The sequence below is a fragment of the Lichenostomus cassidix genome, chromosome 1Ab (genome assembly GCF_008360975.1).
Source record: "Lichenostomus cassidix isolate B80296 chromosome 1Ab, HeHo_3.0, whole genome shotgun sequence".
NCBI classification, from domain to species: domain Eukaryota; kingdom Metazoa; phylum Chordata; class Aves; order Passeriformes; family Meliphagidae; genus Lichenostomus; species Lichenostomus cassidix.
Genome location: NC_139481.1, coordinates 3,836,172 through 3,907,211, shown reverse-complemented (window position 1 = coordinate 3,907,211; position 71,040 = coordinate 3,836,172). Strand labels below are relative to the sequence as shown.

Sequence of the window (71,040 nt, the reverse complement as noted above, 5' to 3'; positions counted from 1 at the left end):
CTTCCCAGCTGTAGAATGAAGTCATTAATTTAGTCACCACTATAGGTGATGTTTTACACTCTCTGGAATGGATTTTGTTCCTATTTTCTGTCTCAAATGTATTGAATTTAGCCCTCTGGATGCTCCACCCAGCTGCCAGTGCCAGTGCATCATTCATGCTCCAGGAGCTGCGCTTGGCACTTGATTTCCCCAGCTTGGCAAAGTTTTATTATTTCATTAAATGCCTTTTTATTGCCTCATGGAGTGACTTTCAGCTCTCAGCATGGACCTCATTCTCCACCCTGCAAGCTGGCCTGAGGTCAAGGAGGTGATCTCTCTGTGTTTTAGCATTTTGTCTCCAAAATTGTACCACCAAGGGATTTCCTCATTGTGTTATTAGAGCAGCAAGGTGATCTGCAGTTTGGCTCCCACCAGCTGCAGGGCAATTTCCAGGGCCAAAGGCATAGAACTGAAGCTCCTGGATTCCCTTGGTTGATGTCATGTGAAGTTTATTATTTGGCATTTGGATACTGAGTTAAAAATATATATCTTTAAAAAAATGTATATATACATTATAATATTAAATATATATTTTATATATGTATAAATATATTTTATATAATCTTATATATATTAAATATATAAATAAAATATAAATAATATATAAAAATTTAAATATTTTTATATATATATATAAATATATATATGTTTCCTTATCCTTCCCCACCCTGAAAATAACAACCTTGCTCAGGCTGTTCTCGAAACACAGCAGACACAATCACATCCATCCTTTTATTTCTCTATGACTTGAATACACTTAAATCCCAAGAGATTAGAATGAAGAAGAGCAGAAAGCAAAGATTCTTTAAGGCCACTGAAAAAAGGAAAATAAAACAAAACAAAACCCCAACAACATCTGTTAAATTTTGTCTTAGAAATGGCATTTTATCTTCTCCCCAGCCACTGTTCTTCTCCAGAGCTTGTTGGGAAAAATCAGGTTGTAGCAGAAAGGCAACTAAAGCCTTGCAACATGGAATTACTCAGAGAATTTTAGCCCTCCAAACACTTGAGACTAAAATACCAACAGGAAAATTCCATAAACCCCCCACGAAAATACAAGCGGTGAGATAGAAGTTGATAATTTAGCAAGACTGAGGATTTTAGAGTGGTCTGTGGAGCTAACTGAACACCAGAAATATTTTATTTTAATCAAATATTCATTTTTACCTACAAGATGAAGCTGACACCACGCCAAAAAAAGGGCACAGTTCCCAAAATTGAGAATCACACAGTGAAATTCAAACCTGTGGGAATCCCACCTTGCCATGACAGGGACACTCTGAGAACCTGGAGAAAGAGAGTTGAGAGGAGAACAAGAACTCGAGAGAGAAAGCAGAATTCTCCAAGACAAACAGTCAGGGTAAATCAACTAATTCTGAGCAAACCAAAGCACCTGACTTCTGCAGAGTATGTACTCCTCAGAGCTGAAAGCATTCTGTGTTTTTAGCATGCACTGTTCATAAGAAGATTGTGCCATCTTGTGGGAAAATGCAGAAAATATCCAAATATACCTTTTTCACAGGGATTGTGCAGAATGCACAGGTGACTCCAGCAGCAGATATTTGAAGGAATATTCAGGAGTTCACCATGCCAAGGGAAGTCCCCAGCCTGACTTCATGACTCCATAAAGAGAAATGAAGAAAGAGACATAAACTTCAAAAGAGAAATTCAACTTCCTGATGTAAAGACTTTATGTGGGTTTTGTAGTTCTGAGACTGAGCAGACAAACTCAGCCTTAACTTCAATAAATTCAGGTTTATTATGGAAAAGTGCCAGACTGGCATTTTTCCCCAGCCAGCTGTGAATTTCCAGAGTGGGCTAATTCTCACCCAAACTAAATCAGCACAGCCCAGCTAACTCACACCATCCCAATCTGGAACCTTTTTGAGAAAAGGATCTGCAGGTTGATCAGAAGAGACACAAATGGAAATTAAGGGGAAAAGAAGAAAGTCAGAACTTGCAGAAGAAAACTTTTATCGTCAGGGCGTCAGTCTGTGGGATTCCTGGCAAAGAGCAAAGCCAGCAGACTTCACATCCAAGAGAATCCTGTGAAATTAGCAGTGAAAAATGAAACCTAGATAAGCAAACCTCTTGGTCAGAGTTCCAACGCCCTACAGCAAAGCCTTGGATTATTCATGCACTTTGGCAGAGTGAGGATTTCCAAATAGCCATTTGGACACAAACACTGCTGGGCTGCTGCTGCTGCTGCTGCTGAGGGATCCTGCCTGGTGGGGCAGAAAAGATGAGGGAAAAGGAATTTTGTAGGGCTAAAGAGCTGAGGCAGAGGTGGAAGGAGCTCAAAGCCACCTCTGAGCTCCTCTATCACATCTTTCTCCAAAATTGCAGCTCTAAAGGAGGAGGTTAATGAGCTCTGAACAACCCGAGCTGCTCAAACTTCACCCTTCCACAGGAAAAACTGTCAGATGTGTCTCATTAGCTGCACTGCTTTCCCACAGCCGTTTAAAGAAAGCAAAATATGGAAGGAAATTCTTGAATGCAGAAGGAGAAAACAAACAGGAACTCAGGTTGGGACAAGATGAGTTGCCATGAAATCGTATTTGGGACACACATGCTTTAAATTTAAAAACTGAGAGATGCGAGACAGGGGAAGGAAAAAGGATATTAAAAATATAAAAACAAAATGCTGTCGGAAGTCCTAATAAGCAAAAAGAAAAAAAAGGAAGTCAAAACTTGTGGGTTTTGCTGCTTGGAAAACTTCCTTTTTTATTAACAGTCCCTTGAGATATAAACGTTCGATAGCAGGGAGTTAATTTTTAGTCTGGTTTGTTGTTTTAACACTCAGAATAAGGACAGTGCAAAGCAAGGAGAAGGTCAAGAATCGACACAAGCACAAAGTTCATGTGATATGTCCAGAATGTTGACAGAACCTATTTTAAATAGGATTAGATCCACGAAGTGGGGCAAAAACCACTGAACTTTCGGCTAAGATGATGAACTTTAATCTTTAATCTTTAACCTAAGATGGAGATTCAGTGCATTCTGTTCCCTGGATATCAATGTGGAGAGAGAAGTTCAGGATTTCTCTTCAATTTTGGCAGTTTGGCAGATTGAACCAGGATTTTTCTGTGCCATAAATCACATTATGGGTGCAAAAAATGCCAGCCTGTGCCAGAATCGAGTCCTTCCCAGCAAAGGGCAGCAGGGATTTGTTAAAGAAGGAAAAATGAGCCACAGATTTGGGATGTGACACCAAGAAAAGAGAAAGAGAGAACCAGTGAGGAGTCAGCTTCAGCTCCATGCTGCAGGAGTATTTTTCTGCAGTGAAAATGGATTATGCAAACCTGTCCTGAGCACTCCATGCATCTTGCTGAGCTTCATTTAGGGAGGCTAAGGCTTTAAACTTCATTAATTGGGGCTTCCTCTGATGACAGCATCAGCTCTGCTGAGGGAAATGGGGATGTGTTGGAATAAAGACCTAATCAGGCCAGTAGCAACTGCTTATTCCCACTGCTGAAAGGAGCCTTTGTCAATTCAGCACAGATGTTTGATTGTATCCTGGTTGCTTGGCTTCCTTTTGCTGCACAGCCTAACTAGTGTGATTGAAAAAAAAAATAAAAAATTGCAATAACATTCCTCCATATTTGCTTTAAATCCCTCCCTGTCGGTTTTGACTTTTCTAAAAATATAACGACATGTGAGTTTTGGCTGAGGAATATTTTGAATTCCCATATTCTGTGACTAAAACAGGACATTGGGATCATTCAGTGAGCTCGGGGAGCCTGTGGGAAGTGCTGGGGAGCAGGCAGAAAGCTCTTTGGAGGAAAAAAGAATATTTACAGGTTGAGAACCAATGGTTCCTCCAAGCCACCAGTTGAAGTTCTCTGGCCACATCTTGTAGCTCTCTGTAGCTCTTTGTTTCTCCTGGCAATAGACATCCTGCTGGCCACTTTCCCAGCCCGAGCTGTTCAACTTGAGACAGAGCCAAACCACCACACTTGATCCAATTTTGATCTCCCAAAGCTTGGGAGAGGGTTGTGCTCTCATGTCTTGTTATGAGGTTAGCTCTCCTAACAAAATCACTCCTTTCAAATATTCAGAATATACAAATTGTTGCTGTCAAATCCACATAGTACATTATTTCAGTGATTTTCCTTTTGGCTTTTCAGCCCAGCCCATGAAGAATTGACACATAACTCCACTGACACTCTCCTCTTCTGACTTTCAGCTGGATTTATTGCTTCATTTCCTCCAGAGTCTTGGAAACTTCCATCCACATGATTTTTAACAGGCAGACCAACTCTTCTCCCTGCTCCATCTCTCTAAGAAAACCACCTTCTACTCTTTCTAGTGAAAAGTTTTTGCATGAATCCCAGGTTGTTTCAAAACCCCAACCAAACAGAAGAAAAAAACCCAAAAAACCTCAACTTCAGCTACTTTACATGGGATAGACTCTTTTCCTCCTTGTCTGAAGCAACCAGCAGATGAAGGAAAGAAGTTATCATATGCTTTAAAACCACTTCCTTGAGATTTTTTGAAATCCAAACTCCAAAACCCTGGCTGGTGATTTTTCCTAATTTTTACTATTTTCCAAAAAAAATAAAAAAGTAGGTGACCTTATTTCAGCTCCTAGGAGTTTCCTCATTTACTTTGTAAGAGTTTCTCCCCATTCTGCACTGGTGACAGCATTTGTTTTCTGCAGCTGGATCAGTTTTGTGATGGATGAATTGCACAGGCAGTTTGCAGCCTGTGTCCTTTAAATCACACCGTTTTGGAGAAGCAGACCACACTATTTCTTTTGGCTGGAGTTTTCCCAGACTGTCTTGAGAATTCAGTCTTGCCAGATATTGTTATCCTGATCCGTGGAAGTTTTCACTGCACTTATTTCCCTCTGCAAAGCAAGCAAGCTCAGGTCGCTGAATTTCCAAAGGCTGAAGGTATGTGGGATTTGTGCTGCAAAAAAATGGAAAATGGGAAAAATCCCTGCTGGATTTATGTGTCAGATGAACATTTCCATGATTCCACACACCCACATTTCAACCTATCTGGTGCTGTTCTGTGCTGCACACACCCCAGATTATAATATTTCCTTTAGGTTCTCCTCTACAGAGATAAATTCCATGTCAATCTTCCTGTCTGATAATTACAATTTTTTTAATCTGGATCCAGATGTTTGATCTGGATGTTTCTTCCACACGCTGCCTCTTTGAGCCAAATCCATCTACAGAAGAGGAGAGGAAAGAAAAAAGGCTGTAATTGTTCCCCTCCAAGGCCCTAAAATGATTAAAGTATCTCCCTCTTTGTCTCAAGAATTACCCAAAACCACCTTTCTCAGGGAAAGTGAATTACCCAAAACCACCTTTCTCAGGGAAAGTGGAACTCAAGTTTCACTTTTCCATTTCCATGGCCTTGGTTCCCATCAGAAGCCACGATAAAAATTATTTTGTTTACACAGAGATGATATCTCCTCACCCTGCAGCAAGCCTCCTGGCCTTATAAATGTTGCTGGATGTTTTCACACGTGCAAAATCCCAATTTCAGCTGCAATGCCAAAGCACTGAGTGTTCAATCCTTCAGGATCAAAGACTGAGACAGTCACGAGTTGTGTGATAAATGAGCAACAGTGTCAAAAGTGTTTACACTGCTCCAGGCTGAACTTCTGGAGTTATTTAGATATGTAAACATGTAGGGGAAGACCAAAAATAATTTTTGAAAGGGTTTGTCTTGGTTGGGAAGGAGAACAGGAGATTTTGAAGGTCCAAGGCTGCAAAAGGATGCAGATGTGTGAAGTGAAATTTAGGTAATACCAATTCATGGTCTGATAATCTGCTGCCTGTTCGAGGAGACAGGATTTCCAACAGAATTTCCTGACACAGAATTGTTAAGGTACATCCTGCAGAGGAGGTTTAGTCAGTTCTTTCTGATGGAGATGTGATTTTCTGGACCTCACTGAACTATCCCAGACCTAGAGAAATGCAGAAAAATATTATTCCCCCATAGAGTTAAAGGGGGAAAAGCAATTCAGCTGAGGGAAAAAAGGGATTTCCTGGCTGAATCCTTGAGGTTACTTTGTAAAAGAATAACTGTCTCATCAAATTTGCCATAGGACCAGCCTGAGGGTCTATTTATGACACATTAGCAAACATATTTTTATTTGGTTTACAATTAATTATTTATTGGTTTTCTAGCTAGTTTCTGAGGGGCTGGAGGTTTTTTTATTTCATCATGGCTTAGTGTCACTGAGAAACTGCTATTGTTGAAAACCTTATTAAAAGTTTTTTCATATCCTTCTGCCTTTATTTATAACAATACAAACTGGAGCAGTTAATAAGCCAATTTACAGCTAAGAGTTGCTTTTTATTGTTGCTTTTTGAACTGCAGCCAGGTCAGTAATCCACATTTAACATCCATTTTTTGGTGTCCTGACCTCAGCAGGTAGGGAGGGTGAGAAACACCTGAGAACTCAAATATTTCACTTTATTTTCAGACTAACACAGACTTGGCAATGAGGGGTTGAGGGAAGCTGGGGTGGTTTGGGGTAATTCTTGGTGAGATATTCTAAAGAAAGGAGCAAGGCCTTGATATCAGTGAGCATTCCCAAGGCAAGCTGCTGAGAAATGTGTGTGGGTTGGGGATTTTTTTGCTCCTTTGTTTTTAAGAGGAAGCAGATGTAAAGTCCAAATATTAATTTCCAGCCTAATCCATGCCTGGCAGAGAACCTTCAGGCTCCTAGCCTGGTTTATTGCCCTGCTGTGTGAAACCTCAATATTGCTGATATTCCTGGGACAAGGGGAGAGTCATCCTACACAATTCCCTGGCCATGGGGAGCTGCTGTCAAGACAAGGAAATTTTGGGATATCAATCCTTGGAGGTGATCCATGAAATCCTGTTAATTCTGCTTGTTGAGGAGCAGAGGAGCTGAGATTTCCTGTGCTGCTGCTGTTCAGAGCTGCAATTCAGTGCTGTGAGTGGGAGAGATGCCTTGGTGATCCTGTGGAGTCCCAAAGGGAAAATGTGACGAAGAATAATCCTCTGCTAAGGGGATTGCCATTGAAATACAAGCCCATTGGTTTGGGATTTAAAGAGATTAGTGCAGTGTAACTGGACACTGGGCAGGCTCACTGTGGTCACCCTGGCCAGCCACCACGTCAGTGAGATGGTTTTGTGGCACAGGAGGACCACAGCTGGTTTTGCTCTCTGACAGCTCTGTGTGGCTAGCACAGGTCTCTCTCGTGAGAACATTCTGCTGTGTTTTGTAAACAAAGATAAAGTTTGGATGTTTTTTGAACAATCTATCGAGATTTGGACAGGTCAGGCCTGGCCAATCAGGCCTAGGGGGAGGTTTCTGGCTGACCAATCTGGGTGACCTCTGAAAAGTCTATATATATTTAAATCAAAATAATAAATTCTCTTTTTCTTGCCACACTGAGAACTCGGGTCCTTTTCTCTGCTAGCAGCTCAACAGCGACAGCTCTGTGCACTGCAGTCCTTGGGCTATAAGGTGAAATCATCTCAGCAGGTCTAGCACAGCCTAAACTGAATTTCTCTGAGGCTTTTAGTAGGCAAATGGCTCTGCAGACTCTGTTTAGCTGATACTTGCCATTTGTTCTTTTTGGAGAGCTCAGCTCCCTCAGGCTGCCTTGGGGTCACAGCAGATTTTGGTGTTAATCTCCACCATGGCATGGCAAAGACGTGTTATTGTAAAAAATCCAAGGTTCTCAAACTGTTGGTTTGTTCTGAGTTTCCATACCTGTGAGGCACAACAAATGTGATTAACCAGCCACAGTAGGAACAGACCTCAGGTGTAACCAACCACGATGAGCATTTCTTGTGTTCTAATAATTGTTTTACAATTACCTAACTTGTTTTTCGCCTCTAGTTCACCTGAGTCATTCCCAGAATGCTTCTCTAGTTAGCCATCCTCATGGATTCAAACTCATGTCTTTAAATTTACTTAAGCTTTGAAATAGGAGAAACACAACTTGCTCCTCCTGTTTCAAGGACAAATTAGGAAAATCTTGGTATGAAAACTGAAACAAACTTTAAGGAAGTCTTAAGGTCTGGAGCTACCAGAAAGTGTGAAATGCAGCTTTTAAATTAAATGTGAACCTCAGCTCTAGCTGTGCTCCAGATTTGAAGTCCAACTTATTTCTTCAATTTCATCCGGATTTGAAAGTTTAAATTAGGAAAAAAAAAAAAAAAAAAAAAATTCAATTTTCTCATGGCAATTTAAACCAAATGCAACAAAGGCGCAACAAACAACAACATACCTTCCTAGCTAGCACAGACACCAAATATGGATGGTGTCATTTCCTCACCACAAACAGCTTATTAAAAAAAAATTTAAAAGCTAAGTAATTCCTCCTCGTAACGAACAAACAGCTCATTTAAATAGGATTCATAGCTTTGGTGCCAACTTTGAGAACCTGGAAAATTAATTTCTGTGCTGGTGGAAGAAGTGTGCTTTTTTTCCCTGACTAAACACAACTTTCCTCATTTTAAAAAAGGCTCCTCCAAACCCCAGTGGAACTTCTTCCCATGCTCTCCTAGGTGAGAAGCTGCTCCACAAAGGATCTTTAACTGAGCCCAGAAGATTCCGGCTGAGACACAACCACAGGCTGTATGAAAGCCATTTTTCCTTCCCCTGCCACAGTGGCGAAAACTAATTTTAAAAATATGTGCTCACTGTGAGCTGACTAATAGCCCTTGGGGCGTCTTCCTAATTCCTTCAGTAGGCTTGGGTGGGGTTTGGGACATTCTGGTCACCTCTGGTGCCAATGGGGTCAGCTGCCTCTGCTCTGGGGTGTTTATCCACATGGGAGAGAGACAGAGACAACTTTGGGAAGGGTTTGGCACAAATATCTTCTCCTGGAATTCAGCAAGGCCTCAGCAGACTTATTAAAAAGCCACAGGGAACCACAGAGAAATGGCTTTTATTATAATTAGAAGCAAACTCAGAAGAGCTTTTGGGCAGGGAGGGAGGCAGAGAAAACCACCACAGGTGAAGTGCAAAGCCACACACTTGGCTGCTAAATACCAAAGTTCTGCCCCATCCAGCTCTCCACAAAGACCTGACAGCTCTGCTGCAATGATTTTGTGTGACTAAAATGGGGCTTCTGAAACATGTTCGGGCTCCTGAAATATGTTTGGGCTCCTGAAATATGTTTGGGCTCCTGAAATATGTTTGGGCTCCTTGCCTGAGAGTGTTTCAGGACCAAGCCCTGGTTTATTAGGGAAAATCAGAATAACGTCAGAGCTATTATCTCCCCAGGACACATGTTGAACTCAGTTTTCTGCTCAGTTTCTTTTGCTCTCCAGCTAAAGGCAGCAGGACATCCCCAGAGGGAGGGAATAAAAGAGGTTATTGTCACACAGGCAGTAACCTGCAAAATCTGCAGAGCTGCCTTCATCTTTTCCCTTTGCTGTCCAATGTTTCACCAACTTAGCTCAGCTGTTGGTTTGCCATTAGGCTTAGTGTCAAAATGAAAATAAAAAAGGAAGGTAGTGGCTGAAAGAGAGAGAGGGGAAAGAGAAGGGATCAGCCATCTTCACTTTATAATTTCATAAGGGATTATGTTAAATTTCTTTTTTTCACTGCTTCCCCAGTTTGTTAACATTTACATTTAATCCCTCTTTGACACTTTCCAGAATCTGTTTCTGCTTAATCTTCCTCCTTCCCTCATTCCCCTACTTTGACTAAAATATGAAATAACCATTTAGCTGCAGCTCTGAAAAGCACAGGGTCAGTTTTGCTTTCCCTCATTTCTGCTGTCAACAAGTGAGGGCACAGAGGGACCTTTTAGAAGCAAAATGCACATCATTTTGGAGCTCTCCACTCATCTGGACCTGTTGTTTAATTTAATTATCAATAAATAATACAGGTCACAGAAGGACGTTGTCTAATTCTGACCTTAACAGTGACATGGATCTACATTTAAGGATCTTTGAGATCATCTTGGTGGATGAGATTTTGTGGGAACAGCAAGCTGGAGATGCCCAATGTCCTGAGGCTGTAAAGCTCCAGAGTCATGTTGTGACTAAATCCTCAGAGCACAGTGTGCTAAAATGGATTTTCTGTACTTTTTCTGAGCTGTATGAAAGGGACACAGGCAGATAAGCATCTTGTTTTGCACTTGGCATTTTCATGTTTCTCCAAAGAGGATAGTCACCAAACCTGTGTCTTTAGATAAAAACCTGCTTTCTGTGGAGCCTGGACATCATCTGACTCCAGGGGAACAAAAACTTCTTCATTCCTTCAACTGTTTGCATGATCCTTTCCAGCTTTGTGAGCTCAGCTCAAAGTGTTATATCCACACCATCACTGATTTGGATTTCAGTGCCCAAACCTCAATGATGTGTATTAAACCTAATTCTGCTTATCATATCTCCTATTACAGAGCCATAATTAATGCTGAGTGGAAACCACGTTTCTTTTGCCCTACAAAAGATTTTCCATTGTCTAAAATGTTGAGACAAATCTCTTTCAGAGAAAGAGAGGTTCATCTTCACTCCTCTTGTTAAAGTGGTTTCACTTTGTGCAAGTAAATACCCATTAGAAGTATTTAAGGAGAAGAGTGAGGAAGGTGCTAATTAGGTCTATAAAATGCTCGTGGAGGAAGAAATATATGAAATTTAACTATTTTAACTAACTATTATTAGATATGTAAAATGCTCGTGGAAGAAATATATTAACCATATGGTTCCCTGCCACCTCTAGGTTTAGCTGAATCTCATTGATTTTACTGTTTAGAAAACTAAGATAATATTTTCTGTCTCCCTTGTGCCTCATGGCCACTGAAATTCTGTAAACACTTGTTTTAGCCATAGAAAGCAAGGAAAGAAAAACAAAAAATACAAGAAACAGGGTCACTCTGGCCTCCATGGCAGTTTTTGCTTTTTGTACGAGAGAAAGAGTTGGGAACAAAATTAATTCTTCAAGTCCCACTGCATTAAAGTAATTTAGAATGGGGAAGTATTCATGTCCCAGATAGGGTGGAGGTCAGCACTGTGCTCTCCTCTCTGGGATTACACAGACATGTCTGCACACTGCATGTCAAGTTCTTCAAGGAAAATTAAAATGAGGTGTGAATTTCCAGTTTTTTCCATTACGTTTGCCCTCAAGCTCTTGTGCCAAGCTGAAGAAACGGGAGCACTGCAGAGAGGAACAACCCCACACCCTGCTCAGCAGCAGCAAAGGTGTTTGGTGGTGCTGTCACCCCTGCACTGTGATGTACACAATCCAGAAATCCTGGCAGAAAAGAATAATTTCATTATTTATTATTCCATATTTCTAAATTTGGGTGGTTGTGGGTGCTGGCACATTCTGGAAGGGCTCAGAGAAACAGAGCAGCAGCAGCAGCAAAACTCCTTTTTTCCCCTCCCTGAGCAACACTGGCAGCTCATTTCTCCTGCCCTGGGCTGTGAGCTGCTCTGAATGCCTCCCTTGTGCTGGGGCTGGTACTGAGCTAACCAGGGCCCTGTGCCAAAGATTACAATTCCCATTAGCTGGAATATACATTAACTGCAGAGCCTCCAGACCTCTCCAGCCAGGGAATTGCCTGCTGTATGCATCCATTATTTCCCTGGAAGAGCAAGAGCTCTGTTCCGTGCCGCTTATTCACTCGCACAGTCTGTTTGTTTTGGTTTATTCGGGGATTTTTTAGGAAGCTGGCGCTGCTGGGAACGGTTTTATAAAGAGCCCTGAGGCAGTTTTGTCACCACAGAGCAGCACTTGCTGCTGTCATGCAACGTGGCACTGCTGCTGCTGGGATGAGGACATGGCCCAGCAAGAATAGGGGAGACAAGGCAGTTGAGAGAGTTCTTTTAAAGCTTTTAAACCTCTGCTTTCCACTCACCTTTGCTTCTTTATCCTGCATCAAATCTCCCAACCTGGACAGATTTTTAGCTATAAGGCTGACTTGTTAAATCAGTGAGTTCTTTCCTCTCCTGAAGCCTAAAACAGTTAAATCAGTGAGTTCTTTCCTGTCCATAAGCCTAAAACAGTTAAATAAGTGAATTTTTTCCTCTCCTGAAGCCTAAAACAGTTAAATCAGTGAGTTCTTTCCTCTCCTGAAGCCTAAGATACAGTCTAGGGTTTTAAGATGCTATTCACTTTACAGACACACTTTTCTGCTTATCAAGAAAAATCCTGCTTCACAAGTCTGAGAAATGTGCTTTGAACAAAAAGTCCAACACTTAATGTGTTCAGGTTATTGATTGTTCCTTTAGTCTGTGCAGCCTGGGAGGTTTAATTGGTTCTGACCTCCTTTTCCTCCCCAACCTGTGGGTTATATTCTGTGCTGTCACTAAAATTGTGTCTCAGCTCTTATCACTATAAAATAGTTTGTTTCATTAAAGGGAGCCAAAGAAAGTCCTGGAGAAGTGAGCAGCTAATATCTGCTGTGGCTCTTGTGTGTCCTCACACCTCCCTGCAACTGAAACAGCTCCCTTGATTTTCAATCATTTTAAATTAATAAAATCATAATTTTTAAGCATTTTAATTTTCTCATCTCCTAAGGCTTCTAACAAATCTGTGTGCTGAATGTCTCTGTCGGTTATGCCAGCTGGGGACCATTCAGGATGTAACCTGTTGGACTAAAATAAAGTGAAAATTCCTTTCTCCCTTCACCTTGGAGGCTCATTCCAGTCCCAGGCACAGTGTGGAGGATTGATCAGACACCTGAAACACCCCAGAGCCTCAGCAGAGGTGAAGAGAAGCTCTGGCCAGAGGATTTTAGAGTCTAAAGAGATAAACAGGTGAGGAAGAAGGGCAGCATTGTCCTTCCTTTCCTGCTCACAGGTAAACAAGGCAGGAAAAAAGTCAATATTTTACTCAAAGTTTGCCTTTTACCTGAAGCAAATGTTTGCCTGCACCACACAAGGGAAGCAATGGAAGTGTCCTTGAATCACTCTTGAAGACCTTTGCCACAAAGCTGCTCTGATATTTGAAATCTTTGCTACTTCAGGAGGTGATGAATGAGCTCCCTGCAGGTCTGACAGCCAAGTGCACTGGGAGCATGGAAAAGGAACTCTTCACTCTCTCAATACCTGCACACCCTGAGGGGATCTGAGGTGTCAGACACACACCAGAGCTCCCATTTCTGAGGATGTTCTGACCTCCTGCATCCCACCTGCCTGCAGAGTGGGTTAAGGTCTTAAGTGGTTTATTATTTCAGAAACTAGGAGCTCTGGATTTTCGTTTTGAGGGGAAAATGCAGTTGGTTTGTGATTCTTCAGTGTTGAACAGCTTGGTGGGAAAAATATCCATTTTTCCAGAGGGCAGAGTTCAGTATCTGGAGGTTTAGACTTTACTACTGCATTCCATCCCACCTCTAACACTATCACCAAATAATCCATCTTTTCTCATCAGTGTCTCTAATCTCTTAGTTTTATAATTATCAGACAGAGTCTTTGTCTCTCTCTTTACCCCAAAATAATTTTATCCACGATTTTGATAAGCTGATGAATCTTCCACTCTGAACTAAAATGTAAAATCTCTGGAAAGCTCTGGCCTGACTATTGTTGATAATAAATGAAAAAGAGCTTATGATTAGCATTTGGTGTTTCACTCTGCTCCTGAGACAGCAGTTTGGGTTTGCATTGTCAGTTGGGCAAACAAAATTCTCTGGCTTTGTTTTCCTTTGGGTTTAACATTTCATAACATTTACCGAGGAGACTTTTTCTTTCTGCAGCTCTGAGGATTTAATCAGAAAACTCCTCCTGCAAACATTCTCTGCTGTCATTACTGCCTTTGCAGGCAGAAAAGCAGGAAATGCTCTGCATAGCTGACCTTCCTTTATGATATTAGCAGTGATTTGCTGCAGATATTTCTTGTCTGCTGCATTTCAGAGCCCATTTTACAGTAGCACTGCTAACAGCATTTTCTGTTGCTTATTCCACCGTGGATTGCTGTGAGCAGCACCCTGACTGATGTTTGAAGGAATGAAGAAAACCCTGGAATATACATCATTAGGTGGCATCATTAATTTCATATCATTTCATATAATAATTTTGTATATTCATGTAAGTCTGTGAATTAATTCATACCATTATATCTTCATAATTTCATCAATAATGTCACATAATTTGACCAAAGCTGCCTAACTGACATATAATTTTTATAAAAACTTGGTTTAGGGCAGGTCTGGGCTCGATGTTGCAAGGCTGAAACTGTGAGCATTCTGAATTTCTGTACTCACAGCTCCAGTTTCAGTTTCTGGGCTGTCTGTGCAGTGCCTGGGAAGAAAGCCTGATTTCTGGGAATGTTTCACATAATCCAGGCTGAAACACAGAGACCAACTGAGCTAGTCAAGAGGAAATACCAGCAAGAAAGGGCATATTAAATTCTGTGTCTCTTTGGAGCTCAAAGCCAGTGGCAGTTGTTTGTCTCTTCTCAGGTTTTCATTGCAAACATGAGTTTTCTCCCTATTTTTTTTTGTATCTAAAGTAAATCTCTTCTTATTTAACATACTCAACTAGGAACCAAGAACCTGGATTCAAATATCTCTTCTACTGGAGGCAACCTGAACTTCCATCTTTTATGTGATCCTGGTGAGCAGTGCAACGTGGATGGAATGTCTCCTGCTTCCAAATAAAAATGTGGGCAGGCAGCAAGGCTTGCCTGTTGTGTGTGATTGCTGTGATTGAGGAAAAAGTGTTATCCTCCTGTCCCTTCTCTCTGCCACGGTAAATACTTAATTAACTCCCACAGATAGCAGGAGATTCAGAGTTAAAATCCCCATCCCAGGAGGTCCTGTAATTCAGGTTTCACAGGATTCCCTGTGTTATTATTCACATCTCCTCGGGCAGAGCAAGGGGCAGAGCCAGGACACCTTATACAGCAGAAAACTCCTCAAACACACAAGTCCCAGAGTGAAATATGTTCCCCATCTGCTTCCTGAATATGTGGAAAAAAACTGAAATGTGCAACAAGGGACTTGAGAAGAGGCCTTTGTCGTCATGTGTTTTTGTAAGTATTAAGACAATATTTTGTTTGAAATATGAACCAGGATGTGAGCAGCTCTGCTGTTAAGGTAGATACACTGATACAAGCATTCAAGAAGCCTCACAGGGGCAGCTCAGGTGCACGAGGAATTCAGATCTCTGCAAAGCTGCATGTGTAGAATTTCAATTTCAGCGATTTAAATGTAAATCTGTAAAGCATCAGCTCAGCATCTCAGTGAATGTGAGCTCAGGCAGCTGCTGGAGGCAGCAAGGGAGATCTGAGGCACAAGGACAACTAAAAAGTGCCCTAAAGTCCTTTCCAGCTGCCAACCCATGGCCCAAGGAAGGTTCATCCTGGCTGGGGAGATTCTGACATCCCAATTGTTGCTGCAGGGAGATGCAAGCTCAGCAGCAGTCATTATGGATTATGGGGTTCAAAAGTCAGTACTCTACTTCCAAAAGATCTCTTCTTCTCCTAGGAGCTTGTGCAGAGTTATTTTTTGTTCCTCTCTTTGTTCTCCTAGTTGAGAGGATATTTCCTGGCCTCTTGCAGAAGACATTTGTTCTTTTTGGTGGATGGCACTGATGCTGTGTGAGCTCCTAATATTTTGGGGATATGATGGATCTGCTCTTGGTGTCTGCCCCCAGCTCTACTATCAGCTCCTTCAGTGAGTGAATCACATTTGATGTCTCCATGTCTCCACCTCTGCTGGGCAGGACAGCAAGGTCTGTGTCACACACATTGCTCCTCTGGGCTGCCACAGCCTGCACTGCCTGTGCCTCTGGCTGCAGAGCACTTTCTTGCTCAGAAGAGTTTTCCACACACTCTTTGCCTATGGAAACAAGGTAAATCTGAAAAAAAAAAAGAAAAAAAATCTGTGTGTTTGACAGATTTGCAAGGGACACTCACTGACTGAGGTGCAGACTGCAACCCTGCCTTGGGTTTGGCAGAATCCCATCAGAGCCAGAGCTGAACTGACATCATGATATTCCTCAGTGAAACAGAGATTATTTTTCTTGGAAGTCCCACAGGCTGCTGATCAGCCATGGCCTTGTTTCCCCTTCCATTCCCTTTTCAGATTGTGTTATTTCACACCATGAGCTCCTGAAAAGGGACACCTCCCTTGATCCACTGGTCACTCCACAGCATCTCCTGGGAAATTCAGGATTTCTATGCATCCAGCTGGCTGAAGTTGTCCTTTCACCATGACAGCATCTGGGTTAGGAAGAAAGCTTTGGAGTATCTCTACAAGCCCTGCTTCCTCCTGCCCAGGCTGCAAAAAGTCAGCTGGCAGCTTCCCTGTTGCATCTTCATGCATTTTTTTCCACCCTGCCCCATTTGCAGGTTTCTCAAAAGCACAGTGTGGTTTCAGCAGGGACAGTCAGTGAGGATGGAGGAGTCAAGGGGAGAAGCTGCTGGTTAATATTTACTCACTGGAGTTGCATAAATGTCCATTTTCACCCCAAACTGCCTGCCAGAGGCAGCAGTCACACCTTCCCTGGGCCTGAAATGTCTCAGGTGTTGGGAGCACTGGAGGACTTGCAGCTCTAACACCTAAATTTGTGAGATTTGATAAAACATAAATATTCACCTGAACACAACTGTGACACTTCAGTCTGGCACCACATTGATTTAAAACCTGAATATTGGCCAGCCAGCATGGCATCCTCTCCTTCTGGATGCACCTTCAGCACGAATCCTTCACCCCAAAACTCCCCTGCTATAAACTCCCCAAGCCATGGAGGAATGGTTAATATTTATAAACAGTGAGGATTTCTACCCTGCTCCAGCTCTCATTATAGCTGCAGTGATTCAAACCTCCAGCATAGACAGGAACTGCCTTGAGCTGAAACTGAGCAACTACCTAATAAAATATAGTCATGAGATGAACAGGAGTTCTGCAGTTGAAGTGCCTTGAGCATGCTTGAAAGATTTATTTCCTGGCTGCCTCTGGAGGGCTTTTTAATAGGGAGGATTTGCCTCTGTGTGTGTAAATACATCCATATGAGAGAGAAAAAGATTTTACAGCTTTAAGGGGGGGAAAGGGACATTTACACTTCTCAGGGAGATGGTACAGAGAAAGTATTCTTTATTTTCCACTGATCTGTTATATTTACAGCATTCCCTGCAAGAAAACAGATGTGAGTGCCTCATTTACTGTCTCAAAGGCAGGTTTGCCATACAGTTGTGGGACATGCAGAGTCAGAGCTGAAATGCCTGAAGTCTGCAGGTGGAGTGAGATATTGAGCCACAGAAATTGTATTGGAGCTCAGATGAGGAAGAAGCTGCTAGAGTCATCTGTAGGCAGACTCAGATTGAGGAAAGAGAAATAAATAATAATTAAAAAATATAATTTGTTACAAACTTCAGAGCAACTTCTCCAGGGTCTGAAAAAGGAGAGCTTAGTAATAATTTCATACTCTCACATCCCTTTGATCTGCCTGCCTGTCTTGCCACACATCTCAGTCTCACCTGCAACTCCTGTTTCTCCTGGGATGTTTGCTCCAGAGGCTGCAGGCAGAGGGGAGATTAGGCAATGAAATTCCTGGAACTCTTTTCCTCAGCCTTTCCAGGCTGGGTGCATAAAGCAGTGACAGAGCTGAAGACAGAGCCATTCTGCAGAGCTCTCCTAGAGCATGGTTCTGATTCTGGCTTGGAGGGGGATGGAGCCTTCTGACCCCCTTCATCCCCTCTTAAACACAAGCAATGCCATAATACAGCACCTCAGAACTTTCCATCCAAAGATATTCCTTTGTCACCCCCCAGGATCTGAAGTTTTCTTGTCATTTCCTTTCATTTCTCAAGCCTGCCATGTGAATCCCAATAAATGTTTCTCTCTTGCTTACCTGACCTTGGAATATCTCATTCACAGGCCGTGCTGACATTAAGATCATCATTTCAATGCACATCATCTCAGAGTTGATGGAATTTATCTCCTTCCAGAGCAGCTCATCCTTTTGCTGATCCCAAGTGATCTGAACAAAGTGGGAATAATCCTCTCTCTCTCTCTAGGGAACACAGAACTCAGTTCCCTCCAGCTCCATAATTTCTGGGCAGACACACAAGTGAGCCCATACCTCATTTTACCTAATTTACTTTATTATTAATTTTATTTTTTTATTATTAATTAGAATTGTACCTAATTTTAACCCTGCATTCAGACCCATCCCTAACATTCCATGGAAACAAAAGTGTATATAGAGAGAGCTGGTGAGCCACCCTCCTCTTGAATTGCACCTTTTGTCATCTCCTGGCATGGAAAACACTGCCTTGCATTCATGAGCTGCTCGTGTGGGAGTAACCTGGGGCAGCCTGAGCATAGGAAAATCTGCACATGTAGGAAAAGAAGTGGAGTTGCCTTCAGCAAGACAACCTCACTTGACCCTCCTGCTTCCTTCACAGCTGCACTTTCAGCTGGGATGGAGAGGAATGAGCAGACTGAGGCTCAGGCCAGATGTTGGCATCAGGAACTCAGGAGCTGAGCAGGTTTTCTCCATGCCTTCCTGCCAGTGCACATTAATGCTGAGCCTCAGTGCCCTGTGTCATCCCAGCTCTTGATCCTTTCCCTTAATCCTTCTATTTATACCTCCTGAGCTGGAGGCTCCTGCCTCGTGTGCCAGTTTTACCCTGCTGTGAGTTCATGGGTGCTTTGTGACTGGCTTATTGTCACCTGTAAAAGAGGAGAATTACACTCATCACTTCTGGGTACCAAAGCGAGTATCCCCTATCCCTTGGCTCTGGAAATGTTCCTTGTATTCCTATTTCTCATCACACAGCAGCCTGCTGTGATGACAAATTTGGGATTTTGATGATCCCAAAATGTACCCCAGGATGCTGTCAGGGACAGGGCATACCTGCAGCTTCCTCCATGCTCAGTCAGCCTGGGATAAACTCTTCAGGATTGTGTTCCTTGGCACAGCATCAGCCAGGAGTGTCTATCAGTAACCTTTTATTTTTTCAGCTTTATTTTTTTCAGCTTTATTTTTTTTTCAGCTCTATTTTTTTCAGCTTCTCCAGGCTAATGCAGGCTGTCCTCAGGATTGCTCAGTGCTCCTCACAGTTCCACTGAGGAGAGCCAGTGAAGGATTTGGACCTTCCTGCTCTCCACGCTGGCCAAACAGAGGGAAAGGCCAGGGTTTGTCTTGCAGGACTGGAGTCTGAAGGCAGCATGATATGTTCTTAATAAAGCAGCGATTGTATGAATCACAGTAGCAAAATGTTCTTGCAGAGCACATGCTCCACTCCCTGACTGAGTGTCCAAGGGCTGCTGTCCATCATTCCAGAGCAGGACCTGGCTGTCCATCAGTCATTCCAGAGCAGGACCTGGCTGTCCATCATTCCAGAGCAGGATTTGGATGTCCATCCGTCATTCCAGAGCAGGGGTCTCTCTGTCCATCATTCTTGAGCAAGGGTTTGGCTGTCCATAATTCCAGAGCAGGATCTGTCTGTCCATCATTCCAGAGCAGGATCTGTCTGTCCATCATTCCAGAGCAGGGGTTTGGCTGTCCATCCATCATTCCAGAGCAGAGTCTGGCTGTCCCTCATTCCAGTGGAGGATTTGGCTGTCCATCCTTCTAGAGCAGGAATTTAGCCATCAATAATTCCAGAGCAGGAATCTGGCTGTCCATCCATCATTCCAGCAGAGGATTTGGCTGTCCATCCTTCTAGAGCAGGGATCTGGCTGTCCATCAGTCATTCCAGAGGAGGATTTGGCTGTCTGTAATTCCAGAGGAAGGATCTGGCTGTCCATCATTCCAGAGCAGGGGTTTGGCTGTCCATCAGTCATTCCAGAGCAGGATCTGGCTGTCCCTTATTCCAGTGGAGGATCTGGCTGTCCATCCTTCTAGAGCAGGGATTTGGCCATCAATCATTCCAGAGCAGGGATTTGGCCATCAATCATTCCAGAGCAGGGATTTGGCTGTCCATCATTCCAGAGGAAGGGTCTGGTTGTCCATCCATCATTCCAGAGCAGGGATTTGGCCATTAATCATTCCAGAGCAGGGATTTGGCTGTCCATCATTCCAGAGCAGGGAACTGTCCATCCAGCATTCCAGAGGAGGATTTGGCCATCCATCACTCCAGAGGCAGGGTTCCCCCTGGGCAGGGTTGCTGCACAGCCCCCTGTGGGTCACAGAGCAGCAGCTACCCTCCCTGAGTCCCTTTCAACCAAGCTGTGGCTGTTTATTGGGCAGAAACAAATTCCAACTGGCCCATAGAACAAATGAAGCTCAGCTACAAAAATGTAATGATATTTATTCCCCCAGCTGCCAGCAAACTCACATGCACCATGAGTCATTCCAGATGTGGATAAAAACAAAGTCTGTCTGTGAAAGTGAGTTTCCTGATCCCGAGGAGACTTGGTTTGGGAGAGGAGCTGAGCGCTGACTTCAGCTCCACTCAGAAGGACAGACAGGTTCTTCTGCAAAGGGGGAGGGGGAGAGGAAAAGCCATTATTTATTCCTGAAAGGAAAGGAAGGAGCTGGGAAATAGAAAAGCCACTGTGCAGCTAGACAGACGTGTTTTAAAGAGGAGGATGCTTTGGAAGACTTTGCTGCTGCTGCTGTTCTATTACAGTGCTCATGCCACTGTGACCCACAGATGGAGCAGAGGTAAGATTTAAAACTGAAAAATTATTTAAGGGAAAAATTTGAGTTTGTGGATTTGGTCTGGAGTTATGTTGCATTATTCATGTGTATATATATATTTATATATATATACAAAATTTGTCCCTCCCAGCTCTGGAATTCTTTTTCTCCATTAAACAGGTCAGCTAAAAAATATATAGTTAAATAGAAAAATACACACAAATAAGTGCAAAAAGGCAAAAAGATATATGTATTATATTATAATAAATATATATAAAATATCCCAATATAACAAATATCTATAAAAGATCCCAGAATTACATTCTTGCACTTTTCCCTTTCTCTCTTCTCTCTAATTTTTTCTCCTGCATGAACAAAAAAATATATTATGAAACCTTACAGGAAAAGCCTTGGCAGCCACAGGTGGCATAACAGTAAAGAAAATAATGATAATAATGAAGAAAATACCTGGGTTGTGCAAGGTCTGGGGATGCTGCTGCCCTGAGGGCAGAGGAGCACAGAAAACACAGAAAGAGCCCTGAGGTGTTATCAGCTGCCAATGAGACAGAAAAAATCGAGATATTTGTATTGCAGGGTGTGACAGCAGCCTATGGAATGTTTGGGGATTGCTGATTGCACAGAGATGCTTCAGAGCTGGGGATGATGTCCTTCCCCTTTTTTGGTTTTGTTCTCCCCTCTGCTATTTGGCAGCAGTTCAGGAGCTGCTGGGAGTGGAGAGAGGAAACACCTCCCGAAAGATTTCTTTGGGTCTGATATCGACATTCACAGGCATTTAAAGGAACCAGAGTCAGCCAAAAAATAGAGTATTTAAATAAATGCCTCCTGCAGTGTCCCTTGTCTTCCTCACCCAGCTGGTACCATCCTGGTGTGAGTTTGGGTTTGGTTTGGGTTTGTGGGACAGGGAATGGCTGAGGGAATTACCAAAGAGCTCCTCAATCCTGCTCAGGCTGCAGCAATGCTCCATTGCTGCTCACAAGGCTTGATTGTTCCTTGCAAAAATCCCTTTGAGTGGGAGCTCACAGGGCACTGAGCTGGGGCACAGCATGGCAGGTTTTGCCCACAATTATTTTATCAGATTTTTGGGTGATGCTGCATGAGGCATTGCACCTGAATGAACCTTATTTGTTTTTTCTGGTATAGGAGAGGAAATAGCAGCAATTGTCAGCATGAGATCCTTTAATTCCATGGATAAGGGTTTGTCATTCCAGGGATTATATATAAAAAATTGAGGAAATCAGAACTAGATCTGTATATATTTAAAAAAAAAGCCAACCAAAAACAAATCCAAAAAACCCAAAATACAAACCCAAAAAAACCCCAAAAAACCCCCAAAAACCCACAACTTCGCCCTTTGGAAGCATGATGTCACCTTACCTAAGAAATGGAAAAAAAAATTAAAAAAAAAAAAAAGAGGAGTTAATTTTCATGCAATAACCACTATGCATTTTGAGGATGTCCTTCACATTTGCTAACACACTTATTTAAATTAAACATCACAACCCTAAAAGGAATTCATGCAACTATTGAAGACCAATTTTAATCACCATGAATACTTAAAGAAAACCATCTTAACTCTATTATGCCTTTTGGGAAAGCAGATTTTTTTTCAAGCTGGAATTTCCAGCACTTGGTTTTGGAGACTTCAGAGGGGAGAGAAGATCCATTCACAGGGGGAATTGGGTTCTGTTGTCACAGTGTATGCAGACATTTTCTGAGGAGGAAAAAACCAGATTTTTTTCCCACAGCTGCTGGAGCTGCTCTGCTCTGAGGATGGATTAGAGTCATATAATAGATATATATATAATTATTTCATATATAGATATATATGAAGTATATATATTATATATATAATTATATATATATTATAAATATATGTTATATATATATTTATAATATATATAATTATTTCAGTGAACCTCCACTCCCCACTCAGCCCAACTACATCTGCACCATCCAGAGAAAGCCAAACCATTGTTAATTTTTTAATTCCTTCAAAACCCAAGACAATATTTGAGCGCTGAGCCATGACAGATTCTCCCCTCCCTCCACCACCAACACCCCAGCCTTGTTGAGGTCCAACCTCACTATTTAATCCTCATCCAACTCCAAATTTGGGTTTTGCAAGGCAAAGGCAGAGGCAGATCAGCATCTGGCGTGACGGAAATGAAAGGCAGACTTGTTCATCATCTCCCTGCTGCTTTGTCATCCTGATTATTTACAAACCAGCAGGGCAAAGGCTTTGCTCTAATTGCCAGCAGTTGTTGTTTGCAGTAGAAATCAGCAGTTCGTGTTGTGTACAATAAGGTCTGGATTTTAGCATTTCTTCACTGAGGCAGCCTTGGATTGCTCAGAACCAATCATTCCAGATTTGGCTCAAGGAAAGCTCAGACAGGAGAGAAGATGAACACACTTGTGCTGAGTAGTGACTGGGAATTCCAGGCTGCCACCTCCCTTTCCCCTTTGCTTGGAAGCATCAGTGAGTGGGGGGAAAAAGGAAAAAAAGCATTTCTGACAGGAAAATATAGTGGGGTTTTTTCCCTTTTTTCCCCCCTTTCTTTTACTTTTTTTTTTACATTTTTTCCCTTTTTTTCCCCTTTTTTTCTTTTTTCTTTTTTTCTTTTCTCCTATTTTTTTTTTCTTCTTTTTTCTTTTTTCTTTTTTTTTTTCTTGTTTTCATTTTTTATTTTTGCTTTTTTGCTTTTCTGCTTTCCTTTTCTTCTTGCTGACTCCACGAATTGAATCAAAAATTTCCCACACCCTCCTCAGCCTGCCTGCACTGAGCTGCTCCAGAACTCACAGGCAAAAATTTCATCCCTAGGATGGGTGTGTTCAGAATAACAAAGAGGAGATCCTGAGCGATGATGAAATAATTTTCTTGTCATCACCTCTAGTTTCCTTGAGCCTCTTGCAGGCTTAGCTGCATGGAATTACCCTCTTGGATTTTGTGGAGCTCCTGCCTGGGGGAAAAAAGGTAATCAAAAAAGGTAATTAAAAGCTCTGCTGATTAAGCATTATTCCCCATGCAATGGCAGAGGTGAGGTTGTATTAATTTCTTAAAGTTCCAAATAAGAATTCCAGATCTTAAGAGATGATTTTTCTGGAGAAGAAAAGGAACAAATTTTGGGTTTTGACAATGAAACTAAGCAAAAAATGAAAATAAAAAAAACCAAACCACCAAACCCAGACTTAATTCATTTAACCTGCACGGAGGATGATCCCTGAATCAGAATTCACAGTGGATACCTGAACCTGAAAGACATGCTAAGATGCTAAAAAAAAAAAAAATCAAAGTTTCTAATCTCTTCTAGGGCAACAATGCTAAACTGCATTGAGATCAGAGGGAAGACAGATTATGGAGGTTTCCAGGTTTTAGTTTAGATCCCAGATGGATATTGCACTCCATAAAAGCAATCATGCTGTTAGGAGGGAAGGATCTAAGTGATTCTGACTTTATTCACCACAGGAAGCAGTCAGAAAATGGTTGAAGCTGTCTGCTCACACAGTTAGAAAGTTAAAAAGAGAGGAACAGGACAATTTTGAGGAAATCTGAATAAACAACAAGAGGAAGATGCATGAATGAAGCTGTTTTCCCTGTGATATGTGTTGGAATAAATGAGAACTCTTTGCTGAAAATGGCACCTGTAGAATCTTCTGGTGATCCCATTTCCATCCCAAAAATGAGGGATGGAAATCTTCTCCAGAATCCCTGCAATCTGTAGTGTCACATTTTGCCTCAGTTCCAGCTGTGGAGCTGTCCTGGGATCGGATCAGTTTGCACAAAGCTCCTCCTGTCCCAGCCAAGGTTTATTTTGGAATCTCCTCCTGTCTTTTTCACCTGGAAAGATCTCCTTTCCCCTCATCACTAACTGTCTCACTAATGCCTGCTGATCAATGTTTTCTTCCAGAGGTGAGGAATGGAATAACTCATGCAAAGACTGTAAAATTCTGGGAGTTCCCTCCTAGTTATCTCACTTATCCCAGTTACCTTGCTGGTACCTGGCATTGTGCAAATACACACAGTAAAAAAATCATCTGTCCTCCTGCAGAGAACTTCCAGTGTCATTAAGGAGAGGAAATGTTGTTATTCTTGTTCTTTGTGAGGCACAGAGTCATTAAATCCCTTGCCCCAGATCCCTTCAGGATGGCTGAGTGCATGCAGTCCTGTATATTGTCAACAGCTCTGATTTATTTATTATTTTTTAACTCTGTTTCTGGAGCGTAAAGTGCTTTTCTTGTTTTCTCGGGGAATCTCACGCCAGATCCAGCAGGAGTGCAGTGACTTCTCAGGCAGAAAGAAATCCTGTCAGGAGCACTGAATGGTACAATTTAATTGAGAGGGAAGTCATCAGGCCTTAATGAACATCATCAGAGGCTCTGATTGTTGGGACAGTGACAGGCAAGATGTAAATTGCTGAGGTGAAGGACAGAGTGGGACAGCAATTAACTCTGCGTGCAGTGCCTGTGCTCGGGTTCAAGGCAGGGCAGGTTTCTTTGATTTTTAAAGTCTTCCAGGCCAGATTAGTTATTTGATGTTTAAAGGGGTTTTTTTCAGGAAAATGGGGAAGGTTGAAGGTGATGCAGGTCAGCTGTGCAGAGAGGTCATGCTGGGAAGTAAAGGGGGAAAATGTATCAAAGCAGCATTAAAAGGGGAAAATAAAATAGAACTAGCTGTGAATAACACTTGTTATTTAACACAAACCAAAACCCCAAGGGAACTGTCAGTTTTGGGGTTTCTCTCTCACTAGGAGGAGAGAAAATCAGGGAAGGGATCCTGTATATCTCTCTTGTCCCCATGTCTTATTGCACCCAAATCCTGTTTAATTTGACTGTCGCTATGGCAGCTTTATGATATATCCCCTCTATTATATTGCTCACCCAGACATTAAACCAGCCCAAATCTGCACCACAGGCAGATATTCCCCATCTCAGTGTCCTAATCTCAGCCAGGAGCTCCTTTTACCCTCCCTGAGCTGCAGCAATAACCTCTCTCCCTTCTCTCAGTGCTGAGCTAGACACTGAGAGTGTGAGGAGGAGAGAGGCAAAGTTAAATAATCCCCACTACTCCAGTCTCCACAAACATTCCTTTCCCCTGGTGAAAGCACATGTGAGGCCTTTCCTGGCCCCATTTTCTGGTGAGGTTTGGCATCTCCCCAGCTCCCCTGAGAGCAGCACACATACCACTCATCCTCTGGAAATTCCTCCCCAGCCACAGGGAAAGAGTCACTTCAGCTCCAAACCGCCGAGTTTCTTCCTGTTTAGGAGGAGCCAGGTGGGCAGCTGGAAAAAAAAGATGCTGAGAGAGGGGAAAATAAGTTGTTCAGCGCTCAGAGGTTATTTGGGAGGAGCTGGGATGGTGGGAGGGCAGTGCTGTGCTTCAGGCTGGTGGTGGAGACCCAAAATCCCAAGGTTTGCAGTGATTCCTGCCTGGCCAAATCACCCCCTGGCACAAACACTTCAGAGAGGCTTTGCCTGGTTGTGAAGAGAGTAAACTGCACTGGGCTGGGTGGGGAGATTTGCTGCAGGGCAGAACATCAGGATTGAATCCTCTCCATCCATTTGGCAGGTGGTGAGGTGGCACAAAAGGACTCCATGCTTCTAATCTCTGTTTTGGGAAGAGAAGAGACTTTCCAGTCTGGCAGGGATAATCTGAGCCTCAAAGAGGGAGACAGGAAAAGGCAAAGGGAAGATATGCTGGGAGAGAATAGGGAAAAGCTGGAGGTAGAAATGGAAGTGGTGTGAAGGAGAGGAAAAATGAAGATAAAGAAAAGGTGCAGAGAGAGAGAAAATGTATAAACACGGATGGGAAATATCAAAGTTCACATCCAGGCAAGATCAGAGCAGCACTGTCTCCCCTGCCAGCATGGTCTGCATCCCCATTTGAACCTCCAGCAGATGCATTTCTGCCACAGCTGGTGCTCATCTCACCCATGTTTCTCTCAGCCTCATGGAATTGGTGCTTTTCTTGGAGCTGGACTCAAGTTTCCTTACTTTTTTTGAAAGCAGGACTAGAGTTTGCTTCTAGCCCCAACAGCCTCTCAGCCTAGCAGGATACTGAGAGCTTCTAGTCTGGGCAATTGACCTCTAGGAGAGTATAAAAAATAAAATTCCTGCTACTGAATCATCAATATGTCAGGATTTCATCACTTTTTTTACCCCCCTCCCTTTGATCTTCTAAACTATGCAAAAAGACTCTTCCAGTGCCCAAGAAACAGCTTGTTTGGTTCCACAGAAGTTGCAGTTTAACAGGATTATGGAGCCACAGCATTTCCCATTAATATAAATCACAAGAAACAGTGCCACAACTGCACAAGTCCCTCTATCTCTTTATCAGCCCCTGGAGGAATGGATCAAGTTTTGAAAGCCCTCAGTTTCCTCCCTGGTTCTCATAATACTCACAGCCATGACATTATATTTTTGTTTATGCTTGGCTCCGAAAAAACACAAAGTGTTTATTGAATTTATTCATTAAACACAGATTTTATGTCTGAAGGAACTGTTTATGTCTTAAGCCCCCTTTTTGAAATAAAAGGCATTTAAAACATCCTTCATTTTTTATTTATTGTAATTATTCATGTCTTGGCACTGAGCAAACTCCATTTCCAGTTAAAAACTACTTGTGGACCTCCTAATATAGCACAGCATGTGTTGAGTGAAACCATCCATTTTTCATAGCTGCAGCAACTTCTGTTTTCCTGGATTGCCATGCCAATTTGGCAGAAGGCTTTGGAAGGTAACAGTCTAATGATAAAAATGTATACACTGCTTGTTCTGTCGCTTTCTGCTGCCAGGTTTTTGAACAACCAGAGCTCAGAGGGGCTGTCCCACCTTGACTTGGACTTAGCAAACGTAAAGCTCAGCAGGATGAATGAGAAAGAAATGAGGACAGAAAAATATCCAGAGAATTTTCTAAACTGGGCTGTCCCACAGCAGGAATGAGGTACAATCAGCGAAAATGGGATTTATCACCCCAGGTGGGCTGGGGGTGCTGTGTGTCTGCCCTGCTGGGCTCTCCAGCAGAAAGGATGGGGATGAGGATGAGGATGATGATGATGATGAGGATGATGTGGCCCTGCTGACACCCAGGATGTCTGGGAGAAGGCAGGATGGAATGATTTTCCAGCACAGTGTCTGATGTCTCCCTAAAATGATCCTTCTGCCCTGAGGGAAGGCAGCAGCACCTGGCTGTGTCCTGAGGATGGAGGGAATCCTCCAGGAAGGCAGAGATTGGGATGGAGATGTTTAGCAGTGGGACAGAGAGGGACAGGGCAGTCCCACAGACTGGCCAGGAGCCTCACCATGATGCTGAATTTTCCATGTTCACAGAGGGAAGCACTCTGGGATCCAGCTGATGAAGTCTCTTTTTCAAGGATCTGCCTGGTGAATACCTCAGTGCTAGGGATACTTTAACAAATTGTCTTTCCCTAGAAAGACTCCTTTTCCAGCCAGGAGCTGTGTTTAGGGAGCAGGCTGCTGGACATTGCTGGGAATTTCTGGATCCTCTTCAAACCCTGAATGCCTAACTGCATGTGCCACAGCCCATCAATCCATCACTCACCCAGCAGCACCAGCCTTGCTCTCTGTGCTGATCAGAGTTTGGTCCAGCCAGAGCTGATCAAAATGTGCACTTAGATCCTCCAGAGGAACATAGAGGGACTCTAAAATAAAATATCACCATCCAGGCAAAGAGCTCAGCTCCTACTTGCACAGATTTGTCAGTGTAACCAACACATCACATGCCTTAAACACTCTACACCCTTTCTGTTTTCACCATCAAAGATGGAAATGTGTGTCTTGTCCAGCTGGCTCTTCACACCCATCTGTGATGCTCCCCCAGGATCTTCTCCTCCTGGGTAAATTCATGCCACCATCCAAGCTACAAGCTGTCAGAGAGGCAAACAGATCACCATCCCTGCTGCCTCTGCAGATGGATCCTGCTGGACCTGAGGCTGGAGCTCAGCACCCCTGGCTGTCTGCCTGCTGAGGTGGAAACAGTGCCAATCCTCACTGCAATTCCAGCTGGGATTAACTGCTGGAACACACTCTGCTTTACTGATCTGTTTCCAAACCCAATGCATTTCCCTGTGGGTGCTTTTGCTGACAAATTAACACGTGTATTATTTAGACAAAGTTATAAATCACCTTCTGAGCGTTCCTTTCACAATAAATTGGCCTGCTTGGGGCAGCCTGTCTCTGACCCAATGGTTAGCAGCTCCTAATCCAGGCAGCTCAGCCATGACAAGCTAGTTTCCATTCTGCTTCAGCCATCCTTAATCCTCAGCACTCAGAGGTCAAAGCAGAACTTAAAGATTACTGGGGTTAGCATTTAGAATTATAAAGAAGGAGACAAGTCCCTGCCTTGTTTTGTGGCCATGCTAAATGTCAATCTGCTAAATGTCAATCTGCCCCTACAAACCATTAGTGTGTTCTAGTATCTCAATGATTACCCCAACTTGACAAAAGGAGGTGATGTAAGATGGGTATCAATCACAAATTCATAACCAGGTGGTGTTTAAACCTCACCTGGGAGATCATCATCCCTGGCAAGCTGAGGAGGATCTGTCATGCAGATATCTCACATGCTGAAGTCCAGCTCTGTAAGGATTTGCTCTGTAGACCAAAGCAACAGACAGCAGACTGACCAGAAGATTTTTCTCAGCAAAACCTGTCTAATTAAGCTCATTTCATCACTTCAGAGCCTCTGAACTAGCAAGAAGCAAGCATGGATCTAGGGAACAACAGGATGAGATTTACAATGAGTATCACAGCATTTTATTTAAATACTTCTCCACAATAATAATGTCTTCACACACAGAGGAGTTAAAGCAGAAAAACAACTCCCAGCTGGTTTCAGTCAGCAGCATGCTAGAGGGTTTCACTGGAAATCAGGCCTTCCTCCCTTGCTCTAAATCTATTCATCCCAAGTTTAGAGCATGAGGTCATCTTTTCCTTAAACATTTACTTACATTATTCTCCCAGAAGCCAAAACCTATTTAACAAGTTCAGCTCAAATGGCTCCAGAGGAGGGTGGATGTGAAGGAGGGAGAGCTTTGAATCAAATACATGTGACAATTTGGCATGGTCCCTTGGGGCTGGGAGCCACTGAGAGATGGCACTGCAGGGGCAGCAACTGCAGCAGTGAAAGAGCTTCAAATTTGGAAATGAATTTGAATTTAAATTCAATTCGAACCCAAATTGAATATTTGAGTTTCGAATTTCCCCCAACTTCAGGTGCAGCTGTCAGCATGCTATTCCTTTCAGGTCTCTCTCCTCAGAGAAGAGGATATTTGGGTTATTTTGCTGGCTGTGAGGTTTCTGTAACCCTGACTGCACCTTTCCTGCCTTCTCCATGATCCCCAGCATGTCTTTCCCAGCTCAGGGCTGTGTGTGACCTGCCTGCCTGCAGAACAGCAGCTCAGGGCTGCTGCTGCCAGCTCAGGTCACCTCAGGACATCACCCACAGTGTCCAGCAGCCTTCAGCAGTCTGCAGCATTCCAGGTTTTGGCAAGGCTGTCTGCATTTAATGGTGAATCCAGTCAGTCTCAGCTTTGTTTCAGCAGCTTGCGAAAGCTGAGAGGTCTAGAAACAGTCAGGTTGTAGGAGAGTTTGAAATAACAAGGAAGATTGGAAAGATGTCAGTTTTCTGAGATGGAAATCCCATGTGGGTGTTTGTGAAATGGGGAATTCAGCTACAAACACAACCCATTTCCCATTCTTCCTTTACATTTCTCTGCCATGTTTATGGCAACATCACACAGGCTGCCCTGGCCCAGCATTGCATCTGCACACATTGACACCCACAGATTAGGTTTAGAGGAGGATTATATTTGAGCTCCATTCATATTTTAATGTTATTTCCACACAGATGTAGAAATTAACCTAACAGGGCTCAGACATGCATGCAGGTGTGTGTTTGACAGAATAGATGTTTTCCCATCTGATCCTCCCTCACCTCTCCAGGAGAAACTTGTGTTTCCCTGACTCTCTCCAGGGATCCAGCCCAGCTTCCCATCCTTCCTGCTCTGCTCAGGTGGCAAAGCAGCTCCACCAGTCCAGGTCAGAGACAAACCCAAATCCATCTCCAGCTCTGAGTCGCTTTCTCAGACTTCTCATCTTTATCAAACCATACAATGATTTGAACAGGCATTGCCTCCAAAAATACCACATTTCTTTATCAAAAGGACTCAAGAATCCCCATGTTTTTAGTTTGCTGGGCAAGGCTGATTTACACTCTTTCTCAGCAGCACATATTCATGTCTCTAAGGAAACCACAGCAGGTGCTCTGACATTTGGAGCTCAGTGAACAGCTGGAAAGGCAGCTGGGGTTTCCCTGCTTTTGAAGAACAAGTGAAATCCCAGAGCAGAGGAAGCAGAAAACTGGTATTTATGTATTCACTTCCTAACCATTTATTTCAATTTGGATGGGGATCTGAAGGAAAAGGAAAGACATTTCCGGCTGCTTCGAATTGGAGGGAGAAGAAATGGTCAATACAATGTTTATAATGTTTATTCCTCCTCAGTTTGGAGCTCTAATATTCATACTTAGTGAGTATGAATATAGTTGTTTCATATATGTCTGCTATACACGGATGAGAAGGTTATATATGAATAAAATAATAATAGTTGGCTGTCAGATAAGTGACTTCTCCTAGACCCACTGCCAGACACTTCAATTTATTTCCCAGTTGAAGCCATTCACAGATGGCTTAAGTGAATAACTCCAGGCTCCCCAGCATTCCTGAGCCATCATGTGACCATGAAACAAAATTTCATACAACTCCCTGCTAGGTGTGTGGTTCAAACTGGACCTTTGATCACCAGATACACTCAGAACAGTCAGAGCACAGCTGCACAGGAGCTTCTCACTGGGAGTTCCTCACATGCAGAAGTGCTGCTGGCATAGCAGAGGTGATGTGCAGAGACAGCTAAACCCTGCCACCGTTCTTCTGTTTGCTTTTCCCCTTCATTCCCCAGCAGACAGACTCCTGGCTCAGCTCCCTGCATGGCCACACAGAGGGAAGGAGGGAGCACTGAGCTGCCCCTTGCAGCTCCAGCTAGGTCAGAGCCTCGCCAAGCAAACTCCTTTGCCTGCCAGGAAACAAAGGAAAGCCAGACGTTCTGAACTTCTGAATGCCTTTTCTGTGAGCCCAGAGACTCAGCTGGGAGGAAATCCACACCTGGGAGGTGCTGCAGGGCTGGAGAACACTCCTCTGGGCTCTGTGGTGTTATAATAAAAAGGGCAGAGATGTGGTGAGGGTGATTTGGGGTTGAAGGGCTTTCCTTTCAGAGCAGTAGCAGCAGAAAGCTCCTGGAGCTGCTCTAATTCTGCCTTTTCCTCTGATAAATATCAGAGCTCTGATTTCTATTTCTCAACAGCAGAGGCTGCTGCTTCACTCTGCTCCTCAGGTGATTCCCACAGCTCAGCCCCAAAACACAAACCCCCAGCTGTCTTCCTTCCTTCCTTCCTTCCTTCCTTCCTTCCTTCCTTCCTTCCTTCCTTCCTTCCTTCCATCCATCCATCCATCCATCCATACTGATGCCTTCAGAATTTTTAGTTTCATGCATCTGTAGCTTTGGTGTAGTTCTGGGCTCCATATAAAATGCTAAAACCTCAGTTCCCAGCACCTTTAGCCAAAACAATTTCCTCTGAGTGGAAATCCAAGGGTTTTGCTGCCTCAGAGCCCCAAAATATGTAAACAACAGTGAACTGGGGGGAGCAAGTTTGGGGTAACTAACATCATCACCTGAAGGTGTGATTGGAGAATTAAAGGCCAATATGGTAAATAGACAGAACTTATAAAATATGAAAAATCTCGTGGCTCACCATCTGTTTTTGGGTGTAACTTCATGAGTAAGCCTTGTTTGCCCTGAATGTACCTGAATAAATAAATTCATAAAATAAATAAACAAAATGTATAAAATTATAATTTTTATAAAATAAATAAAATAAATTTAATAAATTCCCCTAACCTTGTCTGGCCTCAGTTTCAGGAAAGCCTGGCTAAGGCATCAAATACCATGGCACTCATTTTTGTTTGAGTCCTTGGCTGAGGCTTTTCTGGGTGAGTGGTGAAGGGCTGGAGCTGCAGGGTGGGAATCTGTGCTTGGACTGAAAGCTAAAAGCCATCAGTGTGATGACAATAAACAGGACAAACTCGAACAAGATGCCACAGACATTTTTTCCGTGGCTCAGGGAATACTGGAGATGCAAACCATCTGCATATGTAGAGGTTCTCTATGCTCTGAGGATGTTTGCATCGAAAGGGCATCTAAAGGAGATAAAAATGAATAGTCATCATTATGGACTGGATTTCTGCCAGCTGCTTGGTAATTAGAGTTTTAATTGCCCGGTAATAAAAGTTTTAATTACTCAGCAATTAGCGCTCCAAGTTCCAAGTGCTTCACATGCACTCGATTGCATTCTTGAATTGTCAAGAGCAAAAGCCTGAAACTCATCCTAACTATCTAATACAGGATGTGTATTGCAATTCGACAAAATATTTTACCTTTTCCCCAAAATTCAAGGCCAAAATTCCCTTTGTTGTGTCGAGCATGGATTGCTTCACACCTAGCTTTATCCTGATTAATTTTCCAAACACTGGATAATAAAGGTCCCGAGGGTTTGGTTTCTTTCTTCTTGCTTTGGTAGAATTTAAATCTGATTAACAAGCCAAACTATAACAAAGTCAACAGCTGGCAGTGGTGCAGGAAACAGGATTGCATTTCGGGTACAGAGAAACTGCATATTTATGATCTGCTTGGGTAACCAACGAGGCAAATTGTCTGACAAACCATGTAGTCAGAGAGTAGGAACAACTTTTCCATAAAACAATTCCAGTTGCTCCAGCTTTTTATTCATGCCCAGAAGGGAGAGCTTTAAATGATGTTCAGGTTTTTTTGCAGGCAGCATGTAAAATCCATCACGAGAGCTTTGGCAAAACCAGACAAAAGTGATTTAGTAAAAATATTTCATGGGAGGAAAATCTGGTAGAGGAAGGGTGGAATGGAACTTTTCAGAATTTCAAAGTGAGCTGCATGTTCTATTAGATCTTACTGATAATTTTAAAACATCTCAATTTTTACAGGGGAATGATAATGCCTTTTAAAATATGGGGGGTTGTTTCCTTTTTTTCTTAGACTGATTTTCAAATTTCTCTATTCATAAATAGAGTTAAAGTTGAGAAGTGAACTTTATGGGAAATCTACCAATAGTCACAAAAGCACAGATATTAAAAAAACCCCTCTTCCTATTACTGAATATTAGAAAAAATCCAACAAATGGCAGAAATAATGGGCAAAACAAGAATTAAGCTATGTTTTTAAAGCAGAATGATAATGAAGTGTTTGTATCATAATTGTAGTGAAGGCTCTAGGGGTGGATTGTATGTAATTTGGGTTTTTTGCTTTGTGTTGAGATATTTGGTGTAGAAAACCTTCTGTTTAGTTTAGTTGTTCTTTAAGTTTTTTGTTGGTGTAAGTGAAACTGTATGTTGACTGGGTGTCCAACAAATTCCAATTATTACCCAATTATCCAAATGATTACTCAAACATCGACATCAACATAATACACAAATAATAATATCCAGATAAAACACAAATCAGAGTTTTTCCCTTCTGCTCTGAAAGGAATTCAGGCCTTTCAACAGTCCACGGATGGTTAGTAACCTTTTTAATAACTCAAAGCATTTCGTTCTTCTCCACAGCAGCATCAGATGTTCTCTGCACTCCAGCCTGTCCAGGTCAATGATTTCACAAATGAGTTCAGTGCTGTACATATGTTTTCTGTCTCATTTCCCTGAGACAATTCCTGCACTGCATTTCACACTGATGAACAAACACCTGATGGTAGAAAGATCTGTATTTTCCCAACTATTCCACTGCGAGGAATTAAAATCCCACTAAGCTGGGATTCACCTCCCTGGGTGGAGCTGTGCTGTCTGAGCTGGGCACAGGGAATGAGCTCTGACATCTGTGTGAGTCACTCCTTCCAAGGGAAAATGCCCAGGGTGGATGAGCTGATTGCTCTCTGGTGGATCTGTCTCTAATAAATGAGAGATCAGCTCTTGGACAGCTGAAACCAGCAGAAATGTAGAGTCTCTGAAGTGTGAGAGTAGAAGGACTGGAAAAAGTAGGTTTTGGTGAGTGTCAGGATTGATTTCCCCTTCCAGATCCAGGGAAAGGACATGAATTTCAGATGATGTTGATGCTGCAGTTATTATTTCTTTCACCTCTGAGGCAGAGACTTAGAGTCCCAGGCTTGGACAACCTGTGTTAGACACCTGTGGATCCAGGAAAAACAGCTGACCTGCATCCCTGCTAAATCAGAGCCAAAGCAGTCCCTGCCACACATTTTATTTATTTTATTTAATGAGAAGTCATATTGTACAGTAAGACTTTTCAATGGGCAGTTTTTCAGTTGACTCTATTATTGAAAAAACCCAAAAAGTCCCACTTATTTTCAGTTTTGCACCTTATAGAACCTCTCCTTTCCCATTATTATTTTCCAGCCATGCTTTTCCCAGCTGCTCAGCGAATCAAGAGGTCCTCAGCTGCCTTCCTCAACCCAGTGCTGCAGAACTCACTGGAGGACGTGGTCCTGCTTTATGAGGTTCAGTATTTGGTACTTTAAACCTTCACCAGGACTGGGGCTCCTGTCCCTGCTGGGATTATCCATTATCTGTTTTCATGCCACTTTTATTCCTCCCAGCACTCACCCATGGCTGGGTGAGAGTTCAGCAGAAGGGTGGGAACAGACACATATATATACAAATATTTATATTCTATCTATATCTATATCTATATCTATATCTATCTATATCTATATCTATATCTATATCATCTATATCTATATCTATATCTATATCTATATCTATATCTATATATCTATATCTATCTATATCTATATCATCTATATCTATGTATCTATCTATATCTATATATATATGGCAAATATATATGTGGGTATATATATATATGATAAGTATATATATGACAAATATCTATGTGTATATGTGTATATATTTATATGACAAACTCAGTTCTTTGAGCAAAGTGAAAATCAGATCAAAAGGCTTTCTACTGAAAGCCTTTTTCTTACAGAGCAGTTGCATATAAACAACACAATGCATTTAGATTCTTTGCTCAGATTGTCCGTCCCAAATTATTAAAGCTGCAAGTATCAGTCATTGCAAAGGAATCCCAGCCACTGCAATTGCCTCCATTTGACATAAATTAAAGACCTGAGGACATGTTGTTGAGTCATATTTACTCTGTCCAGAGTCTCTCAGAGAAAACAAATCCCTTTCTGTGCTCTGATTTTGCCCCAGTTCCTTCTAGCTGAGCTGGACATCGACCCAGGCCAGCGGATCTCCATCAAGGATGAGGAGCTGGCTTCCCTCAGGAAAGCTGCTGAGTTTGACACCATCTGCAACGAAATCATCCCCAAGAGCATCCCCGAGATCCGCCGGCTGAGCAGCAGGCTGAGCTCCTACCCCAGGGCGCTCAAGAAGGAGGACTTTGAAAGGACAGTGCTCACCATGGTCTACACAGCCTACAGAGCTGCTCAGTCCCAGGGCCACCAGAAGGACACTTGGGCTCAGTCCTTTGTCAGTCTTTACAAAGCCCTGAAGAACGATTTGATGTTCCCATATCACAAAGAGTCATAGCTCAGCCACCCCCTGTGGCTGATGATGGACACGTTATGGGGTAGCACATCCACCACTTTAGCCTGTAAAGAGTTTCATAGCCTGCTTCCTGAAAGATTCTTTGTTTCCTGGCTCCCTCTTGTGGAATCCGCTCCCTAGTTCCGTGTCAAATGGTGAAAAACATCCTGAAAATTCGATTTTTGGCTGGCTTGGAGGAGCTTCCTGCGACAGACAAAGGAGGGAGTCTGGTGTACACCCAGGCAGACCCTTGATCCACCCTGTGGGTTTCCAAAAGCAATAATAGGTGTAAAATGCTCATGTTCACATGTGTAACTGCTGGAGTTGCTGCTCTCCTAGCTCGGGAAACAAGCTGGTGTTCTGGCTGGCCAGTAAGAGAATATTATGTAGAAATTCAGGGTTTGTAACTGCCAGCCTTCAGAAATCATCCTGCATGTTGTTCATTCCAAATGTTCTTGTAAATCAGCACTCTCTGATTGACTTCATTTGGCTGAGCTGGTTTTTAATTGCAATAACATTTGCAGAAGACAAAGGGCATTGTGAGCAGCAGCAGCAAACAATGCCTGAGAACGTATTCCCCTCTTCCTGGAGCTGTTCTCCCAACGATTCTTTCATTATTTGCACATGATTTTGCTTCTGCTGCTTGTTTTTTGTTTTGTTTTGTTGGTTTTTTTTTTTTTTCCAAAAGGAACACGTATTTGTCCTCAGTGGAATGCAAGGCAAGACAAAGGTCTATTTAATTTAATAAGGGCACATTTTTCCTGGTTCTGTCACTTGAACACAGGTCATCTAAACCCATGTTTCAGCATCCCCCTGAGGCAAGGGAGGAAAGGGAATTAAAACATACCTGGTGCTGAATTTAGCACTGTGGCTCATTTTATTTTAGAGTAAATTGTATATTCATTTGTGTGTGTCTATGTTCATGCATGTGTTCTGTGTACTCAGAACATAATGCTGAGTACACAGAAAAATCCCAAATTGTTCAGGCAGTGAACAATTGCATCTGACCACCTAGCAGAAAAGGCTATTTACCAATCCAGTGGTGCGAATTATGAATTTGGGAGCAGCAAAGGAAAAGCTGTAGAAATAGTGCAACTTATTACAATAAACTCAAAAAAAAAACCATCAAGAAGAGAAAATAGAGAGAAAAAGGAGATATATCTTGCCAGACAGATGACTAGCTATCAATAATGCAATCTCTTCTAGATCAAATCCCCTGATTTTTGTGCACAAGAGACACAAACTCTGTTTTATTATTGATATTAGAGGTGCTTCTCCCTCCAGACCATGCAAAACCAGCTGAACATTTATTTCATCCTTTCCTATCACCACCTTTATCTCTCTCTTGCATAACATCTGAAGGATGCAGATCCAGATCACAAACCCCTGAGACTGTACAAGAGACCCTAGGATTCCAGCCCAAGCTCTGAATCACGTTTAACTGCTTTGGCATCGCTTGAGCAAAAGGAATTCATTCTTCTCTGCACCTTAATGGGGATATTCCAAGGGAAAAATCCTCCCAGAAGCACAGCAAGGAGCACAGGGCAGGCAGTTTGGCAAACCCCAGTGGGAATGAGGAAGCACAGCAGTCTGGCCATGGCATTAGCAGGGGAAAAAGGGCTTAGAAAACACAGGCTCAGTCTTGTTTCCCCCAGCAGCTTCTGGATTTGTGTGTGTGAGTTCATTTGGACACACAGGGTGTGTCAGGAGCAGTTTTACACCTGAGGAATGTTGTTGGCTCTTTGCAAAGCCTGTCTGGCACGTGGCAAAGGTGAAAAGCTGAGCCACAGAAGTGTGGAGCACAGATATCTGTGTCCCTTTTGCATTCACACACAGAGCTCAGCCCCTCAAAGCAACTTTCACTCCTCCTCACATGCCCTTTAAGCTCTCAGCTCTAACTCTGATTATTTCCTTGGGATTTCTTCCACGATTTATAAACAAATAAAGGAGAAATGCCAGAGTGCAGTGTTGCCTTTCCAGCGCTGCCTCTTGGCTCCCTGAAACACCTCTTGCTGGAATTCCGAGCCTGGAACCAGAGAAATTCATCAATCCCTCCCAGCCAGCTACTCCAAGTCTGCAAAAATACCAAGAGAACTAGAGAAAATATTAATTGCTAGCAGTCACCATCCAGAGAAACACCTCCCAGCCATGCTCCTCACCCCACAACAGGACTGCTCAGCAGTCATAGTTTGCTAATCATAAAATATCCCCCAGAAAAGGATTACAGATGATTTTTAATACCTTGTGATTCCCTGGGGCATACATACCTTACAAATTGGTAAATGAAACATTTATCTCCTCAGCAGAAAATAAAGGTTTTATGAGTTTTTTTCCCCCTCCTCCCTTTACTGTGTGTAATGTAAGAAAAAAGATTTATTCCTTGGGAAAGTGCTTGGACTGCCCAGGTTAATTTAACAGAGACTCTCAGTGTAATAATAAAAACGTTCTACATAAAAGTACTTTTCTTCGCATTGTATTGGTTTCAGCAGCAGATTTACAGTTTTGCAGTTTCAGCTGGAGTAATTGCTTAAATCAGACTGTGAAACTCTTCATGGGAGAAATGGTAGAGGAGAGAAGAGAGAACCTCTGAAGGAGGTAATAAATAAGAATGAGAGTGCCTGGAACATTCTGCCTCCAGGGAAATTCTCTGGGCTTAGGACATTTCCCTCCCTCAATATAGCCTAAAATGCAGGATTCTGTAGGATTCTGCTCCCTCTATGGATTTACACCTTGTCAGTTTGGACTGAATCTATTTTATGGGAAGTCCTTCTCTCAAAGGTTAGAAAACCACTGAATGGCACCTTTTATCCACCCTTTGACCTCGTAGATGATAAAAATATGAAATAAGATTCTATTTTTTTTCATTTAAAATAAAACAAATATTAATTTTTGAGCATTTTAGGTGTTTTTTTGGGGTTGGGTTTTTTTTGGGGGGGCTTGTTTTTTTTGGGGGGTTGAGGCTTTTTTTGTGGGGTTTTTTTGGTTTTGTTTTGTTTTTTGGTTTTGGTTTTGTTTTGTTTTTTGGTTTTGGTTTTGTTTTGTTTTTTGGTTTTGGTTTTGGTTTTTAGTTTTTCTTGAAACAATTGAAAAAACAGATCCCCAGCTTTATTGGAGAGCCCCAAAATCTTCACATTAAGTATGGCTTTCCTTCCAAAACGAGTCATTACATTAGCCTGAGATCAGCCCAAGCCTGATGAATCAGTGACACTCAAAGATCAGCATGGAAGAAACACAAAAGACAAAAGATACTGTTCACAAAACAATGATTATTTGTTTATCATCAATCCAGGGACCTTGGAACAAGAACAAACTGTTCAGCCACTTTAAAAAAAAAAAAGCTCTTTTTATTGATTTGTGTCAATGTCAGGAGGCTGTTGATTTTCTCAAATGTCCTGACTGGGTTTGGGACAATGGGTGGAGCAACTCCTACCTCCTGCAGCCCTCATTGGTGAGTTGGAGTTGCCTGTAGCTTTTAAACAATTTTTTTGTCTTGAGATCAACTCTAATCCACGTTGGAATTCCTGCCCTGTGAATTCCCAGCTCAGGGCAAAAGTAGGGTAGAGGTAGAGAGGAAAGAGAAGCAAAGAAATAAAATCTGAAGGAGCTGCAAATGGAGAGAGGGTTTGGTCTTTTCTTTAGAGAAGAAGCAGCTGAAAATTTACTTCTATGCATTGAAAAATAAGTTGTTTGGTTTAGTAATTTTCCAGCAGAAAGGAAAGCGAGAAAGGTTGAGACTTCCAGACTATCCAAGAGAAGGAAAATATCTCACAAAATATCTCACCTGGCTTGTGAAAACGGGAATAACAGCGCTAGATGATGGAAGAAAAAAGCTTTATAAGACATGGGAATAAGGATACAACTCATCTACAGCTGGGAGTCTGAATTACACAGAAAATCTGTCAAAAGATCACTATGCTCCAGCCTGCAAACAGCTATGTGTTATGGTGTGAGAATGATTTGGATGTGCTGGTGAGCCCTACCTAAACTGAATGTCTTTTTAATTAAAAAAAATTAAAAAAAACACTTTTCAAAACAACAGATTGACTGAAGAATAAATAAATGAAGAAAGATATTTTAGGTGACTGTGGGGATAGGAGATGAGGTGGTGAGAGATCTTTTGGGGAAATCCAGGTGAAGGAAAGCGTGGCGTGAAAATTGGGATATCTGAGGAACTGGAGAAGAGTCTGAAGGAGAAAAAATCCACCAGGAAGAGGAAGAGTATGGCAGTGCTGAAGGAAATTCTCCGATCCAGAAATCTCCTGCTGGTTGTCCTCATTCCACTTCTGCTGCTCCCTCTGCCTCTCATCTACCCCAGCAGTGTGAGTACATCTTCATTTTCTTTCTAACAACCCTCTGAGGGCAGCAGGCAACTGCTGGTGGAGTTTGCAGAAAGACAAAGAGCTGGGGAAGCACGGATCTTAGAAAAATCAAAAATTCAGCTTTGAAGGACTTGAGGGTCACTGGGAAGTCACCACAGTAGGAGCCAGAGGTACCTTCAGTTGTGTCACAAGCAGAGGTTTAGCAACTTATCAAAGCTTATCAAAATTTGCAATGTATAAAAAATTCTGTGGTTTTTCCTTCCCCACAGACCTAGACATAAATCTGGCCAAAAGGTGCAGCCATTTAAATTCTCTCCTCTACCCTGATAAAGGTGAATTCTTCCTTATTATATCAGGAGATCTATGAACATTATTACTTTATCAAATAGAAAGGCAAAATATTAGAAATTGCATAGCTGCTAAAAAAAAAAAAAAACTCAGGAATATTTTGTTTGGGAGGAAAACTAGGATTCATAGAAAATAAATGAGTTGGACAAATGCTCATAGGGCTATTAAGAAAACATCTACACCAAATAAACTGAGCTGACAATAACTATTAAAGTGCTTTTGTGTAGATTTTACTTTGTTATAACCTACTGAGTGTGATCACTTTTTAAATGTGAAGATCAAATTTGATGCCTGCTCACTTACTCATATTTTCATTTATCAGACAATTTTATTAGCATCCTGTCTTTCTCACAGAGATCCAAATCACCAGGTCATTTCTATTTGCATTTCTGCAGAAAATCAACTTTCTTTTGATGATTCCAGCACATCTCTGGAAATGTAAAATTAACATTCATTACATGTGTAATGGCAACAGTGATCCAAGGGAGCACAAGAATTCAGAACTCTTTGTGGACAATGCTAATGGCAATAAATTCCTTGAATAAGCTTCTTTTATATTAGTTTGGGACAAGAATGGTTGGGTGAAAAATAAATTGGAGGAAATTTGCTTGAGTTTTTTTTGCCCTTCCAGAGTTATGACTGAACTTGTCCCACAGGTTTGGACACACATTTTGTCAATGTTACAATTTTCAAGTCACAATACATTTAGGTTTTTAGAAATTGTGTCTTTTTCATTCTGCCCTTATTCCCTTCATTGCTCACAGTGACATGTGAGAATTTTTGCTTCCTTTTTATAATATTTTTCCACTTTTTTTTCCTTTTTTTGATCATAAAGCCACCAGAGCTACCATAAATTATTCCCCATGAATTGAGTTAAGTGGAGGAGAAACAGTAAAATAACCAATGAGGAGGGAGAAATAGTTAAAATTATACTGCAACTGCTTCAGTCTAGTACTTAGCAGCTCTGGTAACCATTAATTAAATATATCAACCCACTTCAATTAAATAGAAGAGATTAATATGGTTTCTCTTGGAAACGAAGTGAGAAAATAAAGAAAGTTGCCAGACAAGCTGATTAAGTTTTTAGTGGAGATTAGCAAGCTTGGCTTTCCTAGTACTTGCTTGCAGTTTTGTACCATTTTGAAATGTGGTTTATTTTGGTTTGGTTTTTTTTGGTTTTGGGGTTTTTTTTGTTTGGTTTTGTTTGGGTTTTTTTGGGGGAGTTTAGTTTATTTGTTGTGGGTTTGTTTGGTTTGGTTTTGGTTTGGTTTTGGTATATTTTGTTTGGTTTTTTGGTTGGTTTTTTTGGGTTTTTTTTGGTGAAATGATTACAGCCTAGGGTATGGGAAACACAAATATTTAGTTTTCATCTAAGTTAGGTTTTGGTGAAAATGCAACTTTCCTTTGCCCTTTTCCATTTTCACTACCAGCCTATTTTACTGCCACACACAGAGGAGTAATGGAAAATAACAACAAATCTCTGCTCAAAGAAATCAAACAGAAGTGCATTTTTGGAGTGAGGAAATGGTTTGGATCCAGTTTAGGATGAAATTAATTTTATTAATTTTGGCGAAACACGTCCCTTGGATCTTACACCTTCACTGCTTTAAAAAAAATGATTTAAATAATTTAAAATCATTTAAATTCAAGCTTCTGAGTAACTTTGGCTTCAATTCTTACACATGTAAAGGAAATGGTAGATATAAATCTATCTAAACTTTTTCTCTGGGCTGTGTTCTGCCTGTTATTACTATAAGATGTACTTCAAAAAAATAAAAAAAAAAAGAGGAAGAGCTGATTGTGGCTCTTTTTTAGAAGCAATGCAAAAATGACATCTAAAAACGTGAATTTAAATACAAATTATTGATTCATTTCACTGAACTCACATCCCTGTATCATTCCACTAGGCTTTACCACCTTTTTCACAGAAGTGATTGAAAAATAAAAATGAAATGTGAAACATGCTCATTGGTTTGCACATGGATCTGTGAGAATTGCTCGTGTGATCTCTTGAAAGCTGCTTTATTCAGAAACAAAAGTAATGAAATTATATTTTAACACACCCAAATAGCATTTGTGAACAGTGAATTTGCTAAACAATTTTTGAGCTGGGAATCCACATGACTCTGTAAGTTCACGTGGAAAATCTGGTGCAAAATGAAGAACAGATAAATTTTTATTTATTATTTTTATTATTATTAAATATTTTATTATTTTTTTTTATTTAATCAGCACAGAGCCACTGACTGCTAGAGAACAGCAGGTTAGCCTCAGTACAGCACTTGGCTTCAAATTGGAGAAAACAAAAGGAAAAACCTTTCCCTGAGGGGAGTTTCTGTAATTATTCCCAGGAGATATTCCCAGGTTTGTAAGTATAGAAACTATTGCTAAGGATAGCAAACTGAGCCTAAGGAGAACCCCAGAGAGTGCAATAATAAAAACAGATTTTAGAAATGGTCCAGAAGGTTGACATGCACTAAACTGTGTTATATAAATATATAAAATATTCAGCAGATTCCCTTTCTCCATCACATCCCAGCTCCCCATGGCTGCTCATAATTATGTTCTCACGACTTTTTTCACCAGAACCTTGGACAGCAGCAAATTTGTCTGAATATCTCCATGGCCTCCAACCCTGCAGGTCTGTGGTCTTCTTTGAAAGGGTTGGAGAAATTACCTGAGCAAATTAAATCAGCTAATAAAAATGTGTGCACACTGTTTAAAAAAAAAAAACCCAAATACAGTTTTCCAGACATAACTACAAAGCAGTTTTATGGTGAAGATGAATGCTCTCAAGTGGTCCTGAAAACTAATAGTTTCTGATTTTGTCTGATATTAGAGAGAAAACCATGCAGAGATAAGAGGTCAACAGGTCTAACCTGGGGAGTTGTGGTTGAATGCTTAGTAAATGTTGGATTATGGAAATAAAACAAGTTTTTAAAAGCACTTGAAGCCGTTATTTTGCTGATAAATTGATTTATCCCAACACTTTGCCCTGGCTTATTGTGAAAACTTCCATTAGCATCATCTTCTGAAATTGTCCTTTTTGACTGTAACCGAGCTTTCCCACCCAAACAGCCACACCTTCCAATCTCCATTCCAATCTCCACACTCCATGCTGGTTATTTGCAGCCTGAGGAATGCCCTGCTGAGTTCCCAGAGCTCTCCCAGCCCTGGTGAGTGTGGCACTAACACGTCCCCTGTGCTGTCCCTGCAGGAAGCCTCGTGTGCCTACGTGCTCCTGGTGACAGCAGTGCTCTGGGTGTCTGAAGCTGTGCCTCTGGGGGCAGCAGCCTTGGTTCCTGCCTTCCTCTACCCTCTCTTCGGAGTCATGAAGTCCAGCGAGGTCAGACTGTTGGGATTTTTATCATTTCATATCCTTACTCTGTTTGAATAATGATGATATTGGTGCAGGAGAAAGAGTTTTGGGAGGAGGAATTTGACACCCTGTAATGTGTAACTTGATCAAAACCAGCTCTTTCTTCAACTGAGATATATTATTTATATAATAATAAGATATATTATTGATATAATATTAGCCAGGAGGGATATCCATCATTCCAGCTACTGCATCACCAGTCACTACCACAACCTGCTGTAAAATGTTCTAGGGGTGCCAAATTTCGCCCAAAAGCTGAACAAGACAGAATAAATACAAGCAAGATAGACAATATCTCCAGAGTGAAAAAGCAGATGAAGCACAGGAATAAGCTGTCTCAGTGCAGTTCTGTCTGGGTTTGTTCCCATCTGAGCCTAGCTGGGTGTGACTGATTTACTGCAGGCACTCAACATCCTGCTCAAAAAAACATTTCTCTTGATATTTTCAATACTGAGGAGCCTATAAACAATAGGTATAGAGCCTTATTTGTAAACACGACATGAAAGAGATTAAAGAGAATATTTTGGCTGATGAATTCTTCATTTTCTCCAGCTCCCTGTCATTCTTACTCCAGGGAGAGAAAAAAAAGTGCAACACCACATTCCTTCTCATTCAGCATGCTCTGTGTGTAGGGAAGCTACTGCTTTTTTAGCTGACTGCTCCCCCTGGCCCTCCATGCAGGTGGCTGCTGAATATTTCAAGAACACCACTCTGCTCCTGATGGGGGTGATCTGTGTGGCAGCTGCTGTGGAAAAGTGGAATCTCCACAAGAGAATCGCCCTGCGCATGGTGATGATGGCTGGAGCCAAGCCAGGCATGTGAGTGAGCCTTGCTCTGGGATGGGATGCTGTGAGCCTGACAGCAGCAGCTGGAACCCCTCTGACAGTCCCTTCCATGGGCAAAAGCTACCTTGGTTTGGAAAATTCTCCACACCCATCTTTCCTTTTGGAGTTCAAATGCTTAAATTTTCTGCTCCTTTCTCTGCCACCTCCAACTCCTCGTATTTTCCTTGAACTTTTGTCTTTGGGATGAGATGCTCTGAGCCTGACAGCAGCAGCTGAAATTCTTCTCATATTCCCTTCCATGAGCAAAATCTACCTTGGTTTGGAGCATTTTCCATACCCATTTTCCTTTCAGAGTTTGAATGCTTACAGATTTTCTCCTCCTTTTCCTGCCACCTCCAATTCTTCATATTTCCCCCTGAACCTTTGTTTTCAGGATACTCTGAGCCTGACAGCAGCAGCTGAAACCTCTCTGATATTCCCCTCCATGGGCAAAATCTACCTTGGTTTGGGGCATTCTCCACACCCATCTTTCCTTTTGGAGTTCAAATGCTTAAATTTTCTCCTCCTTTTCCTGCTACCTCCAACTCCTCGTATTTTCCTTGAACTTTTGGCTTTGGGATAGTCTGACCCTGACAGCAGCAGCTTGGAACCTCTCTGATATTCCCCTCCATGGGCAAAATCTACCTTGGTTTGGAGCATTTTCCATACCCATTTTCCTTTCAGAGCTTGAATGCTTACAGATTTTCTTCTCCATTTCCTTCTACCTCCAATTCCTCATATTTCCCTTGAACCTTTGTTTTCAGGATACTCTGACCCTGACAGCAGCAGCTGAAATTCTTCTGATATTCCCCTCCATGGGCAAAATCTACCTTGGTTTGGAGAATCCTCTACACCCATCTTTCCTTTCCGAATGCTCACAAATTTTCTGCTCCTTTTCCTGCCCCTCCAACCCCTCGTGTCCCCCTGTGCCTCCTCCAGGCTGCTCCTGTGCTTCATGTGCTGCACCACGGCGCTCTCCATGTGGCTCTCCAACACCTCCACCACAGCCATGGTGATGCCCATCGTGGAGGCAGTGCTGCAGGAGCTGGGCAAGGCTGAGGAGGAGGGCGAGGTGATCCCAGCTGCAGGCAGCGCCGTTCCTGAGGAAAACAAGCCAATAGGTATTTGTCAGCACTGGGTATTTTTATTTCATTTATCACTGACCAGACTTGTTGGTACATATTATTCAAATTCTATCAAGAATGTGTCTAAATCTGTCTGATTTTTACTGCCAAAACCACTGAGATGTGCTCTTTGTGCTCTGATATTCCTTTCAAGAAATGAAAGGAAGTTTCAGGAAGTAAAGGAAGAATTACTTGTAATGTGTAACTTGGTCCCATCAGCTCTTTCTCCCACTGGAGATAGATACAGAATATAATATTATCCAGCAGGAATATCCATCCTGTCAGCTACTGCATCACCAATCATTGCCAAAACCTATTGCACCAAAGGATTCCACTTTTCCCCTCCTCAAAACCATGTAAACAGCAGCTCTAGATACACTGCAAAGTTTCCTTCCTATTATATTTATTATGGGTGTCATGTAAGGCAAAAGGCTACATTTGCCATTCTTTTCTCATTTATCAGTTGCCATTCTTTTCTCATTTATCAGTGACCAGACTTGTTGATACATTTTATTCAAATTCTCTCCAGAATCTGTCTAAGTCTGTCTGATTTATACTGCCAGAACCACTGATATGCACTCTTTCTCTTCTTGTATTCTGATATTCCTGTCAAGAAATGAAGGGAAGTTTCAAGAAGTGATGTAAGAATAGGAGTTGAGGAGCTGTGCTGAAGTAGGGAAGTTGTTATAGTTGTGTGTCAGAAACTGCTGGGTCACAGGATTTCACAGGGTTGGAAGGAAACCTCAGGGAATAAAGTCCAGGAAATTTAGATGAGTGAACTCCAAACTTGTGTGCTCCAAAATTTTGTGCTCCACAAAAGTGTGCTCCTGACAATCCCAAAATAAAAAATTAATAGGAGCTCTAGGGTTCATTTTGTTCATTCCTCCCCAGAAGGAAAAGGCATAGAAAGTAAAGAATCTCTCTTTTCTTTCCCTTTACAGTTTCCAGGCTAGAAATTATTTCACCCAACCTTGTTTCTTATATATAGGTACAATAGTTTTTAATTTGCCAGATGCATATGATACAAACAAAAATAAAAATCTGTATAATACAAAATAATAAAACACTGCATAAAGAGAGCACCTGAGGCCGTGTGAACAAAATTTATTTGCAGCAGCTTTTTCAGGTCCAGCAGTGCAACCCAAGGGCTCAACTGTTCCCCCAAGGCTGCTCTCTCTTCCTCTGTTGCAGGTCTGGGAGAAAAGCGTGGCCAACCTTCCCTGGAGCTCATCTTCATCAATGAGGAGTAAGAATGAGCTCTGTACCTCAGGATGGACATTTGAGCTCTGCTCAGGCTGCCAAGAGAGGAACCCAGGAGTAGAGCCAGGAAGGGGAAGCAGGACCTTGCAAGGGAATGGTGCACAAGGAAGGTTTCCGTGATAAATGGGATTAATGGCTGGATCTCACTAAAGCCTTGCAGCGTTCATTTATTTTTTAATGCTGTGGGTATTTTAGGGAGAGGATAAATATTTGTAGGGGTTGGAAAGCTCTTTTGAAGCCTGTGTTTGTGCTGTCTGCAGATTTTTATTTCTGTTCCCCTGAAGGAACAGTGCTGGAGAAGATCCAAGTACACCATGGACTGCCCAGGACAAATCCAGAGGGAAATCACAAAATATTCCTGAAGGAACTCTGAGCTGAGAGTGGAGGGATGTGGTGGGAAGGAAAACCAACAAAAACCCAAAATTCCTTCCCCACAATATTTGGAAAAGATTTCTTTAAACATAGACAAATTCCTTCAGAGGTTTGAAACACTGACAGTTTCAACCAGGTCATTGTTTGGGTTAAAATCTGCTAAAGGGAAAGGGTGAAACGAGTAAAGGACTAATTTCTCTGTCAAATTATCTAATTAACCAGCAGATCAAGATATACAAGAAAATATACAAAGCTCATGTCCTAAAAATTTATTATAGGCAAATTTTGAGGAGAATCCTATGATGTGTGAAAACAAATCACACAGTCCCCTTTTGATCTCCTTCTGCATTGCTCACAACTGTTCAAAATAAAAGAGAAACTATTTTCTTTCACCTTAAATTTTAATTTATTTCAAAGCAAATATTGTATTTCAAACAGCACAGGTTGGTGGCTTTAACTTGCAAGATCTGAATAGTTCTCTCATTAGTCTAGAGACTAATGGGTTCTCCAGTATTCCCTCTGTTATCTCTTTTCATCCCAGCCATATTTTCTGTGCAGTATAGAATCAAACCTTCAGCTTGGCATTGTGCCTTTAATCCCTTTAAGCCCCGTTGGAGAGTATTTGTGGGATATTTCATACAGAACCATTATTAAAATAAGATTACTTGGGAAAGAGCTCGGATTTGGCAGGAAAGGCAGAACATCTCCAGGAAATCAGTTCAGTGGATTGTTTGCATGATCCACATGCCACTCAGGACAGGATTCAGGGAAGGTTTTATGGGATCCAGGTAGGTTTTCAGAAACAGCACTGGAAAAGTTGGCAGAGGAAGAACTGGTGGATCACATGGTGATTCCCTCCCCAGAGAAAGGAATGCTCTCCTAGAATGTGGTAAATTCTGCCAAAAACCAGATTTGTTTTCTTGCCTGGAGGTGAAACTCCATTGCTACACAGCTAGAGCAGTGAAAAATATTGACAGTTTTTCTGTCTCTGGCCAAGAGCCCCCAGGAAAGGTTCTAACAAATGGGATTTAGCATTTCAGTAGGCAGATGTTGCCCCTCCAACCCATAATCTGTGCCTTTTGCAGGGTGAACAGGCATTTTTAATGTTTTCCTTGCTCTGTTTTCAGTGCTACCACTGCTGACTTCAGCTCCTTGATGCACTCCAAGGTATGGCCCAGGGGGTGTCTTCTGAGCTGCTCTGTCCTCTAAGGCAGGAATGAGCAGAGCAAAATGCACACAGCCCTGCAAAAAACCTGATATTTCCTTTATTTCATATGTCTGGTGGTTGCTCACAGGCTCAAGGGACCTGTTAGATTCTCCTACATGACTTTAAAATTAAAAAATGGGGGGTTTAAACCTTTTTTATTATTATTTTTCCAGTGTAAAATTAACAGCTGATTTTCAGCGGGTTGGATTTTCTTGCAGTTTGGAGATTTTTTTTCTTTTTCCTTTTCTCTTTTCCAAAGCCTGCTACCCAAAACCCTCCCAAAGCACTACCAGTTCTATCCTAAATGCCCCCAGGAGCACTGGAAAGGCTAACCCAAAGGCATTTTCCCCCTTACAGAGCATGAATGGTGTGCACATGATAGCCAACCCTGTTAATTCCACCAGCAACGGGCAGCATATCCCTCAGGTAAGGAAATGTTGGATTTAAGGATGAGGCAACAGCCAGATGTGAACATCACCCTCACCCCACTTTACATGTTTGCTCCTTTCTATGTTTGCCTTTCTATGGAAATCACTTGCTCTAATCACCTTTTTTTTGGGAATCCCCTGCTCTGATCACCTTTTTTTTGGGAATTCCCTGCTCTGATCACCTTTCCTTGGGAATCCCCTGCTCTGATCACCTTTCCTTGGGAATCCCCTGCTCTGATCACCTTTTCTTTGGGGAATCACCAGCTCTGATCACCTTTCCCTGGGAATCCCCTGTTCTGATCACCTCTCTATGGAAATCACTTGCCCTAATCACCTTTTTTTTTGGGAATCCCCTGTCCTGATCACCTTTCCTTGGGAATCACCAGCTCTGCTCACCTTTCTTCGGGAATCACCAGCTCTAATCACATTTTTTTGGGGGAATCCCCTGCTCTGATCACCTTTCTTTGCAAATCACTCGTTCTAATCCCCCTTTTTTTGGGAATGCCCTGCCCTGACCACCTTTCCCTGGCTGTGTTCCCTGCCAGGCTCAGATCCTCGTCGTGCCTCCCGAGCGCTCCGAGTTCAGCCCGAGCCCCAAATACCAGAGCAGGCACGACCACTTGGTGTGCAAATGCCTCTCGCTGAGCATCTCCTACGCTGCCACCATCGGGGGGCTGAGCACCATCATCGGCACCTCCACCAGCCTCATCTTCCTCGAGCACTTCAACAGGTGAGTCATTTGGGGAGAATTTGTCACCTCTGGAGTCGTTAGTACCTCTGTGGCTTTCCCTGGGGTGATTCCCTGCCTCAAGGAGCCCCAGGAAGACAGTCTGTCTGAAGGAAAATTTGATTCTCCCTCTGCTCTGATGTTGTTAGTAATGGTTAATGTTATTACTAATGGTTGAGGTTTGGAATTTAGTACAAAACCATGTCTTTCCCTCGTGCAAAGTAAAAATTCCTCAGTGTGGGATAATGTTTAAGTTTCTCCAGCAACTTCTTTTGAGTTGATATACTGATTGTCATGGAGGCAGCAGGCACTCTGGAAAAGTAAATACTAAAGACATGAAGCTATAGCAAAAATGACAAAAAAATACTCACAAAAGAAGAAATGTCAGAAAATCAGCTGCTCAACATGTAATGCCAAAAAACCCCCAACTTAGAAATGCCCTAATTCTGACCATCCACTGCTGCCTCAACAGCTCTCAGTTCTCTCTTATTAAATGCTGGTAGCAAAGGTGACTAAGCTCAGAAGTCATGCTTGATCCAAGGGTTTGGATTTTACAGAGTTTTCCAAGATCTCCCTTTAAATGACAGTGATATCAAATGCACACCTGAAACACCTTTATGAGAGCACAGCAGAATGTAGACATTATTTGTGTAATAAGACATACTAAGGGAATCTGGGGGAAATCATTCTGCGGTCTGCCAACACTAAAAGAAGCTTTGATACAAGCCACAGGTAGGGATGGAATTTCAGTCCTAGTAAATCTGTATTTTTGAAGGTGGCCAGACAATCCAGAGCATCTGATTTTAAAGGTTTGGAGAGCTCAATCTGTTGGTCAGGTGAGGTCAGAGATTTGTCAATGTTTTGACAGTTGGTTTCACTCTGCACAGGTAACTCAGCTGCTGCAAATGCAAACTGATGGAATTTTTCTCTACGATATGCCAGATATATCTGTATATAAATGTGTGAGCAAATGTCATTATTGGAGCTTCCTGCCCCTTTACTGTTCTAGCTCCTCATGCATCCTCTTTTCCAATTTGCAGCCAATACCCAAAGGCTGAGGTGGTGAATTTCGGAACCTGGTTTCTCTTCAGTTTCCCCATCTCGCTCATCATGCTGGTGCTGACGTGGTTCTGGCTGCACTGGCTGTTCTTGGGCTGCAAGTGAGTGAAGGTTGCTCAGGACACACAGATCACTAAAGCAGGGCATCTGCAGCTCCTCCCAAATGTGTCTCATAAAGAAATTGTGACCGGAAAATGACAGAATTTAAGGCACAATTTCTTTCTTCTTGACAGAAAATTAACAGAGTCAATCTGCCTGCTTAGCTGCCCTGCATAGAATGCAGTAGAGAGAATTTCTGTTTGAGATTGAAGTGCCCAAATATTGCTCATAAAAATCCTTACTAAGAATTCCACTGGTTTGGGGTTTTTTTCACATTTTTTTCCTTGTGACAATGAGGATTCCCTTTTGGACCAAAAGTCTTGTTATTAGTGCTTTTGGAAAAGTGCAGTTTAAAAGGGGAATAGAAAAATAACTGCAAGGGAACAAATTGCTTTTCAGATCTGCCTCCAGCTCAATGAAATTACCATAAGACCAGGTAAAATTAAAGGTAAATAGACTCCATATATAATTTTCTTTAAAGTGGAAAGGACTCACAGCCTAAGACATAAATATATTTAATACCAATAAGTCCCTAAGCCCCAAAATAAGAAACTGTCTCAGTCTTCTAGTTCATTTGTATCATGTTTTGTCTTTACAAAGTTAATGAAAATTGTCTAAATGTATGCATTTAGAGTGGATTAGTTAATCTGCAATAAATTGTGATGCAGTCACATTTACTCAGAATTGAATTGGCCTTAATTTGATTTAGTTTACTCTTAAAAGTGAACTGAACTGACATCACTACTTCACCTCAGAATAAACTGATCATGAGTTCTGCTTGCTGCTGACCTTGACTAGATTTGGAGAAGTAATTTAGAGGTGAATGGCTCCATGCCCCTCTCAGCCAGTCTCTGAGTCCTGCAGTTTCCAATTAAAAGGCTAATATAAATTCCCTCCACCACTTATATTTTTTAATCTTGAGAAGAAACAGGTCCTAGCATGACCCTGAATTAATTCAGTCCAAAAAAAACCCCAAAATTGAAATTCCACATTGCATCCAAGACTTCACGCTGATTAATGTTGTTCTAAACAATACCAGAGACTGAAGCATTATCGACTTTTTGAGAAGCACTAGTTGATTCTAAACCTCCTTAATCTCTGACTTCCATTCACTGCAGTTCATTAAAGAACACATTATGTTAGGAGCTGAGCTTCAATCCTCTGCCTTCCCACCCTCCTGAGCCTGGAAATGCTCAGAACATGTTGAAACAGCAGCCTAATGCTTGTGCATAAATGTTTCATGAATTCAGAATGTGATTTTCCCAGGAAGTCCTGTGTCATTAATATTGTTACTCGGCTTAGCTGGAAAAGAATTTCAGATTTTAGGGTCCTAGATCAGGTGAAAGGTGAAAGAGAATGGACCCAGCAAAGGATGTTTGCCAGAAAAGAAGAGCTAAGGGTGGAATTATTAGCACAGAACTGACCTCTATGAACAATTTAGCTCTTTTCCAGCCTGGAAGGCTCTTCCAGCCTCTTCTCCTCCTGCTGGTGGATTTTACTGAAGTCTAACAGCAACGTTTGCAAGGAAATTTAAAATACCTCTAGATGAAGGGCAGTGCTAAGTGAGTTCAAAAATGAGATATATTTGCTCATGTGAAATGAGAACCTGGTCAAGTCCTTTTGTTGAGCAGACAGGACCTGCCTGGATCTTGAGCAATGCAAATTCCTTTGAGGGTCTAACCTTGAGCAAACCCCCTCAGGGAGATTGCAGTCCATGCTTTGGCCATGGTTTGGTGTCCAGTGAGGTGCTAGATGAGATATGAAAATAGCAGGATATAAAACAGGATAAAAACACCTATTAGCACCTAAAAGAACCATAAATTTTGAAAAAGCAGAGATTTGTGGCTCAAAGCACTGCCCGTTTTCTTTCTGGAAAGAAGAAAATGAGAGGGTTAAAGTGAGCTTGAGAATATCTTAATTTCCTTTAAGAATGTCCACACTTTCCTGCAGGATGAAGGCAAACTGAATAACCTAGGAACTTCATTTAACATGTAAATATATATATATATGTATATATATATATATATACACACAAATGTATAGCAGGATCAATATACCCAGCTAGGAAATATGCTCATGTTTTCCTGTCCTGGCTTTTCTGACCTGGAAAAAACCCCAGGCTGACTCCCCTGGCCTCTGTGGCTGAGGAAAGATGGTGCTTTTCTGGCTGGGACTGGTTCAGAAAAAGCTGATTTTATCACAGTAGAAGCAGGAGCAGACAGGTCCTGGAAGATAATGTGATCCTAAGCACAGCTTTCCCTCATTATTTCCTGCAAATCCCAAATATTCAAGTCAAATATGGTCTCAAAAGCCAGAGCAGACCCCAAATATTTTGGATAACCCTGATGCATCTGGAAAGGATAGTTACCCCATTAAAAACTCCTATTAATATCTGACCTCTGTCACAATCTTCCCACGTGATGATAGAAACTAGCCGCAGATTTTGGAGGTTTCTGGCAGCTCTGTGAGGAATCCCACGCAGAGGGAGCTCAGCCATGGCTCAGGGTGGCTCAGGGATACCAACCAGCACTAGTCAGAGCACCCTGGGGACCTCCCAGCTATGCCTAGAATTGAGCCTGGAAAGAACTTGAAACCAGGTTAGTCAAATGTCACTCACAACAATTTCCTTTCCCATCGCCATCACGCCTTGCCTCAGTCACATCTCCTCCCAACAATCCCTGAGACTAGAATTTTCAATCTACCTCATTGCTGGGTTTTTTCAAATTTTTTTCAAATTTTTTTCAAATTTTTTTCAATTTTTTTTCAAATTTTTTTCAAATTTTTTTCATGCCCTTGTCTAATTTTACCGTGCCATCTCAGTTTCAAAGAGACCTGCTCTGTGAGCAAGAAGAAGAAGACCAAACGGGAAGAAATGTCAGAGAGAAGAATTCAAGAGGAATATAAGAAACTGGGAAATGTCAGGTAAATCACACCTGCCTTCCTGGTGGATTTGAATCTCCAGGCAGAACCATCACCCCCTGTTGCCCCCATGGTGCTTTTAGCTCATTTAGATTATTCTAAAATTATTCTAAATTTCCTCCCTTCCATGATAGGAATAGAACTAAGTGCAAAAATGAACTAAAATCAAAGAGGTTGTTACGAGTGTGTGTAACTTGTAACTCATTTCTCTGTTTCTGAGGAAAAGGGAAATAAAGGAAGATTCTTGTTTATTCCATGGTTCAAAGGCCATCTGAGTCAAGGTTTGCCTCTGAACCCTAAAGGACTCTTTTCCTAATTCAGACACACACAGATTTTAGGGGATAGAAGTTAAAAAAATGGCTTTTTCCTTTTCTGAGTTGTCCAGCTCTCCCAGTTGCCCTCAATCTTTATTCACAATGGCAAGAAATGTTCTTTGAAAGACTATTTGGCAAGATTTTCATTTTCAGAAGGGCTGATATGCCACAGAATTCCTTCTCCCCAAAACATTTTTGTGCTCTCCAACCGAAATTTTGACAGATCAACTGCCTGAATCCCATAAACTCCGAAACCAGACTGTTGTTCAGGCTGTGCCTAAATATGAAATCCTTCTTGATTTTAAATTTACGCTAAATTAAAAATCCTCAAGTATCCTCAAGTCACCTTGTGGGCACCATCTGGGCTAATTTACTTTGCCATTTGCTCTCAGGCTTTCTACCCCTCTGAAAAACGCAAGGGAATGTGTTTGCAGTGGAATGCTAAATATGAGCTTCACCTTGTTGACACATTTAATCGGCTAATAGTGCAAATAACAAAACAAGCATTGAGAAATATTTTCCTTCACGTCGTGCCCACGAATGGCTGACTTGCAAATACTGATGGATATTTTTAGCCTATTTTTTTGCTGGGTTTAGCTGGTTCCCAGCTGAGAGCCAAATCTAGAATTCTTTAATTCCAACTAATCCTCCTTGCTATTTTCCCGATGGTTTTTATTATTTTTTTCCTTTTTTTTTTTAAGCTAATTTCTACTTTCTTTCTTCTTCTGGAATTTTCTCCTGAGTTTTCAGACACACCTTGGAAAAACACTCATTTTTTTGTTTTGTTTCTAGCTACCCTGAGATGGTGACTGCATTCTTCTTCATCCTGATGACCTTGCTTTGGTTCACTCGAGAGCCTGGCTTTGTCCCAGGCTGGTCATCTTTTTTTGAGAAGTGAGTAAATTCCCTAAAAAACTGCACAGCAACATGACTTTGCTTCTTATCACATTCTGAAATATTTTTTTTTTTCCCTAAGATGTCAGCAGCCACATTTAATGGGGTGGTGAATAATGGAATCTCTGTTAAAAAATTGGGATTTTTTCGTTTTTTTAAACTGTGCCTGTTCATATTGTATGCAAATTGAAATACAAATTGTATTGCTCAGTGTATAGACTGAATTAAGCAAACAAAGCAAATTAAATAATTTCAAACGTAAAAGGATGGGAGGGTCAGGTTTTGAGCTTAAAACATTTTAGTGCATTCATACAAAAGTTGTCATTGGGATAAATTGTAAATGTAATTAAAATTAAAATTTTTGAAAAGAAGGCATTTTGTCGAGAAAATGTCCATTCATTTAAATATTACAGAGAATGGTGACTGAATAAATTTTTTAAAATTTTAAATAATATTGAGACAAATTACATTAAAACTCACTATAAAACACATTGCATATCAAAGAATAAGTAATTTGAACTTAAGTTTCCTTTACACTTCTTTTGTATAAAATTAATTTCTCATCCTAATTTTGACAGAAAACCAATTTCTAATACCGGAATTTTCTGATGATCACTGGAGCTTAGCACTCCTCAAGATACTTTTCCAGAAAGAGTTTTAAATATATAATTTAAAATCAATTTACAGTCTGTTTCTAAAAGATCACTTGGGTTTGCTTTTTCCCCAGAATGTGTTTACTATTTCTTACTTCCAGTAAACACACTATTTTTCTTTACCTCCAAGTTAATAGATTTGTAAACCAAAAGGGATTTTTTTTCCCCCAACCAGAATGTTAAAAATCATTGAGCAATGACTGAAGTTTGATTGAAGAGCCAGTTTAATAAATGGAAAAAAATTCCAATTTAAATCCTAGATATGCAGGCATAATTTTCTAGTGGGTTGTTAATATGACTTCAGATGTGGAAACAAAACTGCACCTGCAGAGATGTGCTTGGAGCTGTGTAGGAAATTTGGAAATGTTTCTGTTCATGTGTTTTTCTGCTAACCTCACTGCTCCTCCCCTAGGAAAGGTTACCGCACTGATGCCACTGTCTCTGTGCTCCTTGGCTTCCTCCTCTTCCTCATTCCAGCCCAAAAGCCATGTTTTGGGAGAAGGAAAACAGGTGAGGAGGATGCAGCAACAAAGAGAGCTGTACATTCTCCAGTGTCTAATGATTGGGGGTTTTTTCGGTCTGTAAAAGTTCCAAGGGTAAAAAAAGTTCTTTTACGTTGGTAAATTCAGTTTCACCTCTGATCCCAGCCCTTCCTACATCAGACCTCCTTTTCCTTTGCCATAATTCAAATTTTCTCATTCAGAGGATGACAAACAGCTCTTGAACCTGAGACTGCCACCTCCCCTGTGCTAGCAGAGTTATTAGACTTTAGGACTGAGCTTTAGGGAAGATTTAGATGAAGTTCTAAAGGCCATATTAGAGAACAAAAATGCAAAATCAGCTGAAGATAAACCCTAGTAAAAAAAATTGGTCATTGCTTAGACAGTGTAAATCACTGATAATGTCAGGAGATAGATATGAAAGAGGTCAGAAAATGCCAGACAATGTTCCAATTTTGTGCAATGCTTCTGTCACAGTTTTCTTGACAATGAGGTTGTTATTTCACATTTGTGTTTGGGTAGCACTCAGGGGTTTGATCAGTTTGCTATGCCAGGCTTTCAGCAGTGCTGTATGAAAGTAGAATTGTCTGCATAGAGTCTTATGTAGAGATTATAAATGTATAAAAACATTTTTAAAAAGAAAATACTGTCATACATTGTACAGGTTTTAGGAAAAAAATAACACTAACTCCTCCTACAAGAAAACACTCAGGCATCTAAAAATATAATGATCTCAGATAAAATTTTGGGGCCTAAGTGCATTTTTACAACCTCCATTGCCTACTTCATAGCCCTTCTTTGATGATGCAATCCCATTGTAACACCATCTCTGTAGTCTACAGATAAATGCAAATGTATATCACAACACAGCCCACAGTGCCTCAAAAGCTGTGACATGAAAACACAGGGAATTACAACCATTTACATCGAGGATGTTTGTAATTAATACAAACATTTTCTGAGGCCAGGCCATCCAAACAGGCTCTGCACTTCCTCTTTGCCTCTCTCTCAGGTAGTTCTCAAGATAACTCCCATGTGCATTCCACATTTCTATCCGTGTGAAAAACGTGAAGATCTTTGCAAAAAGAGCAGTATAATGCTGCTCACTTGCTTTATTTGATACAGGAGGTGGTGAAAAGCCAACAGCCATTACCAGACTGGATCCCATCATTACCTGGAAGGATTTCCAGCAGACCATGCCCTGGGAGATTGTGGTGTTGGTTGGAGGAGGTTATGCCTTAGCAGCTGGGTGCAAGGTACTGATGCAGATCTTTCTATCCCCCTTCCTAAATATATTATCAACCTGCTCTTTTATTCCTTTGTATGCTCCCCAGTTTAGATTTATGATGGGGATACTTCCAAGTTTGTACATAATGTAGTGCATAGCTACTCCCTGCACTCAATATATCTCTTTTTAATATTTATTAAGCACTGCAGTGAAATCTAGTTTATTGAGCAAAAGGAAATGCAAAAAAAGTGTTGACCTGAACTTTGCTTATTTCCTGGTGGGATTCTCTGATGCAAACTGCCATGAGGAGAAGAATCTGCTTTACAAACACACCAAGTATTTAGGAATTCTTGTGTTTCTGTCCTTTCCCCAGACCTCTGGCCTCTCCACATGGATCGGACGTCAAATGCTCTCCCTGAGCAGCCTTCCCTACTGGGCTGTAACCCTGCTGGCTTGCATTCTGGTGTCCATGGTGACAGAATTTGTTAGTAATCCAGCAACCATAACCATCTTTCTGCCTATTTTATGCAGCATGGTGAGTTAAAACTGAGACATTTTTAGTCTGTTGTTTGCTGACAGGCTTGTGGGGATTTTTCAGGACGTCAGGGTCTTGGCACTCTGTTTGCATCAAACCCAGCCTTAGTTCCCAGGCTACTGCTGGGTGGACAGAACAGTAAAAAGAGGAAAAATAATAAAATTGGGTAGCCAGCTCTCCCCCTCTCTTTTTCCAGTCAGAAACCCTGCTCATCAACCCCCTGTACACCCTGATTCCTGTCACCATGTGCATCTCCTTCGCGGTGATGCTGCCGGTGGGAAACCCTCCAAACGCCATCGTCTTCAGCTATGGGCACTGCCAGATCAAAGACATGGTGAGTCCTGGGAGGGGGGAAATCCTCCCATGCTTCGTGTGATTCCAACACCTAGACCTCACACCCAGCAGCCAATAATATAATGATTCTGTTGGTGCAATAATAATGGTTATATTGGTGCAATAATAATGGTTATATTGGTGCTAGTATTAAGTACTGATGTCTGCACTGCTGTCAGGTTAAGAACAATCAAAAGTCTGCTGTAGGACACATAAATTATTTTTTAATGAATTTAATGGTCTAAAGAGCTTTAGGAGTATGAAATTTGCACTGACCTGTTAAGAGAAGCACAGGTGAGCACGAGACATCAGATTTCTCACCCAGCTCACAGTAAGCCAGGTATCCCCCTGTTCTGTGGGGTTTAGCTCCCCATTCTGATTATCTGACTGAGAAGCTCAAGTGACAAACTGGGCAGCTCACCATGAACTGCATCAGCCTCTAACCATCACTCCTGAGCATTCCCACAACATTTATACCCTGACACTTAATACTCATTGTGCTTTTTTGGCTCCAGAAATCACTCTACATAAATTATCACACTGTATAGGAGTCAGTATAGATCCTACTGCGCTTTTTTGTCTCTGTTAACTGATTTTAAGTTGTTCTGATGCATGTTGCTGTTACAGGTGAAAGCTGGGCTGGGTGTAAACCTGATTGGCCTGGCTGTTGTCATGGTGGCCATCAACACCTGGGGAATTCGACTCTTCCAGCTCAACACCTTTCCAGAATGGGCAGCAGTCAGCAACACCACGAGCCAAACGTAATCTTCAATGAAAAAAAAAAAAAGCAAAAGTGCAAGACCAAAGCAAGCTGGGCCAAAATATTGAACCTACATTTCACTTATGGAAGAAAGAAGGAGATGTGTATCTAGAGAACCAGGATGCACTGCAAAATCATGACAAAAATCCACAGGGAGATCTTCTGCATCAGCTTTTCAGTCCTGAAAATCAGCCTGAGTTAAAAGCTTTGCTCTGTTGTTGCATTCTCTGGGATACCATAACTCAGAAAAAAATCCACTCCTCCAAATGATCTGCTCATAGCTTTTTCCCTGTCTTAGAGCAATGATGTAGGAGCTGTATGTGGGACTCCAGTGGCAGAAGAAAAGCACACTGTGAACTCAGCAGCAGCACATCCACTCCTACCATTGACTTGTACAGTGAATGTAGGGTGAGTCTCATTCTCAAATCCAGAGTTTTGTAAACCTACTTCTTTCAAAAGCAAATTATGATTCTTCTTTGGAGGTGACTCATCACCACCTTTTTTGTTGCAAAAACCACTTTTCCACCTAACCCATATGACCTGGACAGAAATCCAGCTGCCAACTCCCAGCTCCAGCACTTCAAAGGGATAACAGGAACCTCCAGAGAGGAGTGAGAAGTCTCCTTGGAAGGAGAATATTTTTTTTCCCCCCACAGCTATATTATCAATTTCCAATATTGCAGTATTTGCAATCTCTGCTTTGGAAGGAAATGTTTCAGGAACGGAAAGTTTTGTTCAATACCTTTTTTATCATTTTATCTTCTCGTGTATTTTGTCCTGTTTATAATAATACTTTTAATAATTTCTTTCACGTCAATACATTTCATCTGTAGATTAGGACGATTGGATCTCATATAATCACACTCTTCATACACTTTACTCAATTTTTGCGCTTTCCATTTTTAATCTAGGCTGATAGTGTGAATGTCTATTCTGCAAAAATAAAGTGTCAATAAAATAAATTATTCCCTACTGCACATTCTGGTGCTCCATGAGAATACAAATTGGATCTATTTCACCCATAACCCACCAAACCCTTAGAGAAGCAGCGTTGAGACAGCAGGAGGTGTTGGTTTACTGCTTCTGTCAAAACAGAGCGATCCCACAGACTTGTCTTGGAAACAAACAGAGACAAGGAAAGGTCAGAGGCTGGCAGAGAGGGAGAAAAATGGGAAAAACACAAAAGCATGTCTTAGCCTTTGTTCCAAAAGCAGGCAGCAGCAACCTTTAGCAAAACAATGGCTATTCCTGGAAGCTCCTGAAAATTTCATTTGGAAAGCAAAGTTTTCCTGTGCATCAGTGGCTTAAAGCATCACCCTGGCCTCCTGATGTCTAAAACAAGAGCTCAGCCTTGTTCCACCCCAGTTAGGGTTTGACTCAGTGATTGACAGGATTGGGTTGTGTTTGTTTTATTTTCCACGTGTATTAAAAACTAAAGACAGAATTGACTTGGGCAGGAGCATCTATTCTGAGGGCATCCTATGAAATTTATTTTTCAGGAAGGAAAATTGGTCATCATGATTAATGTATGTTTCAGGTGAAAAGGCAAATAACCTGCAGTAATTTTATTTCAGCACAAATTCAGGAAAAATGACCTTCTCTTGGGAATTTGTAAAATAAATGTTAACGTGTCTAACGAGAAGTCTAACAAACAAAACTACAGATCTCTTTCTTGTCCCTCTGAGGCAAAAATGATAAGAATTGTGCACAGGATTTCCCTCTGGATTTTAGCACCAACTTACTCTGATATCCACCATTGTTTTTTAACATCCAAAACAATTCTGCATCCCATACAGAATACTGATATTGATTTGTACATTTGAATATCAATGCACAATCTTGTTTCTGCAAACACAGATATAACTTAGGCTTATGAAATCAACACAGTATCAAGTCTGAAAATTCCAATTTCTTGCTTTGCAATGTTTCTGTTTCACCATGGATATAGCACACATCTGGGGTGTAAAACCACTGAACATTCATGTTTGTGAAGTTCTGTGAGGTTCATCCACCAACTTGATTTGAGTTCTGGTGCCCAGTAGGCTAATAATTAGTTTTGCTATCTGGCTTTTGGTTTATTTTCAGTATTAACCCTTTACTGTGTTCAATGGCAGAAGAGCCTTAGGGCAGCATTTTCCAACACAGGATAATACTCTCAACCCACAGTAAACATCTCAGAAGTCTGTTAGTTTGGAATAGTAGATGATATTTTCCTTTCCTACAGTTTTGCCTTGAACCTTCAACTCCCAGGATGTGTCTCAAAAGAATCAAAACACAAATACAACTGTTTTTATCAAGGGAAGATGACTGAATATTTTAGCTGGCAATTTTAGCTATCCACACAGGCATTTGAAACAGGCAGAAATTCCCAGTCCATGCTAAGTGGGAAATTTGCTCCTAATATCTCCATGGAGCATCCAAAGCACACTGGAGCCCCCAGCTGCAAGATTTGCATCAAGCAGTCATTATTTGTGCTCCCCTCTGCAAGGCAATGTGAAATGTTAGTATCACCCAGGATAACCTCAGTAAATGTGAGGTAAAATGTGTTACACAGTAGTTGCAAAGTCCACACCAGCTGTGTTATGTTATCCAGATTTACAGCTTACTCTGTGGGAGGAAAAAGCCCAGCTTGAGCTAAAATGGAAAGTGTTGCAAACAGTGTGAAATTTTTTAATATTAATGAGAATATATTGTTTCCACAGCATCATAGCTGCAGCTTGTTCATTTCCTAATATGATAGGGAAAAAAAATAAATCCTAACATCTGCTTGGAACACTTAGCTGAAAAACTCAGCTCCAAATTACTTTTAAAGTGGCCTGTTTGGCAACAGAGATTTTGAACATTATTTCACATTTCATCACCATGTACAGAAAGGGAAGAACATAAAGTATGTTTGAGGAAAGAAATAATCCAGTTTAAAACACTAATATGATTTTATATGGCGAGCAAAGAGAAATGAATGGGTTAGAGCCAGTATTTGATGCTCAAGGATAGGAAAGGGAGGGGAGGGAGAGGAAATTGGGGAAAACTCAAGTTCATCATGTTCATAAAGCATCAAAACAGCTGTGCAGTGCTAGAAGAAAATTGTGTGTGGAAGAAAATTCCTTCACTCAGGCCTGAGGTCAATGAAAGGTAATAGAAGAAGCAGAGAAGTTCTCAGGAAGCAGAGTGTAAAGTATTAATTCTGTGAAACTTAAACATAATGGTACTTCAGTTGTGAATTCTCTTCTGACTTGAGCTGGCTTTTAAACTTGACAAATAACCCTTTGCAAAGACTGAAAGCTTTTATGGCAGCTGTACATTCCAGGGCAGAGGTGAAAGGAAGGATTTAAAATTACAGGTGAAATAGTCCTTATATATATTGATATTCCTTAAGAAGGAATACTTTCCTCTGTTCCAGGAATGCATTGTGGAAGAACTCTGTCACCAAACAGAGGTCTCTGTCATTTAAGCCATGTTACAGAGTTGATAGAACTTTTCTATTTTAAGGGGAAAAAAATTATTGGATAGATTCTTGAATTAATAAAATTTACATCTATTCAAATCGCTGCAACTTTCCTTTCAGAATTTACAACAGGATTTTTGCAAAATTATGGTTTCAAACACAAGAGAAGAGTCCCAAAATAGGATGTGTTTTCTCACACATCGGCATTTTTAATGGCTTTAATTTGAATTTTTTAATTCAAAATCTTGAATTTTGCCTCACCCCATGGGTTTTCTCACTTTGACCCTTGTGATTCTCTCTGCCATCCTGCTGGGAGCAGTGAGCCAGTGGCTGTGTGGGGTAAAGCCAAACAGCCCTTTCCAGCTGCTGGGACTGGCATGGAATTTAAGAATATTCTATGCTATTCCTTTAGGAATATTTAAGAATATTCCTGAAGTGTGTTTTCATCCCTTTACATAGCCTTTTGATGAATGAACTTTCCCACCTCCAAGAATGGAACACAGATTTAAGGACAGTGAAGTACAGTTGCTCACAACAAATGACAAGAAACCCTGAAAGTTACTTCTTGATGCATTTAATTTCCTTTGTGCTGTTCTAAGAGCTAAGGAATTCCCAAGTGTGAGGTACACATAGTAAGTAACAGGACCAAAGGGACTCCAGTTGGATCAGATAAAAATGGGTTACAAAATATTAGGAAAAGAAATACTGAAAAATACAAACAGCCTCATCCAGTCACACCTCAGCTGCAAATCCAAATTCTGAAACCCTTGGAAAATCAGTCCCAGGAGAAGTTCACAGCTGCTCTTTCAAAAGGATATTCCAGTTCTAGGAGACTAGGAGTGGAGGAACCTCCCATGCCAACCCTCTACTTGACCTTTGCTGCCTGAAGGGTAAATTGCATCCTTGCTGCACACAGAGTTGACCTGGGGAACATTGCTCTTTCAGGATTTGTCGTTAGGAGGTTTCTTCTTGGCTTCCACATCCTTCTTAAAATCTTCCAGCTTCTTTGCAATGTTAGGAATCTTTTAAAGACAAAATGAAACAAATCAAAACCCGCAGAAATTAACCAAAAAATCCTGGGCTACGTGAGTCTCATCAGACCAGACAATACCATAAACACAGCAAGAAATTCTAGAAAGTTTAAATTGGTTTTTAAGAGGTATTTCCAATATCTGTTACCTTGCACAGATGTTAAAATCTATGCAGAATAAAGCAAACAGCAGATGAAAGCACCTCACATGAGGCTTCAGGAAATATTTAGATTATTAAGGCTAAAAGTCAGCCAGTGGTGATGGGAACAGGAGGAAGGAAAAAAGATCACTTTACAGGAAATTTAGTATGACCAGTCTGGCTTCCTCACTGAAAGAAGACAAACTGCCAAGAATAAGCAGATTTAAACAGAGATGCACAGGCTTTTGAAGGGGAAATTAGATTACACTATACTGGTCATAACCCAAAAGAAAAGAGATGTTCAAAGCATCAAATACGTTCCCAAGAAATTTATTAAGAGATACTTCTCCTGCTTCATCTTGTGGGAAAGAAAATTCCTCCCTAGGGAATTCTACTGCATTGCAAAATGGCAACCTTTTGTAGTTTCACACTTGAATGAAAATTCAATTTGCCGCTTGTGAGCTTCGAAACTTTAGCTTTCTCTTGCAAACAAAGAATTTTGATAAAATAATCCAACAGTAAATTTTTGATAACTTGAAAGGAAAAAAAAGCTAAAGCCCTTAACGGCAAAGAAATGATCATCACTAGCTAAAATTGGGAAGTGACAATGTATGATTTTACAAGCTAACTGATGAAAATGAAATTAAAGCAAATTTTCCACTGGCAGCCATGGAAAAAAAAATTCAGGGGTTTTTACTTCATATGTAACCTGACCACAGAGCATAAGTTAACCCAAAGAGAAAGCAGTTCTTACTGAATGGTCTGAGGCTCACAGCATTGCTAACTCAGTTCCTCTTACCTTCCTTTCCAGAATTAAGCTCTGTTTAAGAAATTAAGAATTAAGAATCTAAATGAAATTAAAAACCCAGCCTGTAACACTCCTGACATTTAAACTAAGAACTCCACCACTGCCAGCAGAACCCTCCATGTATTTATTACCAAACACACTGTGTGTACAGCTGCAGAATTAGAACCTCATTATGACTAGCTTATATTAAATGTCATCTAAATCCAATCATCTTCAACACCAGCAATAAAATTTCCATGTTCATCCTGCAAGGCAGTGTTGCATTATTCCCAGGGAAACACTTCCTGCAAATCCAAAGCCTGAGTCCCCCTCTTGTGGCAATCCTTTATCAGTGCTGCCAGAAAAGCACTATACAATCACTCTGATACATATTGATACATCCAAATAGATTTTATAATTTTGTAACACTGTTACAAAAGACATATTGGGCAGAAACACTAGCCTTTCATTTCTACTGTTACTGGAGTGACTGACAGGAAACATCACAAAAGTTTGTGCATAAACAAAGCAAAATGCAAAATTTTTTAAAGCAAGGTGACTTTAGTATTGAAGATAAGAAAGCAAAACATAAATGTTACCAGAGCCTCAACAAGTTTGTTGCTTTGCTTAATCAGGCTAATATAGATTGCATAAGAATTTTGAAAAAATTATATGTTATTAACTCCCCTAGCCAGTAAACAACTAAGTGGCACTGCTCTTGCAAGGGATTCTGCCAACTCTGCAGAAAGTCCAAACATATTTTGAACACTCAGCTTGAAATCTTTCTGCCCTTTCACACAGAAAACTCTTAGCTGAGAACTGAGGGAAAACAGCCATGTATTTTCCATTCAGACCAGGCTGACCTCTGAGAACTGCAGGATACTCACATCATAGTTCTGAGCCACATACATCCCAACCACGTTGCCAAGAGTAAAACCAAGCTAAAAAAGAGAGAAAGGGAGAAGAGTTAATATCCTTGCATCAAAAGCATATTGGCTAAAATAAAGAAATACTGCCAGTCATTTAAAGAGTTTCCACTCTACTCCTATTTAATTTCCCATCCTTTATCCAGAGAGGTGCAATTTTACTAACCTTCCTCAGCAGAAACACTTTGCCATCATTTCCAAAATTCCACACGGTTTTGTTTTTCGACACACATCCCCAAGACTATTTGGATCAAGCTATCCAAATAGTTTAAGTTTATCCTTGCAAGGTTCTCTACACACCCACAAAGGCAGTGACTGCCATCAAAATGGGGGAGAGAGCAGCAGAGAACTACACATCACAGAGCTCCTGCTCCATGCTGGGAAAGCCTAAAGCAAAATCCTACTGAAATAATGCTCAGGGCTGGAAATACATCTTGGTATGAAGCAAAATAACCTTTGCAAGCTTGAAAGTCAGCACAGAAGCTCTGACTGCACAAAGATTGTTGTCTCCAGAGGTTTAGGGATAGGTGAACTTCAACCTATGTAAACCTGGTTCTGTTCTTCTGCAGCAACAGCTGTGCATCTCCCCGACAGACCTTTCTGACTCCAAGAGATTAGTTCTCAGGCAAATCCACTCTGGTCTAGGGGCTCCTCTAAGGCAGGGAAGTAGAGGTGGGTGGAAGCCGAGCACAATTTCTTTTCCCAGCTTGTAATTGATGAAGGGTGTCCATAAAAATGCACTCTGGCAGCAGAGCAAGAGCAGAACAGCAGTACAGTTTCTGGCCCAGACACTGTTTGCCAGCTGAGCAAAATTCCCAAGCAAAAGAAAACTTCTGGTGTGAAAGAAATTCCTCTCTTCAAAGACAGGTGATGAGATTTTCATTCAGCAGCTCCCCAATATCCTACATTTTATTTTTATTGCTACACTTCAAAATAAGTATGCACCACACTATGAAAGTTCATTTAACTGTTTTGAAAGGGGACACTACTAATATTGTGCTTTCACTGTTAGTAGACAAATTACTCTTTGGGACAGCTGAGGCCAGCTCCATTTAAGAAAATTGTTATTGCTCATGGTCACTGCTGTCAAAATAAGACTATTTTAAGAACAACAAAACCACTGTCCACAAAACAACTTTGCCATCACACACTGACCAGACATCTTTTCCAGGCTCAAAGCAGAATGGAGCACAGCTCATCTTTTCTGTGATTCAGACTCCATAAGCAGCACTGGTGAAAATCCATCTACAGAAAACTAAAACTGGCTGAAAGCTGCCAAATGAACTCTGACTGCAAGTTGCCTCACTATTTTCTTAAACAGAATTTTCATCTTACTCATTATTACTTTTAAAGGAGCTTAGCTTTAAAAATTTAAGAATAAGTAGAATTTGTGTGTAATGCACTGGTTTTCATATTCTCTTGTAGTTTCAATTACCAGCTAAAGAGGTACTCTGGGAAATACTAAAAAATACTGCACTGATGCAAACCAGGCCTGTGACTCCTCTGAATGCAGAGCATCACTGTTGTAGAGTTTCCTGTAGCTTTAGCAGTGTCTGGGAAGCCACTTGAAAACACAAACCTTGTTTATTAGCAATTTTCTAGGCTTTTACCCAGGAACATTTCCAGTATATGTCATATTCTGTTGTGAGATAATCTTTATTCACTACAAATAGTACTGAGATCAGTACTCTCTTTAAGGGTACATCCACCCAGTTACACTTATTTTTAGAGCTGACAATTCCAGCAGTGGGGAAAGAAAATCACTACTTAAGACATGGAAAGCAAAACACATAGCCCACAAAAATGTGTAGGTTGACTAAAAACAACAGGGCTGATGAGAGTTCAGGGTCTTCCAATTTCCACACAGCATTTCTAGATGCATTGTACACAAATGCTTCCTTAATGCTTAACTCTGGATTGCAAAAACACAAGGTTTGTGAGATTATTCCTTTATCTCTCTGTCACAGCCCTAAGCAGGGAGAGCAAGAGTCAAACACCCAATCTACACCCAAGCAGGGAAGAAACCCAGAATTAGTGTATCTTTCTTCTAACTTTCACACACTAATGCGAAGTCATAAGATATTTTTAAGTAGCAACAAAAAAACCATTAGCAGCAAGCAGTAGAGTTGATAAACACAGGAACTTTGAGAGAGGCTAACCATATTTAGCCTTACTGAAGGTTTTCATTGGAGTGGAGACAGGATTATAAACAGAAAAGACTGAAGTTTTCATCCTTGCCATTATGACGCTGGGATAAGAAATAGGTGTCATTTATTTATTAAATAAAACAGGCAAGATTCTCCCAACTTACAACAGGCCATCTCATCTTGCTTTGTATCAACACCTGCTCTGAAACTCATTAGCCAGCTGATTTATCTTCCCCCAACAAAAGACGACGCCTAATATTCAGTCCAATAATTCTGCTCTTCTTAGGGGCATTTAATGAAAGGCAATGAAAAGTGAGCCTTAATTTCTGAATATAAAAATCCACATCTGTCGCGATAAATTTTTAGCAGTGCTCAAAATAGCAAAGGCTGACGGCTCTGCTCTCACCAGAGGAGGGAGATATTTCTGCTTACACAAAGAAATTTGAGCAGCGAGGGGAGCATCACCGTGAGCAAGCAGAATCTCCAGGGTAAATTAACAGCACGGCTAGGGAGGCAAAACAAGGCGCAGAACTGCATTTCCAGAGCAGCTTTAGGCACCGTTCAGGAAACAAGGGGGACGGGGCCGGGACAGAGGGTGGGAAGGGCCGGGAGAGGGGAAGGGAAGGGAGAAGGGAAGCCGCCCGAGGATGGTGCGGTGCCGGGGAGCTGACACGGGCCGCAGGGTGGCCGGACAGGAGCCGCAGTGTAGCCGCACCCTTGCCCTTCCTCCCCCGGCCGGCCAGCAGCCCCGCCGGCCCGCCCAGCCCCGAAGCCTTACCAAGAACTGCAGCATGGCGCTCGCTGGCCGCGCTGCCGCCCCGCCCGAGCGCCGGGGAAGTCAGGCGGGCAGGCTGGCTGCTCCCCTTCCGGGCCCGCCCTCGCCGCCATGCCCCGAGCCCGCCCTGCCCTGCGTGAGGGGAGAGCGGGCGCCATTTTGGGTCCTCCTGAGGGCTGCGCGGGGTGGCGGGCGGCGGGTTTTATTGTGTTTTTTCTTTTTATTTTCTTTTTGTTTTCTTTGTGAAACGCTGTGGTTTGGTTTATTTTAATGGCTGCGCTGGGTTAATTGAGATTTGGGATGTAAATAGATCAGTGAGGGAGATTTTCTGCTGCTGGAAGTCAGTAGGAGATTGAAGGCTTTGTTGTAGTTTGTTCCCGATCTCTCCTGTTTTTCTTTTCCCCCATAACTTTTCAGGCTAAAAAAAAAAAAAAAGCCACCAAAAAACCAAAAAAGAACAAAAACAAGACCAAAAAAAACCAAACAACAAAAAAAAAGAGAACCAAACCAAGACCAAAAAAACCACCACCAAACCAACAACAATCACAAAACACTCCCTCAAAAAATCAACCAAAAAAACCCAAACTAAAATAACCCCCAAAAAACAAAACTCACACACACAAAAAAAAAAAATCCCACCAAAACTACAAGATGTGTCTATTTCTGAGCTGTTAGGCAACTCTACCCTGCAACCAAGTTAAGTCGCATTATGTCTCAGTTCCCAGAAAACTCAACTGCTCCATCGAATAGAAAACATGGAGCTTCTGCTTTCCTGGGGAAGTAAAGAAGTACCTCCCACCCACTTCAGGAAAGGAAACACCAAAAGATATTAAGTAACATTTTTTTTCCCATTCTGGTGATGCTCTGGTAGGGATCCAGATTTCAAACCTCTTTCTGCTGAATTTCAGGCTCTCCCAAAGCTGCTGCATTGTTCTTCTCTCCCTGGGTCAGAGTTTAGACCTGGAAATGTCACCGAGTTTTGAACAGATGTGGCACAAAAGCCAGAGTTGGGCTCACGTGTGAGTTTGGTCCTGGAAACAACAAAAAAATAAGCTGCTAGTAACTATTTTCCTAATATTGAGGCCTTCTCCATGTGTACAGGATCAGAACACTGTGATAATATTAGAGACTCCAGGCTGAGCATGGCAGAAACCAGATGGAGCAAACAAGGCTTTCAGTAATTATAATTCCTCCACAGTGTTATCCCAGGGAGATATGGTCCATTAAAAATCTTGTTATGATGCTTAGCCTATAATGAATACAACATGTGTTAGACAGTTTGGCTCAACATTACTGTACACAGTTATTTTCCTGCATGCCATGAATTTCCTCTGTGACATTTAGCGGATAGCCAAAAAAAAATTTTCCTTTCAAGTGAAATGATTCCATTTGCATCAGCCAATGCTGAATCATTTTGGGTTGTAGACTGTAGAGGGTGGGTATTGTGGCTGGCATACATTATTGGAAAGAAGAGCCCAGTCTGGTAGTTATAAATGCAACTATTATGCTTTTATAGATAGGGCCAGGGGAAGAAGCCAAACCGAAAAAATCCCCAAAACAACCCAGTCCTTCTTTTTTTTGCTGCTAGGGAAGACTTTCTCAATGTTATCTAGAGCACTCTGGTGCTCTGCAAGTACAGTCAAGTTCCTGAGGTATGCAGAAATCTTGTTTGTCAGGAAGTACTGGCTACTCGACATTATTGTCGATAACTAAATCATATTTGAAGGCTCATTCATGTTGATTTAATATTGTTTTTATGGTGCATGTGCAGTAGATATGTACTCCACTCTGCAGAAAGTGAGAATCCCCTTTTTAAAGGACGACATTTAATTTGCCCTGCTTTTACAGTAAGTTTTCTGGGTTATGAACATACCAGGACAAGACAGTTTTTATGTTAGATGCTACACAAAAAGAAGGTTGTTCTGTCATGATATTGTGAGAAATGCTGACAAAGGAGAGCTTATATTCTAATATCCACATAAGTCTATGGGCCTGGAGAAAATCTGCCCCAGTGTGAGAAAAGTGGCTCACTTTGCTGCAGGGCCACTGTGTATAATATTTGAGGAGTTATGGATGTCAGAAGATATCTTCAATGACTGGGAGAGATGTCAAACAGATGAAGAAGACCAGGAAAACTACAGACACATTAGTGCTTCAATCCCTGGGATGGTGATGGATCAAGTCCTCCTAGAAATTATTACAAACCAAGTGAAGCAGGTGCTTTTTCTCTACAGGCAGTAAATATGTCATTATCTGACCTGAAATATTATTTGTTGTCACCAATAAAATATTTGATGTGAAC

The 71,040-nt window shown here is 41.5% G+C and overlaps 3 protein-coding genes across 3 annotated transcripts; 2 read left to right on the top strand and 1 right to left on the bottom strand.

Moving 5' to 3' along the window:
• The first annotated feature begins 20,244 nt into the window (after positions 1 to 20,244).
• Positions 20,245 to 38,665, top strand: FAM180A (family with sequence similarity 180 member A). Its single transcript, XM_085049500.1, has 3 exons — positions 20,245 to 20,550; positions 35,052 to 35,152; positions 35,871 to 38,665. The coding sequence occupies exons 1-3, from the start codon at positions 20,475 to 20,477 to the stop codon at positions 36,207 to 36,209; spliced, it is 516 nt and encodes a 171-aa protein (XP_084905626.1). The 5' UTR covers positions 20,245 to 20,474; the 3' UTR covers positions 36,210 to 38,665.
• Positions 38,666 to 39,602: 937 nt separating this feature from the next.
• Positions 39,603 to 61,480, top strand: SLC13A4 (solute carrier family 13 member 4). Its single transcript, XM_085049497.1, has 16 exons — positions 39,603 to 40,525; positions 44,091 to 44,219; positions 44,934 to 45,070; positions 46,016 to 46,197; positions 47,392 to 47,446; positions 48,960 to 48,999; positions 49,397 to 49,465; positions 50,013 to 50,197; positions 51,235 to 51,354; positions 54,173 to 54,274; positions 55,378 to 55,479; positions 56,545 to 56,642; positions 57,758 to 57,888; positions 58,234 to 58,395; positions 58,592 to 58,729; positions 59,356 to 61,480. Exons 1-16 carry the CDS (start codon positions 40,427 to 40,429, stop codon positions 59,491 to 59,493), a joined length of 1,887 nt encoding a protein of 628 aa, XP_084905623.1. The 5' UTR covers positions 39,603 to 40,426; the 3' UTR covers positions 59,494 to 61,480.
• Positions 61,481 to 63,491: 2,011 nt separating this feature from the next.
• STMP1 (short transmembrane mitochondrial protein 1) lies at positions 63,492 to 68,850 on the bottom strand. Its single transcript, XM_085049498.1, has 3 exons — positions 68,742 to 68,850; positions 65,778 to 65,831; positions 63,492 to 63,955 (listed from the first exon to the last, which is right to left on the bottom strand). The coding sequence occupies exons 1-3, from the start codon at positions 68,754 to 68,756 to the stop codon at positions 63,875 to 63,877; spliced, it is 150 nt and encodes a 49-aa protein (XP_084905624.1). The 5' UTR covers positions 68,757 to 68,850; the 3' UTR covers positions 63,492 to 63,874.
• Positions 68,851 to 71,040: the final 2,190 nt, after the last annotated feature.

Coding starts and splice junctions, on each gene's coding strand:
- STMP1 (XM_085049498.1), bottom strand. Junction 63,956..65,777: donor ATGTGGCTCAGAACTATGAT/GTGAGTATCCTG, acceptor TGTCTTTAAAAG/ATTCCTAACATTGCAAAGAA.
- FAM180A (XM_085049500.1), top strand. CDS start 20,475: ATGCTTTGGAAGACTTTGCTGCTGCTGCTGTTCTATTACAGTGCTCAT. Junction 20,551..35,051: donor GACCCACAGATGGAGCAGAG/GTAAGATTTAAA, acceptor ATTATTTTCCAG/CCATGCTTTTCCCAGCTGCT. Junction 35,153..35,870: donor ACGTGGTCCTGCTTTATGAG/GTTCAGTATTTG, acceptor ATTTTGCCCCAG/TTCCTTCTAGCTGAGCTGGA.
- SLC13A4 (XM_085049497.1), top strand. CDS start 40,427: ATGGCAGTGCTGAAGGAAATTCTCCGATCCAGAAATCTCCTGCTGGTT. Junction 49,000..49,396: donor GCTCCTTGATGCACTCCAAG/GTATGGCCCAGG, acceptor TCCCCCTTACAG/AGCATGAATGGTGTGCACAT. Junction 51,355..54,172: donor TGGCTGTTCTTGGGCTGCAA/GTGAGTGAAGGT, acceptor GTGCCATCTCAG/TTTCAAAGAGACCTGCTCTG.